General features: G+C 36.3%; 2 long non-coding RNA genes across 2 annotated transcripts in view; both read right to left on the bottom strand.

Annotated features, from left to right (window-relative positions):
* LOC122295735 overlaps nt 1-195 on the bottom strand; it is a 1,052-nt gene extending 857 nt beyond the window's left edge. Inside the window, exon 1 of the long non-coding RNA XR_006238237.1 lies at nt 29-195. This is a non-coding gene — a long non-coding RNA (uncharacterized LOC122295735). The remainder of the gene's footprint in view (nt 1-28) is intronic.
* A 22,445-nt stretch (nt 196-22,640) lies between these two features.
* On the bottom strand, nt 22,641-23,830 carry LOC122297601. The gene is made up of 2 exons (XR_006238839.1): nt 23,676-23,830; nt 22,641-23,047 (listed from the first exon to the last, which is right to left on the bottom strand). It is a non-coding gene; the product is annotated as an uncharacterized LOC122297601 (long non-coding RNA).
* Between the last annotated feature and the right edge of the window lie 48,259 nt (nt 23,831-72,089).

A 72,089-nucleotide genomic window follows, 5' to 3' on the forward strand; every position in this document is an offset into this window, starting at 1 on the left:
TAATGCAACTTAGAGGTAGGATTCAAACCTGCACTGATTTGATAAGGCTGCGTGGCCAAGATTGCTGCAGAGAGTAATAATACCAGAATGATATAACGGGAGAAGGAATACAGCCCCATGTGATCTGCTCTTGCTCTCTTCGGCCTTACCTCAACAATATATATAGTACCAGCCAGTGTGTTATGCATTAATGGTTTTGACTCTCTCTCTCTCTCTCTCTCTCTCTCTCTCTCTCTCTCTCTCTCTCTCTCCATATATATATATATATATATATGTATATATTCACATCTAGCTATCAAGCTAGCTAGGTGGGTAAGGAGCCTATAATGCTTTGATAATATTTGCCAGAACTAATTGTCAAATTCTATAGCAACTTAGCTTTAAAATAAAATTGGATGTAAAAATTTATAGTGCTTCAAGTAATCATGTGGCCAAAGACTTGGTAAAATATTAACATGTTGGCAACAATAAGAACTAGAAGAAGGACGGTTCAATTCATGATCCCGAAAAGGGGCTTATTTTTGTCTCATGGTGGATCTAATTAGACACCGCCACTTGCAAAGTCAATTACTTGCAAGAGTTGTATTATTCGAAAAGAGAAATGTTTGTAGCAATGTATATGTACGTTAAAAAAATACAAGTGGATGAGGTAAATTAGGGTCCAAATAAAAACTATATTCTATATAGAGACGCAATGCATTAAATGAAAATTAAAAGAAAATGGCCATGCCAATGCATGGATTTGGGTCCATATTTCTTAGTCTTGCTAATTAACGAGCTGTTAGTGGAATAGAGTCAAGAACTAGCCAACGAGCTGTTAGTGGAATACAGTCAAGAAGTACTGCCATGCACGCAAGGTTCGACTGCGAAGGTTCTTGACGTTCAAATTAGTTTGGTGAATTCAGTGATTTGTCTAGTTTGGGTAACCAAGTATTCCGATGTATTTTCATATATATTCTTTTCAAATATTATTTAAAATATTTTTTAATTTCAAATCTTCAAATTTTTCTTTTAATCATTACAACCTTTTTAAGTTACAACTTTTTTATTTTTTTTAAATATGTATTAAAAATTATATTCAAATAATTTTAAATTTATAATATTTTAATCAATTTTTTCTTTCTCATTTCTCAAAATCCAATTAAACATCTTAATTTAAACTATTTACTATTATTCACAAATATTTTAGTGTCCAAATCTCTAGTGTGAGCTTTCGGCAGCCTGAAAGCAATCAATTGGGAAAATAAAAATAAAAATCAGTCCTTTGCTAATCGTAATATATCAAGGAACAAAAATCGTCTATCTTCCAAATGGTTAAATTTGAAAATGTTGGATCATGTCAATGGTGCTAGTTTTGCAAAAGTTTAACAATAATAAAATTAGACAATTTCAATAATAACATTTTTTGTCTTTTTCTAATACTCATAATTCTAAAATGGGAGGACATTATAAAGAAGTGATTTGCTCATAAGCAGTCAAATCTACAAACTGATATGATTTCATATAAAATGTTAAATCTATAAAAGTAATTTTATAATCTAATGTACCAAATCAAGTCACAAATTAAGTATTTCTCAATCGGTTTAATTTGTTAGCTCGAGGGATGTGGCCAGCGGGAGAAAACCTTGAGCAAGCAAGGAGGAGAGCTGGAGTGCCGGGTAGAGCTGTGCATCAGGACCGGTTTTTTTTCTGATCCAGTCTATTATTAGAAAAAATCCAATTCACACTGACAAGTATCTGGATTGTGTATATCTATATGCTCCTACTCGAATGTGGATGCAGTTATATAATACGATTATATAATACGATTACTGAATTAATACCGATACCCTTAACAAGGTTTGACTTTCTAAACAAATGTTGATTGGTGGTGGGCACCAAGTTTGGCAACCCATCACACACTGCAAAAGATATTTGCACGCTCACTACAACAAAAATGATTTTTTGGGACGAAATTACTTTGGGACGAATTGAAAATCGTCCCAAAAAGTGGGATTTAGGAACGAAATTTGAATTTCGTTCCAAAATGACGATGGTTATGCCATACCGTTCGAACGCGTTCGAACGGTATTCTTAGGGACGAATATTTTTGTCCCAAATAAGTTAACCGTTCGACCGTTAATGATTAACCGTTCGAACGTTTAATTTTCACCGTTTGAACGTAATATTGGCGCGATAGGCAAAATTATTTTGGAGGGAAATTGATAAACCGTTCGAACGGTTAATATTAACCGTTCGAATGATGCATATTCACCGTTCAAACGTTATTTGAATCGTTCGAACGGTGACAGAGTTTTAATTTTTTAAGTTTTTTGCCAAATTATATTTAGATTAACTAGTAATTATAAAAAATTGGTTAATTAAATAATATGAATAATCTAAATTAAGAATTAGTTTAGAAAATATAAAACAATACCATTGCATATAACTTAAATACTGAATTTACAAAACACAAAATATTGTCCATACAAAAAACAGGAAATAAATAAATAAAATTTATCATAAAGTAATTAAGACCCCAAGTCTTTGCACACTTCCTCGACTGCAGCTATACGTTCCTCTATTTGTGTCAGTCGAGTACTGATGGTGACCTGAGTCGCAGACATGGCAGCAAACTCTGTACGAAGCTCAGACACAGCAGAATGGATCTCCATACGCACTGCATCGATCACTGCTGATGTCTGCTCGCTGATCGCTGCACGCACTATGTCAGCCATCTCCTCACGAGTAACACTGTGGACTGATGCCTCGGCCCGTGTAGATGTCTCTGCAGCTGCAGCTGAGACTCCATGATCTCCCGGCTGTGCATCTCTGTGAGGATCAACTGGTTCTGGAACATGTGCACGAAAACGCAGTCTCGAGTGTCCCGTGCTGCGTGAGAGGGTGGTGCTGTTTATCGGTCCCATCGGCTCCCGTTTACGCTCAGCAACATCTGGCACAACACCAGCACATAGTAGATATCGGGTGATCAGGACTCCGAATGGTAGTATATCCATCGAAATGTACCGAGATTCTGATCGAATCCTATCGAATATATATCCCACCAAGTCGATAGGAATGCCACGAGCGACCCGTATCATAAATTTCGTCCGATCAATGCCAACTTCTGTCTTGTGCTGCCGAGGGTCAATATTATTGGCAATTATCAAATTTAATATCTTAAAGAAAGAAGATAAATCTGCCTGTTTGATGCTCTTCGTCCCGTCATACGGTGGAGCATCTGGACCGACAACCAAATCCCTCACCTCGTGATCAGCAAGGGTATCGACCTCATCAGTATAAACTGATGCCTCCTCCTCAGCTGTCTCCGCCTCAACTGAAGGATCAGACTCTCTAGGCACCACATTCGGATATGCATCTGGCAGCCTAGGAATACCGAGATGCTCAGCAAGTCCATCTCGTGAAAATACAACGGGTACTTCTCGGACAGTGATACTGTAGGCCCCAGAATCATCTGCGCTGGCACTGCCGAGTTCTCTATAGAACTCAGCAACAATGTCAATGTAGGAGACTGGCTCCCATGCTTCCTCCCGTTCATCCAAGATAGGTCCCCAACCACGATCACTGAATATTGAGGGCAATGAATGACCCTCCCAGATAAGACTCTGGAAATCAGAAATCTTCACTGGTCGCTCCAGTGAAACTGTCCTCTCCCGAACTGGACCACTACTACTCTCACCAAGATTGCGTCGCTTACGTGCCGGTCTAGAAGTAGACATTATAATCAACCTGAAATTTATAATTACAAACTAGATATATAACATTAACAAGAAAAATACAATAAAGAACTATTTACAGTAGTTTGAAACAAACAGCAATTTAATAATATTTGCCATTCTGAACAACATTATCAACAATAAATATGTCACTCAATATCAATATTAATAATATAAATATAATATTAAATACCGTTCGAACGTTTACCGTAACGGTCGAACGGTTACAGACAAACCGTTCGACCGTTTAGTTATATCGTTCGAACGATGTAACTTAACGGTCGAACGGTTACAGACAAACCGTTCGACCGTTGATTTATATCGTTCGAACGTTTACTGTAACGGTCGAACGGTTACAGACAGACCGTTCGACCGTTAAGTTATAACGTTCGAACGCTAAGCATAGCGTTCGAACGATATTCGTCGATCGGGATTCCAGGCCGAGTCGACTCGGCCATTGAAATCCATGGAATCCTTCGATTCCCTGGATTTTACACCAAAATAAATGCAATAGAAACCTAAATAAATGTTCCTAACATGGATTTATGCAAATCTACCGATTATTTTGATGTATAAATCGGTTTACCCTAACTTAAACAATTAATCTATCAAAAACCTAAATCTAAACGGTAAAATGCTTTAAAAATGAAAAATACCGGTTGTTAGAGGTAGGGGCTTCGAGTGGGCACTGTTGACGGCGGCGAAGACGGCGTTCAACGGCGGAGATCGACGGTTTGGAGGCTTTTTCACGGAGGAAATGCGTGAAAATGACGTCGGGATGGGCTTATATATGCAGTACCGTTCGAACGGTACGTTATACCGTTCGAACGAATTAACTAAATATTGATTGCCATCCCTAATTAATCGGTTTTCAAATATTTAAATGCAATATTCCGTATTAATTATATTAAATATAATAATTAATTCAATTATAATATATTTTAATTGTTAAAAATATTAAATGCAATATATTTAATGCACTTATATATTATTAAACACTATGTATTATATATATAATTTTTTGGCAATTTATAGTATATATTATATTATATTTAATTAAAATATATTATACTATTGAATATTATATAGTATATAGTATAAGTTATATTATATAGTATAATTAATATAATATAGACTACTATATACATGAAGCCATGTTCATGTATTTATATAACATATATATTATATGTGATATTAACTAGTACCACATATATATATACTAGTATAGATGACACTATATATATTAATAGTAGATATTCTATTATTAAATATCTACTATTAATATTATAGAAATAAACATTATATATATGCATGTGATACATATAACCCTATGCTATGATACCATATATATGTTATATATAATAGGTTAATATATGTAGTACTTGTTGATTATATTAGATGTAATATGATATTTTATACTATATATGTTACTAAACTATATAATATATGTTTGATTATATATTATATAGTTATATTACTATGGCTCTAAACTATAGTATATTTAGAAATTATTATATTTAAAGGTATAGTGCAAAAAAAATACAATAAGCAACAATATAATTAAACGTTCGAACGGTTTACTATTGGCGTTCAAACGTTTAATAGTACGTTCGAACGTTTATATTAACGTTCGAACGTTAAATTAGCGGGGGAAATTATTCCTGCTAATCGATTTGACGTTTGAACGGTATAATATAACCGTTCGAACGTTAATTATTAGCCTTCGAACGTATATTTTCACGTTCGAACGTCAAATCGGCGGGGGAAATTTTTCCCGCTAGTCGATTTGACGTTCGAACGTTCATTAAACAACCGTTCGAACGGCAATGTTCTGCATTTACACGACAGAACCTCACAATCTCGGACTCGTTTCAGTCGACGACCGAGCATCACTCCCACGCTCATTTTGTTCCAACCAACGCCATTATTCTTCAATCTAGCCCTCAAATATTACAAACTCCTATCAATCTCTTATATTTTCGGATTAAGAGGTTGTTTTTACCGTTTGGTGAAGAGTTTTTACCGTTTGGAATTTTTGAAGCTTTATCTCTCCAAATCAGGTATTCTCCTTAAATTTGACCTCATTTTAGTTTTTATATAAGTGTTTTCGTTTGCTTACATGAGTTAGTCATATATTTTGCTATCTTTTGATGTAATATGGACTGTATTACTTGGGGTTTTCGGAGGTTGAAGACGAGTGATTTCTGGATGTAAACCGTTCGAACGGTACGTGTACCGTTCGAACGACTGTATAGGAGATCGAACGGTCACGAACACCGTTTGAACGATTTCTTGGGCAGTGTTAAAATAATTAACATTTTAAATGCAGGAGTGTAATTAAAAATTAAATATATATAATCTACATTTAATAATACTTAAATACTTAAAAGATTCAAATAATCAAATGAGAATGAATTAAATTACAAATCATCTAAGATTTGTTACAAAACTTAATTATTTATGATGTTGAATTATTTGTTTGATACATGTTAAATATTGGCATATCTTATATTGCTTGTTCATCAATATTAGCCTTAGACCCGTTCGAGAGTTATCAATCCGCCTTAATTGAAAGATTGATAACTCTTGAATTGTCCAGAGTGGACAGTTTGGAATTGTAAGATCATTCTCGCAAACTATCGAGCTATATCTGTTATACGTCCAGCATTAAGATTTTGGCAGATTTATCCCTTGTTCTCCGGATATGCAGTTTCGGTGATGTTGTATCGACGATGGATAAGTCGGTGCACACAACCAGACGAGCATATTTGGAGAACTATGGGGATATGCTGCCGAAATTTTGTTGGGCGTGACAGATTATAGAGGATAGGTTTGCGACTATGATCTTACAGTTCCGAATGGGATAGGACCAACTACCCGGTGTAAGGTGGCATACTCCTTGATTGATACATGATACATGCTTGTTTGTTGATGCACACGTGCTTGTTTATAATGAAGATAGTCAGCATGGATAAGAGTTGGATGCGAGTTAGCGATCGTTTGGGTCAGAATTACAACGTATATGCTGAAGGTGTTAAGAAATTCTTAGAGTTTGCATTGGGTACATGTGATAGTGATGGACGTATTAGATGCCCATGTAATACATGTAGGAATTTGCGCTCTCATAAGATAGACTTGGTGAGAGAGCATCTGTTTGTAAAAGGTATTGACAAGGGTTATACTGATTGGGTCTTACACGGGGAACCATATCCAACTTCATTCGATACTCCACATGAAGAAGAAGCTATCGATGAAGATGTACAACCAGATGTTGTTGGAGATGAGTATGATGAGGATATGGAAGAAATGTTAGGTGACATCGGTGCGGGAATGTTTATGAATGAAGGTGGCACGGACACATCAAGTTCAAATGATGGGGGTCATAATACTTTTGCACGATTGTGGAATGAGTCACAACGTGAGCTATATCCAGGATGCAGAAGACACAGTAAGTTGTCATTTACCGTAAGACTGCTACACATAAAATCAATGTGCCGATTATCAATTAAGGCTGTCAATATGTTACTCGAGTTGTTTAAGGAGGCACTGCCATCAGATAATACACTTCCTCGTAACTTCTATGAAGCAAAAAAATTGAAACGAGGACTTGGATTTGATTACAACGTAATACATGCATGTAAGAATGACTGCATATTATTTTGGCAAGAGAATGAGCAGTTGAACGAATGTCCCATATGCCACGAGTCAAGATGGACATCTGACAAACAAAATGTGCCGCAAAAGGTAGTACGCCACTTTCCATTGACACCTAGATTACAACGATTATATATGTCACGTGCAACAGCTGCAGACATGATATGGCACTCATCAGCCAGAGTTAGAAACGATGATATTTTATCACATCCTGCTGACTCTCAGGTGTGGAAGGAATTTGATAAGGAGCATACATGGTTTGCAGAAGAACCACGTAATGTGAGACTTGGGTTGGCAACAGATGGATTTAATCCGTTTGGGAACATGAGTACTAGTCACAGTACTTGGCCAGTCGTACTTATGCCGTATAATCTACCACCGTGGAAGTGTATGAAAGATCCATATTTCATGATGAGTTTGCTCATTCCAGGTCCGAGATCGCCGGGAAATGATATAGACATACACTTACAGCCATTGATTGCAGAATTGAAAGATTTGTGGGAGAATGGGGTTGTCACATTTGATTCATCAACAGGCAAGTCGTTCAAGATGCATGCTGCGGTTTTATGGACAATAAATGATTTTCCAGCATATGGAAACTTGTCAGGTTGGAGTACTAAGGGGAAAATGGCATGTCCAACATGTAACAAACATACTAAATCTGAATGGCTCACTTACGGGAGAAAATTATGTTTCATGGGTCATCGTCGATTTCTACCTGGTGATCATAGATGGCGGGGAAATTCACAAATGTTTGATGGTACTGTTGAATGGGGCCAACCTCCACCATATTTGTCTGGTGAAGATTTACTTGCACAATTTGTAGATGTTGGTTGTAATGAATTTGGTAAAAAACAACGAAAGAGAAAACGAGCTACTTCTGAGTTGAATTGGACTAAGAAGAGTATATTTTTCGATCTTCCATACTGGTCAAAGTTAAAATTACGGCACAGTCTTGATGTTATGCATATTGAAAAAAATATATGCGAATCCGTATTGGGAACATTGATGTCAATTGAAGGAAAAACGAAGGATACATTAAACTCAAGGAAGGATTTGAAGCGGTTGGGAATAAGACCGGAAATGCAGTTGCAAGAAAATGGTTCGTCCGTTTACATGCCGATTGGGTGGTATACATTGTCAAGGAATGAAAGGGCTACTTTTTGTGAGTGGATAATGAAAATTAAATTACCAGATGGTTATGCCTCGAATTTGACAAGGTGTGTGCGAACAAATGATTGGAAAATAACTGGGTTAAAAAGTCATGATTGTCATGTCCTTTTGCAGCGTATCTTGCCTATTGGTATACGTGGGTACTTGACTAGAGACGTGCGCGTGGCTTTGACTGAGTTGGGTTTATTTTTCAAAGACTTATGTGCACGGACATTAAATGTAGAAGCTTTGGATCGAATGGAACGGGAAATTCCCATCATATTGTGTAAGCTAGAAAGTATTTACCCACCGTCATTTTTCGATGTCATGGTTCACCTGGCCGTCCATTTGCCACGTGAGGCTCGACTTGCAGGACCAGTTCAGTATAGATGGATGTATCCCATTGAACGATTTCTTGGGAAGTTGAAACGAACAGTTGGTAATAAAGCTCGCCCAGAAGGATCAATTGCAGAAGCATATATTGATGATGAGTGGCATACCTTCTGTTCCAAATATTTCCACGGAGTTGACACTAGGTTTGATCGGCCAGAAAGAAACTTTGACGTTGACAGAGCAAGACAACGAAATGTGTTTTCCGTGTTTTCCCAACAAGTACGTCCACTTGGTGCAGTGCGTGGTTATGACTTATGTGGAAGAGAGTTTGAGAAAGCTCAGTGGTACGTGCTGAACAATTGCCCTGACATAGAGATTTACTTGAAGTAAGTATTAATCTTTTCTTAATTTAGTATTCGCTCATTTACTTTCGCAAAATTCTAATAATATAAAATACATGTCGTAATCATCAATTTCAGTGATCATATTAACATGCTCAAGGAACTAGGAGTAAATGATATAGACCGGAAACATGAAGAGGAGTTTCCGAGATGGTTTGAACAACGGGTAATGACATTACATATGCGACACTTCATTCAATACAAATAGAAAATATTGATTGTTTTTTTTATTGATATAATAGACGTTTTACTTAATATGTAGGTTGTACAAATGCATGCCAATAATCCAAACGATATATCAGATGAATTGTATGCATTAGCGCGTGGCCCATCGAGACGGGCTACAAGATATTCTGCATGTATTTCTCGTGGTAGTAGGTATCACACAATAGATCGAGATCATTATAGGAAAACACAAAATAGTGGTGTCCTAGTTGAGGGAAGTCATGATGGAGAAAATATTGATTTCTATGGAGTGATTGTTGATATAATTGGAATGAAATATTTGGGGGAGCTTGCAGTGTATCTGTTTAAGTGTGATTGGTGGGATTTAAGCAATCCTCGAACTGGAGTCCGTGATGATGAATATTTCTTGAGTATTAATACATCAAGAAAATGGTACGAGGATGATCCATTTATTTTAGCTTCTCAAGCATCTCAAGTATTCTACTTAGATGACCCGAAGTTGGGAACTCAATGGCGAGTAGTACAAAAATATGCTCCAAGAAATATATATGATGTTATCCCTCAGGCAGAAGGGCGAGATGAAGAAGAAGATGATGCCTCTACTCAAGAAGCATACCAAGAGAGTCAGCCCGTCTTTAATTTGTTTGTGGATTTGAGCCAGTATGAGATGATTCCATTGAATAGAGAAGATATTGAGGCTGAAATTGTTGATGCGACACTTGAGCAAAGTGTTGATTCATCTGAACTATCTACAGAAGATGAGACTGAATTGTCAAATGATACTGATACAGATAGTGATTGACGAATTATATTTTCACATTACGTGATGATGAGCACTATTTTACTTAATGAATATTGTATCAGTTTTTTGAAATTATGCCTCCGAAGAGAAAGGAAGTGCGCAACCCATCTCCACCTGTTCCTAGCTCTCCTTCAGACTCACCATTAGAGATTGACTCTACAGAACAAGGTAAAATTCTAATAGTCATAAAAGTTATTAATTAAGATTATAATAGAAAATTGATTATAATGTTATATATCATGATGACTTCACAGTACAATCTCGTCAAGGTCGAGGCACTACGAGAGGCGTGACGTTGGAAAAATATCGTAAGGTGGGTAAGATCAAAGTTAACATTCTTGATGAACATACCGGAGGCGAAGGACAACCAGCAGCTTGGCTTGCATCGCATGTGGGTGCTCTTACACGAACTTATGCACCTTTGGCAACAAGTTCATGGAAGAAAGTCCCCCAAGATGTTAAGGACCTTATCAAGAAGCGTTGTTTGGTAATGTTTAATAAATGAAATTTAATTGGACTTATAATTTTATTTTACTTTAAAGTTAGAATATTATAAATGATAATATTTTTGTCCAAACTTTTGTCTGTAAGGATGATTTCGAAATAAATTTTGGTCGGAGAGAGGAGCGTAAAACTGTGGAAGAGCTTATGAGTAATGCATTCCGCAAGTATAAGGCGAGGTGTCATGAGCATTATAATAAGTTTGAGAATAGTGAAGAAGCACGCCAACATCCTTTTCAAGATGTGCAACCTTCTGATTGGGAAAAACTTTGTGACATGTTTGAGGATTCATCATATAAGGTATAATTAATTTAATTATTTTAGTCCTATTTTTAATTTCGCTTTCTAATATTTTCAATTCTTATGTAGGAGCGAAGTTCTATAAACAAAACAAATAGATCAAAATTGAAGATTACTCATCATGCAGGCTCAAGATCTTTCCACCGCCTCTCTAAAAAATTGGTATTGCTATTCTTTCATTTGTATATAGTTAACTGAATATATCAATCATAATGACTTTATATCTTAACAAATCTTTATTATAGCAAGATTCAGATGCCAATTATGATCTGACAAAATTATATGCTGCATCACATACTAATCGTAATGGAGAGTGGAGTCATCCTGATGCCCGTGAAAATTATGTAAGTATTATAATTTGTTTTAAATAAATATATTTGAATATTTATGATGATATTAACTCTTTATCTTATGTGTAGGATAAAATGGTTGCCCTGCGTGCTGAATCTGCGTCAGATCAAAATTCCTCAAATACAGATGTTGAGATTTTTACACAAGTTCTGGGTGAACGTTCAGGATATTTGAGGGGTTTGGGTCGCTGTGTAAAACCTTCTCCCTCTTCCTCTTCTTCCGGGTCTGCCTCTATAGCTCAAGAGAATGCGAATCGTAGAATTGAAGAATTGATTGCAAAACAACAAGAGTTAGAGGCTCAATTGGCGAGACAAGGAGACATGGAGATGCGCCTCAAACAACATGAAGAAGAACAAGCAGAGTTCAGGAGAGATATGCAACTCCAAATGCAACAGCTTATGCAACAGTACAGGCCTCCAACCAACTGATGGTTTTTTACGTCTAGCTTATGACATTATCTAATTATGTATGAACAATGCTAGTTTTATGGTTATTTATTTCTTCGCACTTATTATAAAACTTTTGTGAGTAATTAAACAGTTCTTAATTTATATTTTTCAAATAATATGGATGTCTATTTAGTTTTTTTATAATTATTGGTTTTAATAAAAATAATATCCGTTCGAACGACAAAGTCACGTTCGAACATTAATGGGCATGCCGTTCAAACGATAATGTAACGTTCAAACGTCAACTCGCAAACCGTTCGAACGATACCAGATGCTCAAAAAACCGTTCAAACGCATGACATTACCATATCGTTCGAACGTTGATCATCACCGTTCGATCTCTTATACCGTTCGATCGTCTCATTTAACGTTCGAACGTATTTCTACTGATCGTTTGAACGTATCTTGATAACCGTTCAAAACAAACATTGACGTTCGAACGGTATATGAGAAGCATTCGAACGCCATTCTGGGACGAATTTTAACCGTGACAAAAAAAAGCATCGTTCGAACGGTATCGAACGGTCACTTTCAAAATCGTTCCAAAAGATATATTTTGGGACGAAATTGTGTTTTTCGTCCCAATATATCTTCTGGGACAGTGATGTTGGGACGAGCTTGGGACGAAATTTTTTCGTCCCAAAAAATCTTTCGGAACGAAATCGATATATTTTGGGACGAAAATTTTCGTCCCAAAATATGTTTTTTGTTGTAGTGGCTTACGCATAGAATCAACAACTCCTTCAATACGTAATATATTTTACTTAAAACAAAGAAAAGAAATAAAGTTGTTAGTCAGTCAAACCGTATAGGAAAGTTGACTTCGACATTTGTGGTTCACGTTTCCAGCGTTGCACCCCAAAATCTAGAAAAATGATTTTATAGTCGGTGTGTGCAAATCTAGCTATCTCAAAAATATCATATGAAAAAAAAAATCAAATTTTAATAGTAAATCTTAATTTAAAAAGAAATAAAAATACCCACGAACATCCAAACGGGACCTTAGTATCTAATTTGCTTGAGGTACTACCCAATCCTCAACATTCAATATTCCTTTCTCTTCTACATACCCTTCCTAGAAATACCTTCAAAAGTGCCTCTTCGATCGAGCTTGCTTTTATAGATTTTGGGACAGATTTGTAATCTATTATTTTTTAATATTTATAATTTCCATATATATTTGTGATTATTAGAGCATATACACCTGCTGTAGAGGAACATACCTCACGGGCCACGTCTACTACATGCCCTCAACCGAATGTCTCCTCTGCTGGTTGCTCTCAACAAAATGCCACAACCTCCTCTGCACCACATACGGAATAACAGAAGAACCCTCTAGAATTATTCTCTTGTAAATGATTTCTGCTATAAATATGAGCACTATTGTATTGAGAATGTATGGAAAACAAGAAACACTTCATTCGGAATACACTCTTTCTCTGATGCATTTTTACAAGCATCTGCACTTCATCTTTCTCTACTCTGTTTTTAACATGGTATCGAGAGCCACATAGGGCCAACACCCTTTTTTTTTTCTTTTTCTCGATCATCATGGCACTACCTAAGTCTAACTCTCCAAATCCTTCCATCACAAACTCAGCCACCCAATCCATCACCATCAAACTTTCTTCCGAAAATTATCTCCTTTGGCATGCCCAGATCACTACCTTCCTCCATGGCAACCAACTGTTTGGTTTTGTCGACGGCTCTATCCCCGCACCTCCCTCTTCCATCGATGATGCTCCCAATCCGAACTACCTCTCCTGGCTCACTCAAGACCAACTCATCATGTCGGCAATCTATTCTTCTCTTACCGAAAATGTTCTCTCTCAAATTCTTGAATGCCCGACCTCTAAGCAAATCTGGGATACACTTCACAACCTTTATTCTGCTCAATCAACAGCCCATCTAATGACCATGAAATTCCAACTTGCCACCCTCAAAAAAGGATCCAATTAGGTCTCCACTTATTTTCACAAGGCAAAAGCACTCTCGGCATCTCTCAATGCAGCCAGTCACCCATTCCTAGAATCTAAATTTATCATCTATTTTTTAACTGGTCTTGGGTCTGATTTCGAGTCTGTAGTGTCCTCAATCACTACACGACCCGAGCCTCTTTCCATTTCTCAGGTTTACAGTTTTCTTATCAACCATGAGTCACGCCTTGCACACCAAACACAGTCTCTCCTCAATCATTTGTTTAATGCTAACTTCACTACTACGCGTGGTCCCTCTTCTTCTCCTCATAATTTCACTCCTAACCGAAGCCGTGGTCGTGGCTATCGGCATGGACGAGGTGGTCGAATTATTTCATCCTCTCCCCCAAATTTCTTTTCCTCTTCTCCGAATAATTGCCCCACCTGTCAACTCTGTAATCGCATTGGTCACACTGTAGTCTCCTGTTATCATCGGTTTGATCATGCATATCAATCTCCTCCTCCCTCCTCTCTCTCTCTGCTAACTTCACAAATTTTCCAAATAATTCCACTTCCTCCACCTCTTGGTTTCCAGCTATGGCTGCTTTCACTCACTTCACATCTGATTTTTCTAAACTTAATCTGGAATCATCTGCTTATCAAGGTCTAGATCAAGTGACTATTGGCGATGGATCATCTCTTGCTATACAAACACTGGCTCAGGCTTACTTCCCACACCCTCTGGCAATTTTCTTCTCCGTCAATTACTCTATGTTCCTTTAATTTCTCAAAATTTATTATCTGTCAGACAATTTTGCTTACATAATTCTGTTTTCTTTGAATTTAACTTTTCTGGTTTTTTTTGTGAAGGATTTGCATTCCCAGGAAGTACTGCTTCAGGGCCCCATTAAAAATGGCTTGTATGTTCTTCCAACTGATGTTAAGAATGTCCATCTTCCTTCACAACATGCTTTCATTGGCGAATGGACTTCATCTTCTACATGGCATGCTTGTCTTGGAAATCCCTCCCCTCGGATCACCTCCTTTACCATAAGACATCACAATCTTCCAGTCTCATCTGTGTCAACTTCATCACCTTGCTCGGCATGTCTTCAAGCCAAGTCTCATGCTCTTCCTCATCCATCATCACCCTCTCTATCTCAATTTCCCTTTCAATTGTTATTTTTAGATGTGTGGGGACCTGCACCTGTGCTATCCTCCAATGGTTTTAGATTTTATTTCTCTATTGTTGATGATTTTACGAAGTATGTTTGGATCTTTCCGTTATATGTCAAATCGGATGTTTCTAAAATCTTTCTCAACTTTGTTCAATTTGTCAAGAATACCTTTTCAAAAAATATCATAGCTGTTCAATCCGACTAGGGTGGTGAATTCCGCCCCTTTCATACTATTTTACAAACTCTAGGTATTTCTCATAGAATTTCTTGTCCTTACTCTTATGCACAAAATGGTAGCATCGAACGGCGTCATTGCCATATTGTCGAAACTTGGCTCTCTCTTTTAGCCCAGTCTTCCGTACCTATTAAATATTGGGTTGATGCATTTCAAACCGCCATTTTTCTCATTAATAGAATGCCTACACCTATCCTTTGCTATCTTTCTCCATTTCAATCCCTTTTTAATTCTCCTCCTAATTACAATTTTTTACGAGTTTTTGGTTCGGCCTGTTGGCCTAACCTCCGTCCCTTCAATCATCATAAATTAGACATGAGATCTAAACTCTGTGTCTTTTTAGGTTACACTCTTGATCACAAAGGGTATAATTGTTTGCATGTGTCATCCGATCGTATTTACATCTCACGTGATGTACGCTTTGATGAAACTTCCTTTCCTTTCGCCTCTACTCACACACTGCCTACACATCCCTTTATTTCTTCCTTACATCATCAGGCCGAACCCCCCTCTCCAGCCCAGCCCTCTATTTCTTCATTAAATCATCAGGTCGAACCCCCCACTCCAGCCCAGCCCAGCCCGCTGCTTCCTCTCATGATCACACTCCCTCTACTTTTATTCAGCCTTTTATTAGTTCCAGCACAACCCCCGAGCCCACCATTTTTCAGCCTCCCTCATCTCTTATCCTTTCTCCCACTCCGGCCCACGAGCCCACTCTCACAAACCCTAACTCTGAATCTTTCTCTTCTCCCGAACACTCACCTTCTGCGCCGTCATCTCCTTCCATCCTTCTAGTGCCTCTTACTTCATCCCAGACCACTCCCTTCCCAAATAATCCCTCAATCGGTCCCGATCACTCTTCTCCTTCCCTCATCAATTCTCATCTCATGACCACTCGGTCCAAACACCTCATCACTCGGCCTCTCCAACGTCACGACGAAACTATTCTATGGCCTCCACCAAAACCACCGAAACTTCATGCTTCCCTAACCACACACTCCTCCATTCCCGATGAGCCCTCCTCCTACTCCGAAGTCTCAAAATTTTCTGTCTGGCGTATGGCCATGGCTAGCGAATTTGAAGCACTTCTGAAAAATGAAACCTGGTCTCTCGTCCCCCCTCATCTCTCTCAAAATCTTCTTGGTTCAAAATGGGTTCTTAAAACCAAACGACTTGCTGATGGGACCATTGAACAGCGCAAGGCTCGCCTTGTTGCCAAGGGTTTTCATCAACAAGCTGGTCTTGATTATTCCGAGACTTTTAGTCCGGTTGTTAAGCCTGTAACTATACGTCTTTTGCTCTTTTTTTCAGTGTCTCGGAATTGGCCTCTTCATCAGTTGGATATACAGAACGCGTTTTTACACGGGGACTTGCAAGAATATGTCTTCATGCAGCAACCTACTGGGTTTGTTCATTCTGATTTTCCTCATTATGTTTGTAAATTAAAAAAATCCATCTATGGCTTGAAACAAGCCCCTAGGGCTTGGTTTGCTAAACTTAGTTTGAAATTAATATCTCTTGGTTTTCATGCTTCTGTTTTTTACTCATCTCTTTTTATTCTGACATCTGCCACTGCTTCTGTGTATGTTTTAATTTACGTTGATGATATAGTGGTTACAACTTTTGATTCCTCTCTCATTCCTGATTTTCTTTCATCTCTGTCCTCATCTTTTCCTGTCAAAGATCTCGGCTCACTACATTTTTTTTTAGGGATTCATGTTCACCGCACGGCTCAGGGTCTTTTCTTATCTCAATCTCATTACATCTCTGATTTATTAAGAAAGACTAATATGCATGACTCCAAAACAGTGTCCACACCATTGTCCACATTTGATAAACTTTCTGCACTTGATGGACCCTCATTCGAAGATCCCCAACTTTATTGTAGTATTGTTGGTAGTCTTCAATATCTATCTTTCACTCGTCCAGACCTCTTATATGCAGTCAATAAAGTCTGCCAATACATGCACTGTCATGCACTGTCCTCGTCAATCCCACTGGAAAGCTGTCAAACGCATATTGCGTTATCTCAAACTCATTGTCTCCCTTGGTCTTTTCCTTTCCTCTATCTCTTCCCTCAAACTTATAGCATTTTCAGATGCTAATTGGGCTGGTTGCCCGGATGATCGAAAATCGACTGGTGGTTTTTGTATTTATTTTGGGTCTCACCTTGTGTCTTGGGGCTCCAAGAAACAACCTACAATAGCTAGATCTTCAACTGAAGGAGAATATAAATTAGTTGCAAATACTGCTTGTGAAATTTTGTGGATACAAGCACTCTTAAAAGAATTAGAAATTTTTTTGACTGAAGCACCTCACTTGTTATGTGATAATATTGGTGCAACTTATCTTTCAGCTAATCTTGTTCTACACTCACGCACTAAACATGTAGATCTTGATTATCACTTTGTGCGTGATTGTGTTGCCAACAAAACCCTCACTGTTTCTTTTGTCTCAAGTAAAGAACAAATTGCAGATATTTTTACTAAGCCACTCTCCTTGGCACAATTTGCACTTTTACGATCCAGCCACACCATTTTATCGGTGCCGCTTGCATCGCGGGAGGATATTAGAGCATGTACACCTGCTGTAGAGGAACACACCTCACGGGCCACGTCTACTACATGCCCTTAACCGAATGTCTCCTTTGCTGGTTGCTCTCAACAAAATGCCACAACCTCCTCTGCACCTCATATGGAATGACAGAAGAACCCTCTAGAATTATTCTCTTGTAAATGATTTCTGCTATAAATATGAGCACTATTGTATTGAGGATGTATGAAAAACAAGAAACACTTCATTCGGAATACACTCTTTCTCTGATGCATTTTTACAAGCATCTGCACTTCATCTTTCTCTACTCTGTTTTTAATAGTGATCAATTTGATTGCTTCGAAAGTTATGTTCAACAATTGGTTCATTTAATGTCGATATATTCAGAGAAATTAATATTTTAATAGGATGGAGGAAATTATAGCTAAGCTAACGTTGTAGATGCATTGGCAGCTGTATATCCGGAAATTAATTAATTAATTAATTATACTACTAGGAAAACAAATTTTTGTAATCAATTTATTGCAACGAAAAGACTATTTGCAATCAAAATTGGTTATGAATAGTCTTTTTGTTACAATAAATTAGTTATAAAAATCTATTTTTCTTGTAGTTAAGTAGTTCTCAGATTTCTCACATCTTCATTCTTGACATACAAAACAAAAGAACATACCCCAAAGCTTTTTAATTTCTCATATCAACATATTTTCTATTTTCCAATTAAAATAACATTAGAAAAAAAAATTACTCAACATAAAATAAATAAATAACCAGAAAACTCATAGAGCCATGAAAATTTCGTAATTGCTTGTAGATCAATCGATCGATTACCGCTATATATATATATATATATATTCTCTCTTCCACTATTTCATTATTCTCAAGAGATATTTTCCTTGTCAAATGTTTGTTTGCTTTCTTATTTATTAGAAACTTCAAGTAAATTACAATCACTAACATGCAATATTAATACACAGAGTACTGCATGGCCTAAATTTCAATATGCATACTACTGTTGAGAAACACTCTAATCTGACACCATATATATATATATTGATCCCATAAAAAGGATGTAGAAATATTCCACTCTTAATGCCAATCAAACTCTTAATTTGTGACTTTCTTCTAACATATATATAACCATATATATGTACGCACGCTTCATGCATGTAAATGCAGAGGCTGTCCGGTTTTTGGTTTTGGTGCAGGTACGTTTAGGATGATCGATGTTTAATTGGCAAATGATGTACGCTTCAATCATGTACATGTATCTACGTGTTTGCTGTTGGTGTAGGTAGGGCTGTTCAACCGGGCCGGATTTTATCCTGCCCGGCCCGGAATCTGGTTATACCGGATTCCGGTTCCGGTTTTCGGCCTGGGTCAAATCCGGGCCGGCATCCGGATTCAAAAAATCGGATTAATCCGGTCCGGGTACCGGATTTTAATTCCGGATACGGGTTTAAAACCCAGTACCCGGGTATTATAAACTAACAATGAAACCCTAATTAGCCGCGCCCCCCTCCCCGAATTTAGATTTCCCCCCCCTCTCTGTCTCTGTCTCTGCTCTGCCATGCGAGTCTGCGACCTCCTTCGTCTCCCTCCCCCAGTTTCCTCTCTCTCTCTCTCTCTCTCTCTCTCTCTCTCTCTCTCTCTCTCTCTCTCTCTCTCTCAAGCGCTAGCACTTTTGTCTTGTCCGGAACCCAAATTTAATCGCGCGGCTTGCCGAACGGTACAAGTGCTTTTGGATCCAAGGTTTCCGTTTGGGTATGTTTCCTTTCTTCCCTCTATTGTGTTCTCTATTTATTGATTTTGGGGGTTTTTTTTTTTATGAGAATGTTTGTGTATTCTGTTAGTTGCAAAATGCTAGAGCGCCCGTGGGTGATGGGTTTAGATCTAAAGACTGGGTTTGTTTTTGCCCGAAAGAAGCATAGATGGTCAAAGATGGGTTTGTTTTTGCCCCTTCTTTATTGTCTCTGCCTTTATTTTACTCTCAGCCAGGTCAAGTGTTTTCATTTACATCATACCTCCATTTAGAGCGCAAATCGTGCAGACTCGTTCCATTTTTCTGTTTGTTTCAAAATTTCAAGACAAGTTTTTTTCTTTATCAAAAGTCGTATATTTTATATTCAGTCCTTTGAATAATTATGAGTTCTATAGTCTATACTGCAAAACCCATTGCTATTCAGATGTTTATCATCTTGTTTGTCTTTAACTCAAAGATTGAAAGTCAGTTATTTTGTCTTTTCCAAGAACAATAAGAAAGAAAAATAAAAATCCTTGGTATCTTGGCATTTTAATATTTGACCTGTTGAAGAAAGGAGGCAGGGGACATGTGGCATTATGGGTGTTTACGGGACTGGTGGGGGTGGTGGATATGTTGGTAAAGTTTATGGGGATTCTTGGGGATCTGGCTATAATGTGAATGGAGTGAAGGGAAGAAAGTTTCTTGTGCAATGGGTATGGAACCCTGTAACAAAGAGATGCTTTGGGCCGAATGCTGCTGACTGAGAATGTTTCTTGTATATAATTTCCTATGATTTCCTCCACCACCTCTTGCTCCTGATGTATCTTAAAATGGGCATGACGGTATGGTATGCAGTTAACAATTGGCAATCGAAAGGAGATAGTGTTGTCCAACTCTAGCATGAATAAACAAATTTTTGTGCAGTTAATTTAAAATATATATTTTTATTTTCTGCTTATACTGTATGGCATGCAGCACATAGTTGGTGAGACATTTATATTATTAACAAGAGTTGAGTATTGATCAACAGAACGAGTTAAAGCCATTACAATTGAGTATTTTCTGGTTGCATATGCTTTATAAAGAATAAATGGTATTTTTGATGCACAGATCTTCAGTGTGGGTTCTAATTTGCTTATTGGTCTTGGACCCAATACCTTTTTGGATGCATCATGGGAGGTTTTTGTGCATATGAACATATGAAATGCAAAATGGTGGTTTTACCCCAATATGGCCTTTACAAATCGTACAGAAAATAACAAATTTTTTATTCACTGTTTGCTCAATAGTCTTCACTTATAGCCGTTGGTCTTTGGAATATCAACCATGTACTTCATGTTTGAGCTACCCAGTGATCTCCATTTATGTTCTTAAGATAAGTTTGAAGATTTATTTGATTAAAAGAACTTATCTACTTGTATTAAGACAGCCCAAAGCTGTGTAACTCATGAGGTTAGAAAATGCAAGTCTCAACCATAAATCCTAAGATGCCTGCAGCCCACATAGGTATTCTATTCAAATGTGTCTAGACACAAAAAATAGAGAATAAATCTATACGCTTAACCATGTTTCTATGAAATTATGGGTTAGATCTATAATGTTTTGATGAGAATGTTGATTGCTTTTTCATTCTATTTTGTTTCTTGCAGGATCACTTTCAGGTGTGGAAATTAAATCAACACCAAATATAGCAACTTATACAGCACAAGTTTGAGGGTTCTTGGAGTTTGGATTTTTTATAGCGGAACATTTGTTTATGCTCCTTACATCTGTATCAGATTTGAGGATGTTTTGTGCTAGGATGGTCTAGGCAAATCAGTTCAAACACTGTATTATGTAGTGGATTATTTTTATTTTTTTTAGGTTAATTAGTTGTTTTACAGCTGATATGTATGTGGTAATTATAATTGGTTGATATTTTTATCATCATAGACAATGATATAAAAAATATAAGCTTTTATATAACAATAACTTTTTGCATTTCAACAATAGTTCTTGAAAAAATTGCAATAAATATTGGATTTTCTATAAACATTTTTTCAACATAAAACAATTAATAACAGTGTTTCAGTTATTAAAAAAAAAAACAAAAAACCCGGTTTAGATCCGGAACCCGGATTTCCGGTTTGTAAAAACCCAGATTAATCCGGGTTTCGGACCGGGTCATAACCCGGATCTAACTGGGCCGGAACCCGGTCCGGATATTGAACCCGGGTTTCGGGCCAGGTATACCCGGATACCTGGTCTGAAACCCGGTTGAACACCCCTAGGTGTAGGGGGACTTGGCAAGGTGCGTCGCGCGAATTCTGAAACTAGTTTTCTTGTTTCAATATCTGCAAAATTTAGCAAATATTTAATCAAACAAGTGTTGGTTCACAAATTGTATCATAATATATGTATGCAAAATAATATTGTGAGAATGCCGTTTTGATTAAGAAATTAATATAAATTTAGCTCCGTCAATTTGAGAAGTGATACATCAACAACCCATATATATGTAACTAATTCACAACTTTTTTTATAAAATAATAATTAAAAAAATATTGAAAACAACAAATTAAATAAACTAAAAAGAAAAGAAATTGTTATTTTATTAAATAGTTGTAGATCATAAGTTGTAACTGGGTGCTGGTTTATCCTATGTCTTTTCTTTTCTTTTTTCCTGGACAAAAAAAGACAGGCCATATATAATATTCTCAGATTGAATTATTTATATATATATATATATTATAAATGAAAACAAAGCTTTCAGAAGATTAAAGGATTCTAGTATTGGGGGGGGGGGGGGGGGGGGGGGGGGGGGGGGGGGGGGGGGGGGGGGGGGAGAGAGAGAGAGAGAGAGAGATGAAAATCACGCAGTCGCTTGAGGAGACGGGGGGTGGGGGAGAAAGAAAGAAAGTGACGGGGGAAGGTGAATGGGAGAGCCCTTGCCTACAGTCAGTTCTATTTGCCTTTTGTGATCATAATATTATTCATGAAGGATGTAAATTTCTTCTTAACACCAAGTACAGTTTGAAGTTTTTCCCTTTTTAGATTGTTAATCCCAGAGATACTTAGAACGGACTATTTAATATAGTCCTCCTAAACAATTTTACCCTGTAGACAGAAAAGACACAATGCACCATATCTAAAAAGAAAACTCAAAGAACCATGAAAACTTTGGTTGAAATTGTAGATCGAATACAACATTTCTCTCTTCCATTATTTCATTTTCAGTGGGTATATTTTCCCCGTTGGGTGTTAGCTAGCTAGTTTGCCAGCTTATTTATAATCTTGAAGTCAAATTACAACCAATAACATGCATTAAACCGAGTGGTCTAAATTTCATTGAACCATTTGAGAAACACCCAAATCTTACATTGATCCCATAAAAAGGAGGCATACATGCAGAAATATTAAACTCTTATTACTTTCCACTCTTATTACTTCAATTACATATGCTGATTGAAGGATCCTAATTTTCAACTTGTACAGAGCTAGGCGGAGGCTCTGGTGGTTTCTGGGCTCTCCTAAAGTTTGGTTTTTGTGGAGGGGGAGGACTTGGCATGCGTGCTAGTTTTCTAATTACTTTAATATCTGCAAAAGTTCAATAATATATAATCAAACAAGTGTTGCTGCAAAAACCTTCCCATCTAGCTATTGAAAATAATTTAGAATGCATCAATTACGTATATATACAGCCGCTTTGATTACAAATTGAAATGACTAAGACAAATGCACACATATTTATGTGAAGACACTGTTTATGCACCTGATCATCATCAGTTTTAGATGACATATTTTCTCGTAATTATAGGTCTTTGGTCGACAGAGACAGTTCCTTAATTCATTTTTCTTCACTAAATTCTACAGAGGAGTGAGCTGTTTATAGATTTGGGGGAATGAACGTTGTAACTGCTTCAAAGAGGAACTTGTTCATTTGTCCTGATCTTATGAAGAGATCATGCATTTATCTCCTTCTCGATCTCTTTCCTTGCAAGACTCCAATCTCAACTCATTTCCTAACTTTCGGAAGATTTTATGAAAATAGTTACATGCTCAAGTAATATATAATTGATCAGGAAATAATAATTGTCATTCAACTGTGCATACGTACGTAGCTGATCATGCTGTATATATCTAACATGATCAGTTCAAAAAAAGAATGCATGCAGGAATACAAATTGCAGCTTTATCTAATGCAACTTAGAGGTAGGATTCAAACCTGCACTGATTTGATAAGGATGCATGGCCAAGATTGCTGCGGAGAGTAATAATACCAGAATGATATAACGGGAGTAGGAATACAGCCCCATGTGATCTGCTCTTGCTCTCTTCGGCCTTACCTCAACAGTATATATAGTACCAGCCAGTGTGTTATACAATGGTTTTGACTCTCTCTCTCTCTCTCTCTCTCTCTCTCTCTCTCTGTGTCTCTCTCTCTATATATATATTCACCTCTAGTTAGCTAGCTAGGTGGGGTGGGTAAGGAGCCTATAATGCTTTGATAATATTTGTCAGAACTAATTGTCAAACTCGATCTATAGCAACTTGGCTTTAAAATAAAATTGGATGTAAAAATTTATAGTACTTTTAAGTAATCTCGTGGCCAAAGAGTTGGTAAAATATTAACATGTTGGCAATAATAAGGACGGTTCAATTCATGATCGCAAAAAGGGGCTTATTTTTGTCTGATGCATGTTGGATCCAAGACCACTTGCAAAGTCAATTACTTGCAAGAGTTGTATTATTCGAAAGAGAAATGTTTGTATCAATGTATGTACGTACATTAAAAAAATACAAGTGGATGAGGTAAATTACGGTCCAAATAAAAACTATATTATATATATAGAGACACAATGCATAAAATGAAAATTAAAAGAAAATGGCCATGCCAATGCATGGATTTGGGTCCATATTTCTTAGTTTTGCGAACTAGCTGTAAGTGGAATACAGTCAAGAAGTACTGCCTGCATGCACGAGCGCAAGTGGAATTCGAATGCTAAGGTTTTTGATGTTCAAATTCTATACACCATACTACCATCTCACTTACATTCCATTATGTAAGATGTGACATATTTATTACCATTAAATGATCATTTATTGCATACTTCTTTATTATCAAATAGTGATAAATATGTCACATCATATATAGTGGGATGCAGGTAAGATAGTGGTATAGTGTATAACATTATTCTTTAAAAAATTATATTCAAAAAAATTTAATTTTATAGTATTTTAATCAATTTTTTCTCTCTCGTTTCTCAAAATTCAATTAAACATATTAATTTAAACTGTTTTACTATTATTCACAAATATTCTAGTGTCCAAATAAGCCTTCCTAATCGTAATATTTCAAGAAAAATAAATCGTCTATCTACCAAATGGTCAAATTTGAAAAGAATGGATCATCTCAATGGTGCTAATTTTGCAAAATTCAGAAAATAATAAAATTTGACAATTTCATCAATGATAACATTTTTTTGTCCTTTTCTACTAGCCATAGTTTTAAAATGGGAGGAAATTATAGCAAGAGATTTTATAAAAATAAATCTAAAAATTGATGTAATTTTATATAAAATATTAAATTAATAAAAATAATTTTATAATCTAACGCACCAAATCAAGTCACAAATTAAGCGTTTGTCAATCGGTTTAATTTGTTAGCTCGAGGGATGTGGCTGGCGGGAGAAATTGAGCAAGTAAGGAAGAGGGCTGGAATGCCGTGCAGAGCTGTACATCAGGACCGGTTTTTTTTTTCAGATCCAGTCTATTATTAGAAAAAATCGAAAAAATCCAATCCACACTGACAAGTATCTAGATTGTGTATATCTACTCCTATTCGAATGTGGATACAGTTATATAATGCGGTTATATAATACGATTAATGAATTAATACCGATACCATTAATAACAAGGTTTGACTTTCTAAACAAATGTAGATTGGTGCTGGAAGCAAAGTCAACTTTATTGTGAACGTTGGGCAGGAAGTTTGGCAACCAGCACACACTGCAAAGGATATTTGGTACTACTGCATAGCATCAACAACTGCTTCTGCTACGTAATATATTTTACTTAAAACAAAGAAAAGAAATAAAGTTGTTAGTCAGTCAAACCATATAAGAAAGTTGACTTTTGACATTTGTGATTCACATTTTCCAGCGTTGTTATTACGCACCAAAGAATCACTATAAAGAAAATTACTTATTTACTATCAATTAATTCTAGCGAAATGATTATTTTCAGTTAAAATTGATTATAAATAATTTTTTAATTACAATAAATTAATCACAAAAATCTATTTTTCTTATAGTGAATTAAGCTTCAGACCTCTATTTTGGAGGCTGATGTCTAAGAGTAATTTCTATCAAGTCACAAGTCTTTGGCTTCATTTTTTCAATTAAAATATATTAGAAAAAAAAATTACGCAACATAAAATAAATAAATAACCAGAAAACTCATAGAGCCATGATAATTTTTGGTATCTAGATCAATCGATTACTGCTATATTATTTATATAACTATATATATAATCTCTCTTCCACTATTTCATTCTCAAGAGATATTTTCCTTGTCAAATGTTTGTAGATTGTTGAGGGAAAAATGAGCGTATTGGCATATTCTTGTGAAAATCTGTGTAAAATAGTGTTATAATAAGTGTTGTTGAGGAAAGGCTTGAAGCGTGGTTGAAGTGTGCCCGTTATTGGTCAGAACACATGACTTCGCTTGACCGTCGCTCAACAGGGCGCTCGAGTGAACTTAGACAGATTGCACTGCTCGACCCTCGCTAGACATGTAGCTCGAGCGGACTTAGGCAAATTGTGCCGCTCGACCATCGCTCGACACTGAGCTCGAGCGAACTCAGGCAGAGTCAACCGCTCGACCCTCACTCGACACTGAGCTCGAGCGAACCCAGGCAGAGTGTGTCGCTCAACACTCGCTCGACTCTGAGCTCGAGCGAACTCAGACAGATTGTGGCGCTCGACTTTCGCTCGATACTTCACTCGAGCCAATGTTCCAGATTTCTTACAATGTAGGGTTTTGAAGCGCCTCATTTGATGAGAGCTATAAATAGAATAGCTTAACTTCTGTTCTAAGTGTGGAGAATCAGAGCAAAAACCTTAAGGGCCTCAAAGAACTTTTTAGAGCAAACTCTCCCCCATTTCTCCACCACAAAACACTCGAAATCAACTCTTACTTAAGTCCATTGAAGTGGACATATTTGTTGGCCAGAAGAATCCGGAGCTGCTGGTGATGCAAAGATCGAGAGGTTCTCATTAGAAGCTATAGGAAGGTCAGGTATTGGCCTGGTTATGGTGATAGTTTCGACCTTTGTGTAGGTTAATTTCATGGAGTTGCGTTCAAGTGTCAAATATTAGTTTAGAAATATATTCAAAATGTTGATTGGTATTGGTGATGCTTGGTCTCTAAAATAGTTTAAATGCTTCGGTTTTGAAAGTAGATTGAGATATGTGTTGGGAGAAATCAATTGCCAATTTAGAGTAACCAAATTAATCACTAATAGCAAAAATAATTTTCTCCAACTTTATGTGAACGTGTTATAAGGAAGTAATTAATTAATAAATCACAATATAAACCAAAATCACATGCACAAAGACAAACAAATTTTTTTGTGAAACATATCTATGATGTTGGAGGAAAAATTACGAGATGTAATCCACCCAAATCTCCATTATTAACAAATAATAGGTATATAATTGTTTCTCTAGATCGAACTAGAGGCATAAAATGAACAATAATATCAAGAAACACTTTCTTAATACGGTTATATAATACGATTGCTGAATTAATACCGATACCCTTAATAAAAAGGTTTGACTTTCCAAACAAATGTTGATTGGTAGTGGAAGCAAAGTCAACTTTATTGTGAACGCTGGGCAGGAAGTTTGGCAACCATCACACACTGCATACGATATTTGGTACTAGCGCGCGCATAGCATCAACACTGCATAGGTTATTTTCAGTTAAAATTAATTATAAATAATATTTTGATGGTAATAAATTGATTATAAAAATTCATTTTTTTTTTGTAGTGAATTAAGCTTGGGCCACCCGCCCAAAATCTAGAAAAATAATATTTATAATTGGTGTGCAAATCTAATTATTTAAAAAAAAGGACTGAGTAAATTTAAAAATAAAAATTTTATTTGCAGTTAATTTTGTATATATATTCTTTATGTACCCTATTAATGTGATTAATTAAATTATTTTTTTAATATAAAATAATTATTTTAACCAATTATATTCATGAAGTGCGTAAAGAATATGAAAATATAATTGTAAAGAACAAAATTCAAAATCTTAAAACTGTATATAATATCACTTCAAAGTCTATGCTTTAAACCCAACTAACATTCCTTTCTCTTCTACATACCCGTCCCAGAAATCCATTCGAAAGTGCCTCTTCGAGCTTATTTTATAGATTTTGGGACAGATAATTTGCAATCTATTATTTTGTAATATTTATCAATTTCTTCCAATCATGTCAATTTGAATATTGCTCCTAAAGTTATGTTCAACAATCTGTTCATTAATATAATGTCTATTTATTTAGAAAAATTAATATTTTAATATATATGATGGAGGAAATAATAGCTAAGCTAACGTAGATGCATTGGCAGGTGGTATATCTAGAGATTAAGTTCTCAGATTTCTCACATCTTAATTCGTTGTTGACATACAAAACAAAAGAACATCCCCCAAAACCTTTTCACTTCTCATATCAACATATTTTCATTTTTATAATTTTTTTTTATACATGTGAAGGAGGGTGGTTTCGAACTTCAGACCTCTATTTTGGAGGCTAATGTCTAGGAGTAATGTCTATCAATTGTCACATGTCTTTGGCTTCATTTTTTCAATTAAAATATATTAGAAATAAAAAAAAACAATTACGCAACATAAAATAAATAAATAACCAGAAAACTCATAGAGGCATGAAAATTTTTGATTTCATGTAGATCAATCGATTACTGCTATATATATATATATATATTCTCTCTTCCACTGTTTCATTCTCAAGAGATATTTTGCTTGTCAAATGTTTGTTTGCTTTCTTATTTATCATAAACTTCAATTACTAAATTACAATCAATAACATGCATTAATACACAGAGTACTGCATGGCCTGGTAAATTTCAAGTATACTATTGAGAAACACCCAAATCTTACATCATATATATATATATATTGATCCCCTATAAAGGCCGGGATGTAGAAATATTCCACTCTTAATGCTTTAATAACATATCCTAATCAAACTCTTTGTCACTCTCTTCTAATAAAGGTATGTTAGAGACTTCAGCACACCTTAATTACATGAGGACTAACATGATACATATAACCATATATGTACGTACGCTTCATGCATGTACATGCGTGCAGAGGTTGTCCGGTTTTTGGTCATGGTACACGTACGTTTAGGATATTGATCGACGTTATCGCGGCGGCAAATGATTTTGTCGTGTTTGCTCTTGGTGTTGGGGGGCGATCAAGTGGCAAGGAGCGACGTCCCACGTAATTAACTAGTTCTCTTGTTTCAAAATCTGCAAAATTTAGCTAATATTTAATCAAGCAACTGCTAGAAATCACAAATTGTGTGTGTATATATATGTGCGTGTTTTTGTGTGTATATATATATATAATTTATGGAAATTGTTCTAACATACAACAGGATTACTAACATGCTATTACAAGAAAAAAGAATACTTGTGACGAGTTATTTGTAATAAAAATGATTATTTACAATGAGAATATATTCATTTTAATAGGAAATAATTATTTTAACTATAAATAAATAATTTTCTTGTAACGATTTTAGTATCTATTTTCAACTAATGATTAATCTGGAATATTTAAGTTAGAGCTTAGCGAGCTAGAATTCAAGCCTGCACTGATTTGATAAGGCTGCATGGCCAAGATTGCTGCAGATAATAATATGACCAGAATAATATAACGAGGGAAGGAATATAGCACCATGTCTGCTCAGAAAATAATTTTGTGCTAGCTCTTGCTCTCTTAGGCCTTACCAAACCTCGTATTTATATCTATGTACGTTAATGTGTCCTTTTGTTTCAGGTGTTCGGTTATAGTGCCAATAATACTATATGCATTATGCTCACCGTCCGACACGGCAACAATTAATAGTCAATACACCAATCCAGCACCCCGTCCCACATGGCAACAATTAATTAATACACAGAATGCCACGGATCGGAGATTTATTAATTTTTTTAATTTAAATTAATTGAGTAATACTATATAAAATCGTAAAGTATGTAAGCGTCGTACAGTCACTTTAAAAAATAGTACGGTCTACTTTTAAAAAAATAAATTTTTCATGTAGTTCATGTCTTTATTTTTTATTTTTTCAAAATGATTGCATAGAATTTATATACTTACAACTGTAATTATTATTTGTCAAATTTTAATATTCTAAAATTTGGAGAGATGGACAATATAATATATATATATATACACGGTACATCATTATGTTATGTTATGTTTGTTTGATGAGACTTACTATTTTTTCAACTTTTCATAAAAAAGTTAAATACATCTTAACATAATTTATACATTTAAACACATATATCAATATATTTACAATGAAACACATTTCAATCGGACTTATAAAATATTATTATTTACAGATGAAACCAGATCATTTGAAATATTATTTGTGGGTGATCATGCGGACCTCAATATTAAATACAGTATTGGAGCATGATCATCATCTGCACATTACCCCCTGCTCATATGACTGATGGTACTGATGAAATGTATGCAGCAAGCTCACGTGTTTGTGAAGGAGCTGAGAGAAGATGTGGAGAAGAATGATATGCGAATCTACTACGGGCATTTTTGTATTTTAGTTGCATCAGAATTGTATAGAAATGATTGTTTTATTATTTGACAATTGTATATTCTTTTTGCTATCTGTTAGTTTCTCATGTAGGCACACTACATAAACTTAGAGCAAATACCCACTAGGTTTCGCAACCAATTTATGAATTACAATGTGCTGGAAATAAATACCTAAAACTACAAGACTACCTACTTTTTACAGTGTTTCACAAAAGAATTAATGGAGAAAAGGATCATTATTCAAACCTGCAGAGATCTGATACGGATGCATGGCCAATATTGCTGCTGCGATTAATATGAAAAAAGTTATGAAATGGAAGAAGGAAATCAGACCCGGCCCATCGATCTGTGCTCAGAACGGATCAAACTCTGACAACTTGCCGTATGTGCGTCTTGATTCTTGCCTATCCTCGTTCATTTAAGTTAATTTATAGTGCTATATGGATTCAAAAGTCATCGCTTCCGTCTACTTTGAAAAAACTTTACCTGCCATGACATGTATAGTCAATCTCTCTCTCCATAGAATGTTTGACTAAAACCTTTTCATAATCTGATACAGATCAAGGACTAGATTGATAATATCTATTGACAGGATCACATCCCACTAAATTAGTCATTTCCTGATATTAACATTTTATTGTAATTGTAAATTATTTCATTCCTTTTATAATTGTTACCATGGAAGGACAAGGCATGTATCTATATATTTTATACGTTCCTACACTGTAAATTTATTATTTAGAAATATTGAATTCAATTCTTGACATGGTATCAGCCAAACAACGTTCCTAAACCTTCCAACCCAACGCCTTTCATTGCGGAACCCTCCAACCCCCCTCTTTCTTCTCCTTCTCTCTATCTACTTCACCCCTCTGATTCCCCTAGTCTTATTCTCATCTTTGGCCAACTTACTGGAGATAATTACGCCAAATAGCAAAAAGCCATGACTCATGTTCTCAATGCCAAAAACAAACTCAGTTTCGTTGATGGTACCCTTCCACCACCTGCCACAGATTCCCCCAACTATTATTAATGGAATCAAACCAAGGACATGGTTCTTACCTGGCTCCTTAACTCCATCAGTCCCTCCTTCACCACCTCTCTTGAATTCCATACTGATCCCAGTGAAGTGTGGCTTGACCTTCAATCTCGGTTCTGTCATGGGAACAACGCACGGGTCTATCACCTTAAACGAGAATTAGCATCCCTGCATCAAAACACCACCTCCATTCATGACTACTACAACTAGATTAAACAACTCTGGGATGAACTTACTCATCTCCAAAAATGCAGTGATCTCAAAGAATTTCAACAACAAGCAGAGGATGAACGAGTTTACTAGTTTCTTCTTGGCCTCAATAATTTATTCTCCCAACTGAGAACCCAGATTTTGGCCATGGAACCCCTTCCGCTCATCACCAAAATTTTCTCTATTTTGTTTCAGGAAGAACAGTAGCAGCTCCTTCATCTTCGGGATACTCCAACTGAAATCACCAGCTTTGCTGCCCACTCCAGTGGCTCCTCAAAACGATCCCTCCAATGCTCTGAATGTGGACAGAACGGCAACACGAGTGACCGGTGCTAGCGCATCATTGGCTATCCTCCAGGTTGAGCACCTCGCCTAAAGACCCAGCCCTTTCTTCTTGGTAAACCACCGTCGGGCCCCTCACCGATGGCTCACCACATCTCCTCCTCCACCATGAACTCACCGGTACCTAGTCTCACCCCTAAACTCTATCAAAAACTCCTGGATTTGCTCAGCCCACCAAATCCCTCTAGCAATTTTGTGGGTAACGTTTCTTCCCCTTTTTCTTCTACTCCCAGCCGAACATAGATTATTGATAATGGAGCTAGCCACCACATGTGCCATAATCGAAATTCATTCTCTGATTTTTCCTCACTCTCCCATGCCCCGAATGTATGCTTACCCATTGGAACTTTACTTCCCATTGAAGGGATCGACACAATCCATTTGGCCGACTCCCTCACTTTAGCTAATGTCTATTTTGTCCCTTCATTCCATTTTAATTTACCTTCTATACCCCAACTCACCTCTACTAATACTTGTCTTGTTCTTTTTTCCTCCACTCAATATTTTTTTCAGGACCCACAATTGATGAAGCTGATTGGAGCGGGTGAGTTTTGCAATGGACTTTACGTATATCGACCTCCACCTGTCATAACTTTTTCTACCCAGACTCTTGCTAATAAGATCCTATGGCACCAACGACTAGGTCACCCTTCTCGTTTAAATATTTCCACTTTTTTTAATAATAATCCTTGTATTATTTTTTACTGCAATATTTGTGCTTGTTCAAAACATACTAAATTTCTTGTTCCATTAAATGCTAATATAAGTACTTTTGCTTTCAATCGTATATGTATGGGGTGGTTACCATACTTCTTCACTTTGTGGTGCTTATTATTTTCTTACTATTGTCGATGATTTTTCTCGCTCCACTTGGATTTACCCCATGTGCCATAAATCTGAAGCTTACACTCATCTTCTACATTTTTTTGCACTTATCCAGAATCAGTTCAATACCATGATTAAAATTATATGAACTGATAATGGACAAGAATTTCTCTCCCATAAATTTCAAAATTATCTCCATGACCACAAGATCATTCATGAACGTACCTGTATTGAAACTCCACAACAAAATGGTGTTGTGAAGCGAAAACACCGGCACCTCCTGAATGTCGCTCGTAGTCTCCGATTTCAAGCGCATTTACCCTTAAAATTTTGGGGCGAACGTGTCCTCATTGCTGCTTATCTTATCAATCGCACCCCGAGTTGCATTCTTCAAAATAAATCCCCTTTTGAATTGCTTGTCAATACCTCACCCAATTATGCTCACTTACGCGTAGTTGGCTGCCATTGTTACGCTCAAACCCTTCATGCTTCCCGCGACAAATTCTCACCTCGTGCCTCAAAATGCGTCTTTCTTGGATATCCCGATCATCATAAAGCTTACAAGCTTTATAACCTGGATACCCACGCTATTTTTTATTCTCGTGACGTTACTTTCCATGAACATATTTTCCATTCCAAACCATCTCCACCCCTCTAAATCCATCACTACCTCTTATTCCTTTTCCCATTCCCGAGCCCATCTTACCACCAACATCTCCTCCTTCTTCCCCCTCTATCCCTGAACCCCCACCACCTCCCCCATCTTCTCTCTCCCTTCGTCCTATACGTACCATTACTCAACCTGCAATCTATAGGATTACGTCTGTCTGACCATACATACAGAGTTCACTGCATCCTCATTCGCTGCATCAGTTACAGGTACTACTTATCTTGTATCTGCTTTTCTTTCCTATTCTCATTTTTGTCCTTCTCACCTTACCTTTTTAATTACTCTCACCACGTCTGTTGATCCTTCCTGTTACTCCACTGCCATTCACCCTCATTGGCATGAGGCTATGTCTGTTGAGCTCTGAGCCTTAGAGGGCAATGCCACCTGGACCCTCGAACCTCTTCCTCCTGGTAAGAAACCCATTGGATGCAAATGGGTTTTCAAAACAAAACTCAAGGCCGATGGTTCTGTCGAGAGGTACAAAGCTCGGTTAGTTGCCAAAGGTTACACTCAAGTTGAAGGTTTTGATTATCATGAAACTTTTGCTCCGATTGCTGAAATGACTATTGTCCACTGCTTACTAGCCGTCGTTGCCACCATAAATTGGTTCATTCACCAACTTGATGTCAACAATGCCTATTTACACGGAGATCTTGATGAAGAGGTCTATATGACAGCCCCACTTGGTTATTGCCCTAAGGGGGAGACTCGTTTGTGTCAGCTACGGAAATCTCTATATGGTCTAAAGCAAGCCTCCCGCAACTGATTTTTTAAATTAACCACTGTGCTTCTTGTTTTCATCAGTCTCAGGCAGACTAGTCTTTATTTACTCTTATCTCTCCCAATAGCATCACCATGGTTCTCGTTTATATTGATGACATCTTAGTTGTTGGCAATAATATTTCTCAGATTGATATTTTCAAATGCATTCTCTCTACACATTTCAAAACAAAGGATCTTGGTTCCCTCAAATACTTCCTTGGTTTTGAATTTGCTTGTTCTCATACCGACATTTTTCTCAACAAAAGCAAGTGTACCCTTGATATCCTGACTGATAGCGGCCAACTTGGTGCTCGAACTGCACTCTTTCCCATGGAACAAAACTTGAAGCTCACCGACCATGATGGCTCTCGTCTCACTGACCCGGGCACCTATCGCTGACTGGTTGGTTGCCTCATCTATCTGACTATAACCCACCTTGATATTGTTTTTGTAGTAAATATTCTCAATCAGATCATGCATGCTCCTCGCGATCCACACATGCAAGCTGCCATTCGTGTTCTATGCTACCTCAAGGGCAGTCCTGGTCAAGGCATTTTCTTCTCCTCCTTTAGTCCTTTACATGTTACTACCTACACCGATTCCGATTGGGCCAGTTGTTCTACTACCCGCCGATCCACCACAGGGTTCTTCATTCAACTTGGCACGAGCCCCATTTCTTAGGGAACAAAGAAACAGACGACAGTGGCCAGTTCCTCTGCTGAAGTCGAATATCGCGCCATGGCCGTCACTACTTGCAAACTCATATGGCTGAAACAACTCCTCACAGATCTCGGTGTCTCTCATCCCGAACCTATCAGCCTTTATTGTGACAACCAATTCACTCTCCACATCACTCACAACCCTGTCTTTCATGAGCACACCAAACAGATTGAGATTGATTGTCACATCGTTCGTGATAAAATTCGGGCTGGCCTTCTTACCGCTATTCACACATCTTCTCATGAGCAAATTGCCGACATCTTCACCAAAGCCTTGGGACATGAACTTTTCCATCACTTTCTCCGCAGGTTGGGCATTACGGATCTCCATGTACCAACTTGAGAGGGATTATTGACATGATCACATCCCACCAAATTAGCCATTCCCTGATACTAGCCTTTTTTTGTAATTGTAAATTATTTCATTCCTTTTATAATTGCTACCATAAAAGGACAAGGCACGTATCTATATATTTTATATGTTCCTACACTGTAAATGTATTATTCATAAATATTGAATTCAATTCTTGACAATATCAAAATTAAAAGGCACCATTCTAAAACCCTACAAAGTTTCAGAATTATATTGAGATTAATAATTTTTATAAGTTTTCTATCTAGATACTACATTATACGTTTGGGCATGTTTGGGTAATACCAAACATTATCAAAATTCTCAAAATTGCTTTTAACTTCATTCCTAAATATTACTCAAACAAAAAATACTTATCTATTTCAAATTTTAAACTTTTCATATAATCATTACTCAAACCCAAAAATCAATACAACTTTAATATAAAAATAATATTCAAACAATTTTTTAAAATTATCTATTCAACTCTACTACAATACTTATTTTGAGAAATATTTTTATGAAAGTTTTTTATCTTATTTCTCAAAATCTAATAAAATATCTCCACTCAAACCATTTTACTAATATTCACAAATGTTTGAGATATTTTAACCAACCAAATATGCATTTAATATTTACAGTTTATATTGTCTATGCAACATTGAATATTAATGCAAGATTTACAAATTTTGTCTTTCTTTTTTTGAGTTATAAAAATATTGTCTAGATCGATAAAGAAATTGTATATGATTCCAATGCAATTTTAGTGGTGCCCCGTTTCTCAGTAAAGAGACTCGCAAGGATCCCTAGTGTTAGCTTGTCAGAGATGCCAGCCGGTCAGCAACACCCCGATGTTACTATCTGATCTAGGCGAGTAATCATGGATCAAATACACAATAAGTTGAATAAGTTGCAATAAGTAAAGGTTTGGTCAAAGAGAAAATGCTAATTGTACTAGAGGTCTAAACCGATAATTTGTTCATCATTTAATAATAATAATAATATCCACACGTCTCTATTGTTTCCCAAATAATATTATACAACACCATCTATTTTCAACTAATGATTAATCTGGAATTAAGTTAGAGCTTAGCTAGCTATGATTCAAACCTGCACTGATTTGATATGACTGCATGGCCAAGATTGTTGCAGAGAATAATATGACCAAAATACCATAACGAGTGAAGGAATATAGCGCTATTAAGACAGAAAATTTGTTAGAAACTGTTGAAAACAGAAAGTGAAAATGAGAGGAAACAAATGAAAAACAGAGTTTGACAGAGATTTGAGGAAGTTTGATTCTCATTGATTCTTTTGTTAATACAAAGGTCACATATATATATACATTACAAAAAGTAGAAAAGTAAAAGCTATTGAAAATCTAACTTTTGATTATCTACACAAGTACAAGCATCAATTCAGAACTTTTATGCACAGCATGGTAAAGATCAGCTTTATGCATCCTGTCCCTCATACTTCTTTGTGTGCAGCCATGCATTTCCTCAACTGTGCCATCTTCTTTTCTGTGCCATCTCCTGTCTCCTTTTTGCTGCTGCTGCCATCTTTTTCTTTCCATGTATTGCAGCTTGCTTTATCAACTTTATGCATCTCTTGAGTGTTGCAGTGTATTTCAGGCATGCTTTGGCTGCTGTCCTTGTGCATTTCTTGCTTGCATTTTATCTTGTTACATTGCATTCTGTAAGACTCCCCCTCAAGATGGGCATAGATATTAACAATCCCCATCTTGGACAATAAGAACTGAAATGTAGAAGTTGGTAAGGCTTTAGTGAAAATGTCTGCCAACTGAAATTTTGAGGACACATGCATTGGTGTGATGATACCAGCCAAGACTTTCTCTCTAACAAAATGACAATCTAGTTCTATATGCTTGGTTCTCTCATGAAAAATTGGATTCTTTGTAATGTGTATGGCTGCTTGGTTATCACATAAGAGGGAAGCAGATTGTGCATGGTCAATATTAAATTCCTTTAGCAAACCGAGAAGCCACATGATCTCACAACTTGTAGATGCTAGTGCCCTATATTCTGCCTCAGCTGAAGATCTAGAAACTGTTGCTTGCTTCTTAGATTTCCAGCTTATTAATGAGTCTCCAATGAATATACAGAAACCTGTGACAGATCTTCTTGTCTCGGGGCAGGCAGCCCAATCAGAATCACTATAGGCCTTTAGATGTAAAGCTGATCTGGATGATAAGAAAATGACTTGACCTATGGATCCTTTGAGGTACTTGAGAATCCTATAGGCTGAGTGCAAATGAGATTGTGAAGGTCTGTCCATGAACTGGCTTAGAACACTTACAGCATAGGTGATGTCAGGTCTAGTGATGGTTAAGTAAATTAACCTTCCAATGAGTCTTCTATAAGCTGTAGGATCTTGGAGGATTTCTTTTGTGGTGTGGCTCAATTTATGGTTCAGTTCAATAGGTGTAGAAACTGTCTTTGTGCCAAGTAGACCTGAATCTTCTAATATCTCGAGGGTGTACTTCCTTTGGCAAAGGTTAATTCCAAAAGAGGATCTAGCAACTTCCAAACCCAGAAAATATTTGAGGGGTCCAAGGTCCTTAATTTTGAACTTGCTATGAAGGTAAGATTTGAGTGAGTCAACTTCTTCTTGAGAGTTACTTCCAACTATGATGTCATCTACATAGACTAAGAGTGCTATAAATCCATTGGGACTGACCTTAGTGAACAAAGAGTATTCAGATTTTGATTGATGAAATCCAATGGCAGTGAGTGAATTTGAAAACTTTGAAAACCATTGCCTAGATGCTTGCTTAAGTCCATAGAGGGACTTATTTAATTTGCATACCAGTTTCTCCCCCTCAATCTGCTCACTCTTGATGTGATAGCCTGGAGGTAATTGCATATAGATGTCCTCATCAAGGTCTCCATGTAGAAAGGCATTGTGAACATCCATTTGAGTGAGGGACAAATTTTTAATGGCTGCTATGGCAAGGAAAACTCGAACTGTGGTGAGCTTTGCAACTGGACTGAAGGTTTCTTAGAAGTCAAAGCCTTCTTTTTGAGTGTAGCCTTTTGCCACAAGTCTGGCTTTGTGCCTTTCAAATGATCCATCTGATTTCAGCTTGGTCTTATAAACATATCTGCAACCAATTGCAGTTTTGTTGAGGGGTAAGGTGGTGACAGTCCATGTGTTATTCTCTTCTAGAGCATGGAGTTCAGCTTTCATGGCATCCTGCCAATAATTAAACTTAACAGCTTCATTATAGGACTGGGGTTCATGAAGTAATGAAAGCGAAACGAAAAAAGATTGGTGAGAGGGAGAGAGATTTTTGTAAGTTATGTAATCATGAAGGGGATGAATTGTTGAGGAGGGAAGGAAGGGTTGAGAGGCTGCAAGCTGGCAATGATATTGATGAAGATAAGCAGGTTGGTTTCTATTTCTGGTGGACCTTCGAAGAGGAAAAGGGTCAAGATCAGGTAAGGGGGCAGGTGAGGGAACTGTGGGAGCAGTAGGTGAGGGAATGATGGAGGGGTCAGCTGCTGAGGAAGGTTCTTCAGATTGTAAGGGAGTGAGATTTTGAGTGGGATTTTGAGAAGTTTGGGGAAAGGAAAATATGTCATCCGGTAATGCAGGAGGTAAGACCAAATTATTTGGAAAGGATGATAGGTCATGGTCTGAGAGGGAACCAGATTTGAAGGGAAAAATGAATTTATGAAAAATGACATTTCGAGAGATGAAGGTAGAGTGGGATTCAATGTCATACAGCTTATAGCCTTTGACATTAGCAGGGTAGCCCAAGAAAATGCAAGGTTTAGCTCTATGTTCAAATTTGGTCCTATTGGGTTTGAGAGTGCTAGCATAGGATAGACAGCCAAAGACCCTAAGGTTTGAGTATGAAGGTGGGGATGAGAAAAGCATCTCATATGGGGATTTATTGGAGAGTAGAGGTGTAGGGATTCTGTTAATGATATATGTTGTAGTCAAGACAGCATCTCCCCAAAATTGGATTGGTAATGATGCTTGAAAAAGAAGGGCTCGGGCAACATTCAAAAGATGTTGGTGTTTCCTCTCAACAACACCATTTTGTTGAGGGGTATACACACATGATGTTTGATGAATGATGCCATGTGTTTTGTAAAAATCAAGCATAGCAAACTCAAGTCCATTGTCAGTTCTGATCTTTTTAATGTTTTTGTTGAATTGGGTTTGTATGAGATGGAAGAACGATTGCAAGAGGGATATTGTGTCTGACTTTAATCTCATTAAGAAAATCCAAGTCACTCTAGAATAATCATCAACAATGGTTAAAAAGTAATGAAATCCTTGAAGGGAAGCTTGGGAGTATGGACCCCATATATCACAATGGATCAAATCAAAAGGAGATGAACTACTTGAAACACTTGAAGGGAATGAAGGTTGTTTTTGTTTAGCCAAATGACAAACTGTACAATGAGATTTATCCTTGGACTTTACATTAGGTACACTGGAATGAATTAAATTCATTCTTTGAGAAGATAAATGCTCTAATCTAAAGTGCCATAGGTCGAAAACTTGATGTACAGCAGCTTGGTTGACTCGAGTTATACTAGATGGGCTTGAGGATGGGATGGTGATGCTGTCAGGTGGTGAAGGCAGTAGGTGATATAGACCAGCTTGGACTTTAGCAAGTCCAATCGTCATCCATGAAGAGAGGACCTGAATAAAACAAAGATCATTTGAGAAAAACAGACAAGTGTCTGGTCTTTGAGTGAGTTTACTGACTGAAATGAGATTGAAAGCAAATGAGGGAACACATAGGACATCAGTAAGAAGGAGAGAATCTGAGATTTTAACAGTGCCAATGTGTGTGACTTGAGCCTTTGTGCCATTTGGAAGTTGTACAAAGGCTTGAATGCAGCAGGAAGAATTAGTAAAAAATGAGGTAGAGCACACCATGTGATTAGTGGCTCCTGTGTCCATGATCCATGGTGTGTTCTTAATGATATTATGCTGATCTTGTGAAAGAGCAGTGAGTTTGTCATGACTTGTGACATTGAAGAGAGAGGGTTTATGAGAAACTTTAGAACTGAAAAAAGAATGGTGATTACCTGCTAGGTTGGAGTGGGATGTTGTTGAAAGAGCAGGTTCTGAGATAATTGGTGAGGGATGCACAGGTGATGGTAGGAGAGGTTTATTGTGTCCCGAGGTTAGCTGAGGGAATTAAGCATTTACAAGTGCCACAAGATGTTGTGCTTGTGCTTGAGAGAGGGTCAACTGAGAAGTACTTGGAGTAGGTGATGCTTGGCCTGAAACAATAGTATGATCCACAATGGAACCACCAAGAGCAACCTGATTTGCAGAGTAAGCAACAGCAGCAGGTTTTCCAGAACCACCTCCAAACTTAGATTTGGTGAATTTGAAAGTGGGTGGAAAGCCTATTAGTTTATAGCACTTCTCCTTTATGTGTCCTATCTTTCCACAATGATCACAAACCAAATCTGTTTTGTCCTTTTTCTTTGAGAAGTTTTGATAAGTTAGTAAGGCAGATGGTTTCTGAGGCAGGTACAACCATGTTTCTTGCTTGCCTTTGCCTCTCTTCTTGTAAAATAAGTGAGAAGGTTTTATCTAGAGAAGGCAAGGGGCTCAACAAGATAATTTGCCCTCTAACAGCATCTTAGCTATCATTTAGACCCATTAGAAATTTAAAAACATAATCCCTTTGCTGAACTTCACCAATATTCTTTAAAGCATCACATGTACATAAACCACAAGAGCAGCAAGGGAGGGGTCTATAACTATGCAGTTCTTCCCAAATGGCATTAAGTTGGGTGAAGTAATCACTTACAGAAAGATGACCTTGAACTATGCCACTAAGTTTGTGTTGAAGGTGATATATCCTTGCTTCATCAGGCTGTGCAAAGCGCTCTTTGAGTTTATCCCATACCTGTTTAGCTGAGGTCATGAAGAACACATTAGAGGCTATGTCCTTGGAAACAGAATTCAAAATCCAAGCAAGTAGGATATTGTTGCATCGTAACCAAGACACATAAGTGGGATCTGCAAGGTCAGGGGTGGTAATGGTGCCATCCAAGAAACCTGACTTGTTTTTTATTGAAATGGAAAGAAGAAAAGATCTACTCCAAGAAATGTAGTTGAAGCCAGTCAAGGGTGTTGAAACAATGACAGTGTTTGCATTGTCACTGTGATGCAAGAAAAATGGGCTGTTAGGATCTTCTGTAGGAGAAGAAGATGAAGAAGAAGAGGAGGTCATAGCTTAATGAAAAGTGATCAGAAATTGAGAAGGTATTGCAGGAATTTACTCCTTCTCTGATACCATGTTAGAAACTGTTGAAAACAGAAAGTGAAAATGAGAGGAAACAAATGAAAAATAGAGTTTGACAGAGATTTGAGGAAGTTTGATTCTCATTGATTCTTTTGTTAATACAAAGGTCACATATATATATACATTACAAAAAGTAGAAAAGTAAAAGCTATTGAAAATCTAACTTTTGATTATCTACACAAGTACAAGCATCAATTCAGAACTTTTATGCACAGCATGGTAAAGATCAGCTTTATGCATCCTGTCCCTCATACTTCTTTGTGTGCAGCCATGCATTTCCTCAATTGTGCCATCTTCTTTTCTGTGCCATCTCCTGTCTCATTTTTGCTGCTGCTGCCATCTTTTTCTTTCCATGTATTGCAGCTTGCTTTATCAGCTTTATGCATCTCTTGAGTGTTGCAGTGTATTTCAGGCATGCTTTGGCTGCTGTCCTTGTGCATTTCTTGCTTGCATTTTAGCTTGTTACATTGCATTCTGTAAGAAAATTCACCAGGACCAGCTACGGCAACAAGCTCAGCACAATCACAATGCAAGGATATGGCCACAGACAATTCCTGCAAGCAAGAGCAGCACACCACAGCACTACCATAACCAAATGTACATGGCAGAGCACCAATGGCAGAGCACACATGGCAGAGCACATGGCAGAGCACCACATATGGAATATTCCTCATAACCGAATGTACCGTTGGATCAAGCCTTTGTCCTTATCTCTTGTGTGAAACTTGTATAAATGTAATCAGTGATGGAATATACAAAACAGTAGTAAGAAATGAAAAATATTCAGGGACGTTCCCTAGAGCATCTTGTCTACCAAAAGAATTTTCTCCTCTTCTTTAAGCTTTGTTTTTAAGGTATTAGAGCTATACATGGACTCACGTCCATCTTTCTTTCAATCTCTCAGTAAATCAACCCACAAATATCCATGGTTGAAACAGACCCGTCCAATATTTCATCTCCCTCTGTACCACCCATTGTCAGTCTGACCATTATCACATCCTCTACGCACTTCATAATCGACAATTCACCAAGACCAACTATGGCAACAAGCTCACACTCGAAAATTATCTTCTATGGAAGGGCCAGATAGTTCCCTTTCTCAAGGGCCACCATCCCTATGGTTTTGTAGATGGCTCTCATCCCCCAACCTCCGTCCCTAGTCAATAACCAGCCAAATCCCAAGTTTTCCTCTTGGGTCTTATAGGACCAACTGATTATTTCCATTATTAATGCCTCACTTTCGGATTCTGTGCTTGCCCAAGTCCTCAAATGTTCCACGTCTCGTGATGTATGGAACACTCTAGAGACCATGTTTTCTGCCCATTCCTCAGCCCACATAATGCAAACTAAATTTCAGTTAGCTACCCTAAAGAAGGGCTCTGACTCCATCACCACCTATTTCAACAAAGCTACCTCTATGTCTTCAACTTTGGACACTGCTAGACAGCCTATTTCCTCCACCAAACTTATCATCTACTTGCTCGCGGTTCTTGGGAGTGACTATGAGTCCTTTGTTACATCTTTAACTACTAGACCAAAGCCTCTCACTACTCCTCAAGTGTTCAATTACTTGTTAAATCATGAGTCACGCATTGCACATTAGACTAATTCTCTCCTTTCAGGGACATCTTTTGCAGCACACAGCACCACTCAGCAACCCACAACGAGTTCGGCTCCAAACCGAGGCAGGGGGCAACACTTTCATGGCAGACGAGGTCGTGGAGGTCCTCGTGGTGGCTTCTCTCCCTTCACCAATCGGCCTCCTGGTGGCTGACCCACATGTCAGCTTTGCAACAAACCTGGGCACTCAGTAGTCACCTGTTATCACAGGTTTGATCAGGCATATCAAACTCCTGCGCCCTCTTCCTTTGCTGCTCATTTCATTGCTGCTCCTTCAACCACTTCAAATTACAGTGCTTGGTTCCCAGATACCGCAGCTACGAACCATTTTACGGCTGACTTCGCCAACTTAAACTTGGATGTTGTGCCCTATCAAGGCCCCGACCAAGTCAGCATCAGAGATGGCTCCATACTTCCCATTCAACACACTGGTTCAGCTCATTTACACTCTACCTTCGGCACTTTTGTACTCCATCAACTCCTTCACGTTCCTTTCATTACTCGCAATTTACTTTCAGTTTGTCAGTTTTGTTTAGATAACTCAGCATTTTTTGAATTTCATTCCAACCATTTTTTGTGTGAAGGATTTGCATACTCGGACAGCTCTTCTTTAGGGCCACGTCAGGAACGACCTATATGAACTACCCATTGATGTTTCCGCTCACCTAGACACTGCTTCTCCCAGCTCATTTTAGCTCAAGCAATCCTTGGTGAACAGGTCTCATTCAATACTTGGCACTCTCAGCTTGGACATTCTAGCCCTCGCACAACTCAGTTTACCATTAATAGTTTCAAACTCCCTATAACTAGCTCTACTCGCTTACCCCCTTGCACAACTTGTCCACAAGCTAAATCACACACACTTCCCCACCCCTCCACCACTTCTAGATCACACAAACCCTTTACTATTTTATTTCTTGATGTTTGGGGACTGGCGCCTGTGCCATCCACTAATGGTTGTCGTTTTTATTTATCCATCGTTGATGACTTTTCTAATTAAATATGTTTGGCTTTGTCCTATTCAATCCAACTCCGATGTTACCTCCATTTTTTTAGCATTCCTTACTCATGTCACTAATTTCTTTTCCTTAAAAATTGCTTCCATTCAAATAGATTGGGAAGGTGAATTTCGCCCGTTGCATAAAATATTTCAAACTACTGGTATTAACCATCGTGTGACATATCCTTATTCACATGCCCAAAATGGTATTGTTGAGTGACGACACTGTCACATTGTGGAAACCGGGCTTGCACTCCTTGCCCATGCCTTTGTTCCACAAAAATTTTGGGCCGAAACCTTTTTAACGGCTGTTTTTCTTATCAACTGCATGCCTACTCCAATCTTCAACGACAAATCCCCTTTTCAAATTCTTTTTAATCGCACTCCTGATTATAAATTTTTGCAAATATTTGGATATTAATGTTGGCCTCACTTACATCCTTTCAACCGTCACAAACTAGATCTTCATTCTAAACCTTGCGTTTTCATGGGATATAGCCCCACCACAAAGGATAATGTTACCTTCAATTCAGCAGGGGGACTGCTGGGCTTAATATGGAAAACATCTTAAGGGTTGTGTCTAAAATGAAAAAGCAGATGAGGGAGATGCAGTTTAATCTCAATTATATTAAACGATGCATTGAAGAGAAGATGAGTCTGAAGATGGGCTTGGGCTTGGAAGTTGGGCTATCTAAAGGGGCAGGTTCTTCTAGTCTTGCGGCAAAGCAACCTTCTAGGCTAATCTTTGGAGCTGGCGATGGGCCCAACAAAAGCTCAAAAGGCAAGGAGCCCATTCTGGATTCAGGTACTGGCCCATTCAAGGGGGGTTGGCTTGTCACGAGTAAGGGCCCTTTCCTTGGGTCCAGGCCTCTTGGGTTGGGGGGTGCGAACTAACCTGGTGAGTCAATTTGGAGGTGCTGCGAGAGGACTCAGCAACTCGCCACAACTGGCACAGTTGTGGGTGGTGGGTAGCAGTCCTCGGCACCAGTGAAGTGCCTAGAGAACCTGACGATGGTGGCTGAACTCATTCTGGAGGCTTCTCAACAGATCACATAGGTCCCTCTTGCTTGCGAAAGGGCCTGTCTCACCCTGAGTGCATCTAGTTCGAGGGAACCAACACAAAACAAATCGATGGAGGTAGATGGACCCTTGATGGCAGCTGCAACTTTGATATGTTCGTTGGCGGCTGTCTTTGTTCTTGAGGGGGCTCCGATGGAGGTGGGTAGACAAGTTTTGGCTCTGAAGTTGGGTGCGGAGCTTGTCCAGAATAGGCCTATGGAGGAGGCAGGTCCTTCGATGGCAGCAGTAGTCAGCTTGGGCAACCAAGTGAGGTGGGGGGCCAGTTCGCAAAATATTCACAAATATTCTAATGTCCAAATAAGCTCTAGTGTGAGCTTTCGGCAACCCAAAAGCGATCAATTGGGAAAAGAAAAATCTGTCCTTTCCTAATCGTAGTATTTCAAGAAAAAAAAAAATCATCTTATTTCCAAATGGTCAAATTTCATAAAAAATTGGATCATCTCAAGGGTGGTATTTTTGCCAAGTTCCAACAATAATAATATTTGACAATTTTAATGGTAACATTTTTTGTCTTTTTCTAGTAGTCATTCTAAAATGTGAGAAAGTTAAAGAAGTATTTTAGCCACAAATAGATTTTATAAAATTAAATTTATAAATTGATATTATTTCTTATGAAATGCTAAATCTATAAAAGTAATTTTATAATGTAACGTATCAGATTAAGCTACAAATTAAGCATTTCTCGAAATTATATAGGTTTAATTTGTTAGCTTGAGAGATGTGGGCGGGAGAAAACCTTGAGAACACAAGGATGATTGCTGGAGTGATGGGTAGAACTGTGCTTCAGGACCCGTTTTTTTTTTTTTTCGATCCGGTCCATTATTTGGAAAAATTCAATCCACAGTGACAAGTTTGGCACCAAAATCAACTTTATCGTGAACTTTGGGCACCAACTTTGGCAACCCATCCCACACTGCAAAAGATATTTTACAGCTCATTCAATAACATCAACAACTCATTCAATACGTAATATATTTTACTTAAAACAAAGAAAAGAAATAAAGTTGTTAGCCAGTCAAACCATAAGAAAGTTGACTTTGACATTTATTGTACTTCGCATTTCAGCGTTGTTATTAAGCACAGAAGAACGAAGCTCCAGCACCCCAAAATCTAGAAAAAATGAAATTTATATAATGTTTTTTTTTTTAAATGAGTAAATTTGAAAAATATATGAAAAAAAATCATATTTTAATAGTAAATCTTAATTTAAAAAAAAAAAAGAAACACGTAGGACTTATAAATCTTAAAACTGTATCTTATATTATTTCAAAATCTATGCTTTCCATTACAGAGCTGCTCCACCCATAATCACTCGCAAACCCACCAACCTATACTAGAATGCTTTATGCCGTTTTTTAAAGTTAGACTGAACTGATATCAACTCAGTTCAGTCTAATTTTATGCTAGGTATAACATCTAAATATCCAATTCTCAAATTACTAACTTATTTTAACTTAAAATTTCTTTAAACATGGAACTTGTAACATTTTTTTAACTAAACACCACATTATACGCATAACTTACAACCTTCTATATAACTTTCCATAAATACATTTAAATTTATCTTAACATTTAAACACACACTACAACAAAAATCATTTTTTGGAACGAAATTGCTTTGGGATGAATTAGAAATCGTCCCAAAAAGTGAGATTTTGGAACGAAATTTGAATTTCGTTCAAAAATAATGACGGAATGCCAGACCGTTCGAACGCTATTCTTAGGGATGAAATTTTTTGTCCCAAATAAGTTAACCGTTCGGCTGTTAATGATTAACCATTCGAACGTTTAATTGTTACCGTTTGAACGTAATATTGGCGCGATAGGCAAAATTATTTTGGAGAGAAATTGACAAACTGTTCGAACGGTAAATTATAAACGTTCAAAAGATGCATATTCACCGTTCAAATGTTATTTGAAGAGTTCGAACGTAGTACCGTTCGAATGGTAAGTTAATACCGTTCAAACGTATTAACTGAAAATTAATACCCTTCTTTAATTAATCTAAATTTCATGATAATTAATGTTATTTAAATGCAATATTCAGTATTAATTATATTAAATATAATAATTAATTCAATTATAATATATTTTAACTGTTAAATATATTAAATGTAATATATTTAATGCACTTATATATTATTAAACACTATATATTATATTTATAATTTTTTATATATATAGTATATATTATATTATATTTAATTAAAATATATTATACTATTGAATATTATATAGTATATAGTATAAGTTATATTATATAGTATAATTAATATAATATAGACTACTATATACATGAACCTATGTTAATGTATTTATATAACATATATATTATATGTGATATTAACTAATATATATATATATATATTTAATAGTATATGTATTACATGACTTGTTTAGTATATTTTTCATATTATATTGCAGTTATAGGCTAATTAGATGACACTCTCTATTCTAGCACTATAAATGACACTATATATACTCAATTTTAGCTTTTGTATCATTATAATACATTCTAATTGCTAGTAGTATAGATGACACTATATATAATAGTAGATATCCTATTATTAAATAATATTATAATAATAATATAATATAATAAACACTATATATATGCATGTGATACATATAACCCTATGCTATGATACCATATATATGTTATATATAATAGGTTAATATATGTACTTGACTATAATACTAGATGTAATATGATATTTTATACTATATATGTTACTAAACTATATAATATATGTTTGATTATATATTATATAGTTATATTACTATGTCTCTAAATTATAGTATATTTACAAGTTATTATATTTAAATGTATAGTGCAAAAAAAATACAATAAGCAATATTTTAATTTGACGTTTGAACGGTTTAAAATAACCGTTCAAACGTATAAGAAAACGTTCGAATGGCCATTTTCACGTTCGAACATTTAATTGGACGGAGAAACTTTTCCCGCTAATCTATTTGACGTTCGAACGTTCATTAAATAACCGTTCGAACGTCAATATTCTACATTTACACGATAGAACCTCACAATCTCGCACACGTTCCAGTCGACTTCCAGTCGCTCCCACGCTCATTTTCTTCCAACCAATGCCATTATTCTTCAATCAAGCCCTCAAATATTACTAACTTCTATCAATCTCTTATATTTTCGGATTAAGAGGTTGTTTTTACCGTTTGGTGAAGAGTATTTAAGTTTTGGGCATTGGGTACAGGTGGATTTTCCGGTTTATCTCTCCAAATTAGGTATTCTCCTTAAATATATTCTCATTTTAGATTTTATATAAGTGTTTTCGTTTGCTATAATGACTTCGTCATATAGTTTGCTGTCTTTTGATGTAATTTAGACTGTAAATATTGAGATTTTCGGAGGTTGAAGACGACTGTAATCTGGAATTAATCCGTTCGAACGGTATTCGCGTGCCGTTCGAACGTATGTCCTTAGATCGAACAGTGACTAGCACCGTTTGAACGTTATGTTGGTCAGTGTTAAAATAATTAATACTTTAAATGCAGGAGTTGAATTAAAAATTAATTATTTATAATCTACATTTAATAATACTTAAATACTTAAAAGATTAAAGTAATCAAATGAGAATGAATTAAATTACAAATCATCTAAGATTTAATAACACTTAAATATTTAATAGTTGAATTATTCACCTATAGGTTAATACAAATAGTTTTGTTTTAATAACACAAAGTACTTAATCTTTGAATTAATAAAATGAATTTTAAATAAAATACAAATAATCTAGATTTAATAATACTTAAATACTTAAAAGTTAAAAGTAATTAAATGAATTTGAATTAAAATATAAATTCAGAATTATAATTAATAAAATGAATGTTAATTACAATACAAATAGTTATAATTATTAACTAGAATGTTAATTAAAATACAAATAGTTATAATTAATAAAATATTTTGAAAGATATAAAACAACTATCTAATTATTTAATAATATAAGTACTTAATTAACATATCTTGTATTGTTTATTTGATACATGTTAAATATTAGCATATCTTATATTGCTTGTTCATCAAAATTAGCCTTTGACCCGTTCGAGAGTTATCAATCCACCTTAATTGAAAAATTGATAAGTCTTGAATGGTCCAGAGTGGACAGTTTGGAATTGTAAAATCATTCTCGCAAACTATCGATCTATATCTATTATACGTCCAACATTAAGATTTTGGCAGATTTATCCCTTGTTCTCTGGATATGCAGTTTCGGTGATGTTATTTGGTAATGTTTAATAAACGAAATTTAATTGGTAAATGATTTTATTTTACTTTAAAGTTAGAATATTATAAATGATAATATCTTTGTCTAAATTTTTTTTCTGTAAAGATGATTTCGAATTAAATTTTGATCGGAGAGAGGAGCATAAAATTGTAGAAGAGCTTATGAGTAATGCATTTCGCAAGTATAAGGCGAGGTGTTATGAGCATTATAATAAGTTTGAGAATAGTGAAGAAGCACGCCAACATCCTTTTCAAGATGTGCAACTTTCTGATTGGGAAAAACTTTGTGACATGTTTGAGGAAATGCACTTATATTATTTCAGTCGTCCTATTTTTAATTTCGCTTTCTAATATTTTCAATTCTTATGTAGGAGCGAAGTTCTATAAACAAAACAAATAGATCAAATTGAAGATTACTCATCATGCAGGCTCAAGATCTTTCTACTGCCTCTCTAAAAAATTGATATTGCTATTCTTTTATTTGTATATAGTTAACTGAATATATGAATCATAATGACTTTATATCTTAACAAATCTTTATTATAGCAAGATTCATATGCCAATTATGATCTGATAAAATTATATGCTGCATCACATACTAATTGTAATGGAAAGTGGAGTCATCCTGATGCCCGTGAAAATTATGTAAGTATTATAATTTGTTTTAAATAAATATATTTGAATATTTATGATGATATTAACTCTTTATCTTATGTGTATGATAAAATGGTTGCCCTACGTGCTGAATCTGCGTTAGATCAAAATTTCTCAAATAATGATGTTGAGATTTTTACACAAGTTATGGGTGAATGTTCAGGATATTTGAGGGGTTTGGGTCGCTGTGTAAAACCTTCTCCCTCTTCCTCTTCTTCCGGGTCTGCCTCTACAGTGTAAGAGAATGTGAATTGCAGAATTGAAGAATTGGTTGCAAAACAACAAGAGTTAGAGGCTCAATTAGCGAGACAAGGAGACATGGAGATGCGCCTCAAACAACATGAAGAAGAACAAGCAGAGTTCAGGAGAGATATGCAACTCCAAATGCAACAGTTTATGCAACTCCAAATGCAACAGCTTATTTATTTCTTCTCACTTATTATAAAACTTTTGTGAGTAATTAAACAGTTCCTAATTTATGTTTTTCAAATATTATGGATGTCTATTTAGTTTTTTTATAATTATTGGCTTTAATAAAAATAATATCCGTTCGAACGACCGTGTCACGTTCGAACATTAATGGGTAGGCCGTCCAAACGATAATGTACCGTTCAAACATTAATGACCAAACCGTTCGAAAAATACCAGATGCTCAAACAAACGTTCAAACGCAGGTCATTACCATAGCGTTCGAACATTGATAAGCACCGTTCGATCTCTTCTACCATTCGATCTATTCCTATAACATTCAAACGTAATTCTATTGATCGTTTGAACGTATCTTGATAACCGTTCAAAAGATATATTAACGTTCGAACAGTAACTGAGAAGCATTCGAACGCCATTCTGGAACGAATTTTAACCGTGACAAAAAAGGTCATCGTTCAAACGGTATTGAACGGTCAATTTCAAAATCGTTCCAAAAGATATATTTTGGGATGAAATTGTGATTTTCGTCTAATATATCTTCTGGGACAGTGATATTGGGACGACCTTGGGATGAAATTTTTTCGTCCCAAAAAATCTTTCAGAACGAAATCTATATATTTTGGGACGAAAAGTTTCGTCTCAAAAAATGTTTTTTGTTGTAGGTACATCTCAACTCATCTTTGGTGGGTCCCACAAAACTCACTCTATCATCTCAACTTACTACTATTCATAGAACTCAAATCATCTCAGCTCAACTATACTCATGAAGATCCAAACGGGACCTTAATACATTTGCTTGAGGTGCGCAATCCTCAACAACCAATATTCCTTTCTCTTCTACATACCCTTCCCAGAAATTCCTTCGAAAGTGCCTCTTCGAGCTTGTTTTATAGATTTTGGGACAGATTTGCAATCTATTATTTTGTAATATTTATAATTTTTATATTTATCAATTTGTTCCTATCATGCCAATTTGATTGCTCCTAAAGTTATGTTCAACAATTTGTTCATTTAATGTATATTTATTTAGAGAAATTAATATTTTTATAGGATGGAAGAAATAATAGCTAAGCTAACGTAGATGCATCGGCAGCTGGATATCCAGAAAATTCTCATATTTCTCATACATCTTCGTTGTTGAATTACAAAACAAATTAAGAACATTCCCCAAAACTTTTTCACTTCTCATATCAACATATTTTCATTTTTCCAATTAAAATAACATTTGAAAAAAAAAAAAACGCTACCCAACATAAAATAAATAAAAAACCAGAAAACTCTTAGAGCCATGAAAATTAATTTCTTACGTAAGTACTTGTACTAGATCACCCGCGCGATTACCGCTATATATATATATATATTCTCTGTTCCACTATTTCATTATTCTCAAGAGATATTTTCCTTGTCAAATGCTTGTTTGCTTTCTTATTTATTATAAACTTCAAGTAAATATTACAATCAATAACATGCATTAATACACAGATCTAGAGTACTGCATGGCCTGTTAAATTTCAAGCATACTATTGAGAAACACCCAAATCTTACATCATATATATATATATACATTGATCCCATGAAAAGGATGTAGAAATATTCCACTCTTAATGCTGATTTAATAACATAAGCGAATCACACTCTTTGTCATTTCTCTTCTAATAAAGATACATTAAATATTAAAGACTTCAGTACACCTTTACATGAGGGCTAACATATATATAACCATATAGATGCACGCACGCTTCATGCATGTACAAGTAGAGGTTGTCGGGTTTTTGGTTTTGGTGCAGGTACCTTTAGGATGATCGATGTTTAATTGGCAAATGATGTACGTTTCAATGATGTACATGTTTGATCTCCGGGTTTGGTGTTGGTGTATGGGGGCGATCATCAAGTGGCAAGGAGCGACATCCCACGTAATGAACTAGTTTTCTTGCTTCGATATCTGCAAAATTTAGCAAATATTTAATCAAACAAGTGTTGGTTCACAAATTGTATCATATTATATGTATGCAAAATATATATTGTGAGGATGCCGTTTTGATTAACGCAATATATATTTAAAAGCTCCATCAATTTGAGAAGTGATAGATCAACAACCGATATATATGTAACTAATTCACAACTTTTTTTTATAAAATAATAATTTAAAAAAAACATAAACACCTCAAATTAAATAAAGTAAAAATAAAAAGAAAATGTTATTTTATTAAATAGTTGTACATCATAAGTTGTAACTGGGTGCTGGCTTATCATATTTCTTTTCTTTTCTTAATTTCCTGCACAAACAAAGACAGACCATAATATTCTCAGATTGAATTATTTATGTCAAGAGTACTCAAGACATCTGATTTTGTTTCTGTAGGCAACAGAATCTGATCATCACTTTTGAAACACCAATTTTCTCTTAAATATGAAGTATTGTGTTTGTATGATAGAAAGTTCTTCAATTTATTTTTCTTCTAGATCATCTCAAAGGGATGAGCTGTTTAAGATAAATCTCCATTATTAACAAATAATGGGTATACGTACAATTATTCTATCTAGATAAAACTAGAGGCATACAATCAACAATAATCTCAACAAAACACTTTCTTGGCAACCAAATCGAATGATTAGGAGAGATTTCACCAAAACGGTTACTATTTAGTTTGTTAACGACGGTTACTATTTAGTTTGTTAACGACACCAAAAATACTACTCCTTGAGTTATGAATGTGCCTACAAAATTTCAGCTCATTCGGACCACATAAGCCTTTGGTTAAAATGTATGCCTGAAGCTAGAGGAGCTTCTCTATTTTGGGTGGCATCTTTTCCTCTTCCAATATCACTCACTTATTTTTTCAATGTTCTCTCTACTTTAACAACAACAACACTTAAGTTTAAAACTTAATTAATCTGTGCCTAAACATTCTATCCATGTGGATTAATGGTTCCACATGGGCCACCCTTCATATAGGAGGGAAAACCCAACACATGAGTATTGACTGGTCTTGAGCCCCTTTCAACCCCAAAAGTTAACTTAAGATGTGAGGCTTTCTCACACATTTATAAACTGACCTAGCCCATTACACAAATGATGTGGGACAATTCCAACAATGTCCCCCTCACACATCGAGCCCTATGTCAGAGCAGCGAAAACTTGTTTCTCCCACGGACTGTTGGTAAACATGGGGTCTGATACTAATGTTAGGTGGTCTTGAGCATTTCTCAACTCCATAAGCTAGCAAAAGAGTTGAGGTTTTTCCCCATACTTATAAATTGCCCACCAACCCTTTCCACAACCGATGTGGGATAACCCAACACTTACTAGGTTAGTAACCTAGTCAATTTTGACGTCTACTTTCACTAAGCACCAAATTTGGCAACCCATTACATACTCTACAAAAGATATATAACTAGATTTTAGATGTTTTACATCAACGAACTATTGTATAAGTTGATGCTTCTGCAAGCATCAACAACTCTTCAATAAGTAACATGAGAAATGATATTTGTAGTCATAGATTGTGCAAGCACTGCGCACTCATTTTAAAAAAGTGAGGAAATCTGGTGCCCATGTGAAAAAATCAATTTTTTAATGGGAGACCAACTTTTTTTCAAAAAATGTGCGCCATGCTTGCACAATTCATGGATGTATCTAACATTACTCAAGTAACATATTTTACTTTTTAAAAAATGTGGTTCATTTTCCAACTTTGCTATTATGCACAGAAGGAGAACGAAGTTTGGCACTCCAAAATCTATGCTTTCCAATTCCATTAAAGATTAACTCCAGTACCCACAATGATCCACCTATATATGTATATATATATATATATGCTAGAATGCTTCAGTATCTTTGCTTGAGGTGCCTAATTCTCGACAACCATTCCTTTCTTTTTGGAGATTTTGTTTTGGAAAAATTTGTACAGAAAGTTTGAATGAATCTTATAGTTCTTATTGCTGTTTTGTGGGTATGCGCTCTTTAGGAGTACCAATTTCTTTTCTTGGTACTTTTCTCTTTCAGAATGTTTTATCATTTATATCAATAGATCTCATACGCTTTCAGGCATGTCTTATATTCATTTTACTACTAAATTTCTTAATTGTCCTACAGGAACTTCAATCCTCGCTGGGATATTAGCCGCTAGAAAATGAGACATTTTTATGTTCTTGCATTTGTCAATTAATTTATAATGAATGATCATCTGAACTTTCAATTCACATAAATTTATTTGATAATCAGGATAATATTGAATTATTTTATCTTATTTGTTTTTGTACTTCAGGCAAGTTTTCTCCCCCTTCATGGTTGGAAGACTTTATACTAAAAGAATCTTCTAATTCTTTAATGGACGTCCATTTGAAAATTATTTGATTCATCATAATTGATTTCGGATGATTAAGTTAATCATAAAAAAGCATAAAAATATTTTTTAATCATAACATTTCTGATGTATCATAATATTTGATTCAATAGTTGTATAATATAATTTTGAAGAGAAAGCTGGCAATTTTTCCAATATGAGTTTGACTCGAAATCATAGAAGTAATATAAGACAACATTTGGCCCTTTCAATTTGAGAAGTGATACATCATGAACACATCTGTAAGACTGTAATTAATTTACAACTTCTTTATAAAATAATACTTTTAAAAAAAATTAAAAACATCAAATTAAAGTCGAAATAAAAAGGAAATTTTTAAAATTTTTATTTTATTAAATAGTTGATTGGGTGTTGGCTTATCATCTCTCTCTCTCTCTCTCTCTCTCTCTCTCTCTCTCTCTCTCTCTCTCTCTCTCTCTCTCTCTCTCTCTCTCTCTCTCTCTCTCTCTCTCTCTCTCTTTTTCTCCATGCATAAACAAAGACAGATCATGATATTCTCAAATTGAATCATTTATGTCATAGTAATACTATATATAGTCATAGAGTGTGCAAACGCTGCACAATTGTTTTGAAAAAAAGTAGGGTCCATGATTAAAAAGTTAGTTTTTTTTTTTTTTTGAGTTCCGTATTAATTCACTTTTTTCAAAGAGACTATGTGACACTTGCACAATCCACAACGCTCACTTTCTGCACGGCACACTAGCATGACCCAAATATAATTTATAAAAGAGTAATTCTATGCTACAGTGGCTGCTTTTTTTTATTAAACAAAATGCACCGTTTTCTTTCATTTGAAATTTTGCTTTCCCATTTGCATGGAGTTGATCCTTTGGTAACCTCAAATGTTAAACTTTATAGAGTACTTTGCTGTTAAGTTAAATGATCTGTCCCAACTCTGTTTTTTCCCTTTTGACAAGTCTGGGACTAGTGTTGGTGAAATTCTTAGTGTAGTTTATGGTTTCAATACATGTATACTTGTGGTTGCTTTTGCAGTCACAAACTATGTGCTTTTGTGTAGAAATTAAGGGCTTAGTGTTTTTTTGTTGCTGATTCTAGGGATCCTGTATCTTCAAAGTTTTGTGAAAGGACCAAGGTGACTTCCTTTTGTAGTTAGATAGATCTTATATACATTTTTTTTTCTTTTGTAATTCATTCAGTTTAAATTCAAATTTTTTCCAGTTATATGGTCTCTTTAACCTGGAAATTTGTTTGGTGAGTTGCATTTGGAGGTATGGTTATTCCCCCTTCTTTCACTGGCTTTAAAGTGGATTGATTAAATTAGAATTTTAGTTTATTCTCTTGAATTTGCTTATAAAAAGACCAAGATGAAATAGATGCCTCCGTTGTTCAACGTAGAGCCCATAACTACTTTATTAATGTACAGCCTATTTGTGAGAAAGTTGGTCGTAAGGTAGTGTTCAGAGACTTGCACCATTTCACAACAATAATGGAATCTGCTTATGATCATTTTGAAACAGAATTAGACATATTCTCGACTAGCTAATATATTACATGCATATCGTTGAAACTTGCCATTGTAATTTAGTGACCCTTCGAAGTTGAGGGAATTGACATCTTTAAGTCATTTTTTCTGTACAATTCTCAATTATAATTAGAATATATTTTCGACAGAGAATGCTTCTCATCTATAAGGACATTGATAGTTTTAGATGTCATAAAATATTCTGAATATTGCCACTGTTGCTGGTTTGTATTCTACTTCAGGGACTCAAGGAAACTAAATTTTCATGTGAGTGTTGGGGGCACGTATATCCTCCTGAATATATAAATTTCTTTCATTTATATAGAAGTTATATTTACATAGGATGCTCACTTACAGTAGTCGGCTATCCAATTTATGACTAATTCTACCTAATTTACGACTACAAAACTAATCTCATTATTCTCTCCGTAATTCTCTCGTAACACCCCCCTCAAATTGATGCTTGTTGATCTACCAACATCAATTTATCAACCAAGAACTAATGTCGGTGCCGAGAAAGGGCTTTCATAAATATGTCTGCAGTTTGACGTTTGGTGGAGATGTGAGGAAGAGTAATCACATGTTTGTCAAATGATTCATGAATTGAATGACAATCAACTTCAATATGTTTCGTATGTTCATGGAATATAGGATTAGCAGCAATTTGAATAGCACTGGTATTATCTACCATTTGTAGGAATAATAAGAAAAATAGAGAAATAATAACAACACAAGAAATTTACATGGAAACAACAAAATAGGAGAAAAACCACCAGACCCAGAGAAGAAAATTCACTATATAAAAAATTATTACAATCACACAATTTTTCTCCTCACCCAAACACACCCACAAAGTTTCCCCACTAGCAAAACTTTAACTTTACACCTCTTCCCCTTTTACTAAAAGGCCAACAGCAAAATTTAACTAAAGTTAAAAGTTACTAAATAAACTTTCAACTGGTACACTTAAACTAAGAGGCTAAGCCTCTTATTTATAACCTTAAAGATTTGCTCATTCATTATTTCCCACCGGTGTGGGACTAAACAAAAGACCGAGCATGCTGAAGACATATCACGATATTCTGACTCAGTAGAGGACTTGGAACTTTGTCTTGCTTCTTACTCTTCCAAGAAATAAGTGCATTCCCTAAAAACATGCACCAGCCAGTAACAAAGTGACAAGTATCAGCACAATCGGCCCAATCAGCATCACTATACCCTACTAACTGTAAGGGAGAGTTTTTAGGAAAGAACAACCCGCGTGTAGAGGTTCCATTCAGATAGCGGATAATATGGCAGACAGCAGCTAAATGAAGATGTCGTGGAGCCTGCATAAATTGACTAACTTGCTGCACAACAAAAGAAATGTTAGGACGAGTAATTTTCAAGTAGTTCAAACTCCTAACAAGTTGTCGATACAAGGATGGATCCGATAAGAGCTCACCTTCCTCCTGACAAAACTTAAGATTGACTTCCAGGGGAGTAAGAACAGAGTTACCCGATTGGAGACCAGCTAGTGAAGTCACTTCTTGTGTGTATTTGTGCTGGTGTAACAACGTACTAGTCAGAGTAAGCTGCACCTCAAGACCAAGAAAGTACTATAGAGGACCAAGATCTTTCATGTGAAGAGGCATGAAGATGCTGTTGTAATTGCTCAATTAATTCATTATCAGAGCTAGTAATCACAATGTCATCAACATATACCAGAAGTAATACAATTTCTATAGATGTCTTGAGCAAAAAGAGAGAGGAATCAAACTGACTCTGAGTAAAATGAAAAGCAAGCATGGTAGAACGAAATTTATCAAACCATGCACGTGGAGCCTGTTTCAGTCCATACAAGGATCGACGTAGCCGAAAAACCTTTGAGGAAGGTGTAGCAAACATGCTAGGGGGTGGAGACATATAGATTTCTTCCTTCAAGTCCCCATGCAGAAAAGCATTATTCACATCCATCTGCCAAAGAGACCATCCCTGCGATGCAGCAAGTGCCAAAATAGTTCTTACAGTAGTCATTTTGGCAACAGGTACAGAGGTCTTTTCATAATCAATACCATACTCTTGTTGATTCCCAAGGACCACGAGACGGGCCTTATATCTGTCTAGTGACCTATCAGACCTAAACTTGACTGAGTACACCCATTTACAACCAATAGGTTTGACACCAGATGGACAGGTCACAAGATCCCCAAGTGTGATTTTCTTGAAGAGCTTGGATTTCTTCTTGCATGGCCTGTTGCCAACATGCTTGGGTGGCTGCCTGGGTATATGAGTAAGGAACATAAATAGTGTCAAGAGTGGCAGTAAGCGAAGTATGAGGACAACCATACCTATCCAGTGAATGTGTATCCTGGGTCGAGCTTCGAGGTATAGGAACCACAGAATCAAATGACGGACCAGTATCTAGAAGGGGCATTGAAACAGGGGAAGGACGTCGATGGTATACCAAACCCGGTTTAAATTGCTCAATAGAAAGAGACACATCATCAAAAGCAGGAAGAATAGTAATAGGAAGATCATAAATAACCTGAGACTGAAAGAAATATTGATTATCAAAGAAAATCACATTTCGTGAGATTCAGAATTTGTTTGCATGAGCATCATAACAGAAAAATCCTTTCTGAGTAGGACTATATCCTATAAAGGCACACGTGACAGATTGTGTAGCAAGTTTGTGATGCTCAACTGGTGGTAGATGAACAAAACAAACACACCCAAAAGTATGAATGGATTGATACTCAAGAGATATGCCAAATAAGTGAAAATAGAATGAATCAAAATCTAGAGTGGTAGTAGGCAAACGATTGATTAAATATACAACAGTAGATAAAGCTTCTACCCAGAACTTAGAAGGTACAGAAGAATCAATCCATAAAGTATGGACAACATCTAAAAGATGACGATTCTTACGCTCAACAACTCCATTTTGTTGAGGAGTATAAGGACGAAAACGTTGGGAAATGATCCCCTTTTGCTGAAGAAAAGTTTGGAAAGAATAAGACATGTACTCCCCTCCTGAGTCGGAACGTAAAGTTTTGATACATGTACTGAACTGTGTTTCGATACGCACAACAAATTTTTGAAAGACAGAAAATACATCAGCTTTAGAATGGAGAAAATATATCCAGGTGAATCAACTATAATCATCGATAAATGTCACAAAATAACGATACTGACCATGAGAAATAACAGGACTCACACCCCAAACGTCAGTATGCACAATCTCAAAACAGTGAGAAGCACGACTACCATGTGTAGAAAAACGTAAAGTTTTACTTTTACCAAGACAACAAGTGACAAAATCAAAAGATACAGGAGAAGAAGAAAATGAGTCTTTATTGCCCAAAATCCATGTCTCATAAGATGAGTCAATACAACAGAATTAGGATGACCGAATTTCTTATGCCAGATTTCATGAGTATTGGCAGTAGCCGTACAGGCAAGAGAAACCATAGTAGGAATAAAAAACTGTAAGGGAAATAAATGTCCTACTTTAGGCCCCTTCGCGATCACCGTCCTCGACACCTGATCCTGCACAAGACAACCACCACAAGAGAAGTGAACATCACAATTATTATCGACCAATTGGCCAACAGAAATTAGATTGGTAGATAATCCAGGAGAGACAAAAACATCTCAAAATGAAGAGCCCAAAGTACCAACAACAGTAATGGAAGAGTATTGCCATCAGCGATTTGAATATTTTGCGAGTCTCTATACTTATGAACCCCATGGAGACCCATCGTATTTCCAGTCATATGATAAGAAGTGCCCGAATCAACAATCCAAGAGGTTGAGTTAGTATCCATACCTTGCAGGCCTAAGGTTGTAAAAGCAGACACAATCATCTGTTGGACCATTGCTGGTGTGAGAACAGATGAATCAGAGTTTACAATAGGTGGTGCAGAAGAAGAAGAAGAAGAGGACTGAACAGCAGCCTGAAAAGCTTGGGATTGGCGATTATGAGGCCGCACTTGACAATTTTTGATGATATGATCTTCTTTCTTGCAATAGTTACAAACTTTCTTAGGACAATTTCAGGCAATATGACCAAATTCCTTGCAATTGAAACACTGTACCTTGTTCCTCCCTCTCCCTTGTGCTGCAGAGGCTACATTCACAGCCTCAGAAAAGACTTTCTCAGAAGTCATACCCATCTGAGTGGATAACCGTTATTCTTCACGTAATAAATCTCTCAAATAAATATCCAAAGAAGGAACCAAACTACGGTTTAATATACCAGCTCAAATAGGCTCAAATTCAGGGCGAAGCTTCATCAAAAATTGATCGCGTTAACTCTCAGTATAAACCGCTTGAAGAGCTGCGAGGGCCGCAGGGGGAACCTTAGCATGAACAATAGCAGAATACTCACTCCAAAGATTAATAAAACCAGAATAAAATTGTTCAATGATCAAATTACCTTGAGTATAATTGCTAATTTCCACTTCCAATTAGAATTTCCGAGCACTGTGATTCTGGTGATAAATGCAATGGAGATAGTCCGACATAGCTTGAGCCGTGGTAAAACAGCGAAGATTGGTCACAAGGTGCGACTCAATCATCCCCAATAGCCATGAGATCACCTTAGCATCATTGACCTCCCATTGGGCAATTTCTTTTTCATCAGTGGGAATCGTAGCAGAACTATCAATATGATTTGATAATTCTTTCCCTTTAAAAAATATCTTAAACTAAAATTCCCACGTAGGAAAATTCTTTCCAGTAAAGTGAACAATAGTATTCACAATAGATATAATGAAAATCACAAAAATCAAATAAGCAGTAAATACAACCCAAAAATAGATCCAAGTCAAAATCCAGCCCAAAAGTGTTTCTCACGTATGACCCACTTGAAAACAAATGGCCCACTTCAAACAAGACAAAATAATAGGTCCAAGTCAAAATCCAACCCAAATACCCCACAAGGTTCCTCCCAAAAGTATTTCTCACGTATGACCCACTTGAAAATAAATGGCCCACGTCAAACAAGTCAAGACAATAGATCCAAGTCAAAATCCAACCCAAAAGTATTCCTCACCACTTGAAAGCATATGGCCCATGGCAAACCAGAATCAAATGCCCACATATATATAAAAACAATGAGGTCCCATGGCAAAAACAATTCTTTGAGAAACCAGAAAGTGCCGACACAACCCATGAAGCACAAAGCAATCACTAGAAAAAAATAAAATACTGCCCAGAAATAGAATCATGCAACGAGAGATGAACCTGCCGACAGCCACATAGAAGTGGTCTACTACCACACAACTTCACATAGAACTTGCTGACAGCCTCCAAGGTGACAAGCCCACAAGTCGGAACCCCAAAAGCACCTGGAAAACACTCACCACAAACTCAGAAACTCACCAACATGTGAGTAAAGAGAAGACCACAGAAACACAACTCAAAAATTCTCAAGATTAAGATGACAGAAACACAACTCAAAAATTCTCAAGATTAATACCATAGAGAAACGATAATCAGAATAGTAGCTCTGATACCATGTCAAAAGTTCTGAATACCCTTGTCTAGAATTTCTTTCATTTATATAGAAGTTATATTTACATAGGATGCTCACGTATGTCAACTATTTACAGCAGTCGGCTACCTAATTTACGACTAATTCTACCTAATTTGCAACTATAAAACTAATCGCATAATTCTCTCCGTAATTCTCTCGTAACAGGAATTAGTATAAATGCTCAACATATTAACTGAGTACATATCTTTATGAATTTCTAATGTTAAGGGTGCAGGTTTCCTTATCTTATAGAATGGAAGCTTCAAACCCATTTGAACGGAGCTCGAGTTCTTAGGCCAGTCTTTTGCTCTAGTGTTGCTTTGACTTGGAGATCCTTCCAGTTAGTAGCAATCTCGAGTGTTAAGGCAGCACTGTAGGAAGTGTAATGTAATTGTTAAGGCAGCACTCCAAAATTTGGTTGTGGAGTAGTTTGTAGAAAGTGTAATTTGTAATTTGAAGTTGGAAGAATATTGAAATTTGTAGTTTTTATCAAATTGTGGTTGTAAATTTGCACTTTGTAGTTTGAAGAATGTTGTGTCTAAAAGTAAGATCTCAAAATTCTACTCGGAACATTTCATCTTCAAAGTATGAATACAGCTAGCTGAATTGTAATTTTAGCATGAAAATTTTGCCCAACGATAGCAAGATATTGTTTTACTTTTACAAGTTCTTTTCTTCTTTCTTTTGTTGGATTTTGTTTTCTAAATTGTTGATTGTGGCATCCATTTCCATTTTGGCTTGATGACTTGGATGAAGTTAGTGAATATTATTCCTCCTTTTCACAAATCATTTGACAAATATTTAGTTCTCTTTATGTGAGGATAGCCTAGTGAACAAGCGGAATGCATATAGTCATGCTAGCTGATTTTTTTAGATAAATAGGAACCATTTTAGATGGAAAAGTATTAATATCTTGTGCAAGCTAAATTCAGGTAGAAACTCATATCAAGACCAAAGGCTTTTTCAATACAAATGTTAAAGTGATTTTGACACGATGCTTTCGTCTATTGATCTGAACCAACCAGAAAAATTACATATTTGATTTTGACACTATGTTTCCAGCTATTTACATATTTGATTCAAACCAACTAGAAAAATTACAATAGATACAACTCAATACAAAAAAAAAAAACCATATTCATGTACACAACCCTCTGCTTTTCAAGTTCGACCTCAACCTTGTGAACATTTGTTTCTCTTACTTCATCTTCTTTTTCTGAGCTTCATACTCATGAAATAATACATTATCCTTCCTCTTCCAATCTTGGTTCTCTCTTGTCAAAATATTCTCCTCTGTTACTTTTTACAAAACAAAATTTCATTAAAACATACTTAACTTACTATCTACAACACATTGAATCATGAAAGTCCAAGGCTTGCCTTATCATACACATACAAATTTCCATTAATATAAGCTATAGGAAAAGCACCATCGCCTCCAAGTACCCAAGCAACACTAGTGCAACAACTGTCAAAAAGAGAGAAGTTTAATCAAACCAGACAATTAGACTACTTGAATAAAAATAGTAACAATAGAAAGCAATACAAACAAGAGCAAAGATGGAAATAGTATACCCCAATACCTCAAAGCTTGCATACCAAAAATAATTTAACAAAAGAAAAGACATAAATGGGTTTTTTTTATTTTTTTTTAGGCTGAGAGAAAAGATGGAAATAGTTACTCTAGGCTTGAGAAGAAACTCTCTAGGAAACCGTAGGTGGCGAGATTGGCAATGGAGAATGTTAATAAGGAAATTATTCTAGTTGTCAACCAAGATCACATGAACCAATATTGAAATAAGGTATGCATCGCCCAAAGCTAAATTTCATTAATTTACAGAACCAAATGCAAAACCAAATTCTATCAACCTGAACCAAAACCCTAGTTAATTTATAGCTAATATACCTAAACCCTAGAGATAAAAACAGAGGAGTAAACACACAGAAAAAAAAAAGAAATATATTCCTAAACACTAGCATCACAGAAAAACACGGAGTAAGAAGGGATCAGTTTGAACAAGATTACCTCTCTCGTTGACTTCTGGATGCGGTTATGTAGTGTCTGGACTCACACCATTGCGGGACTAAGATGAAGGGTCACGGGATTGAGATGGGGCAAATCACATTGTTGCGTGATTAGTTGCCGTGCATGAGTTGTGCAGTGGATGGGTTGTAAGGGGTCCTCTCGTGTTGCAACAGCTTGCTGTTGGTCCGAGGAATAGGGGTTGAAGGGTAGAAGTTGCAGGTGGTTAGCAAGACGGTGACACTAGGAGAAACACAGTAAAGAAGACTTTGGCTAGTGATTTAGCAAGGTGCATTTCGGTAGTGGGAACGCGAAAAAGGAGGCCGTGGAGAGGATGAGCCATTCGAATTTCAAATGGGTGAAATTAGAGAGAGGTAACGTGTAGGGTGCAGTTGTTGCAGGGAGAAATTCATCAATTTACTTAGGCCACCTCATGTGTGCAATGGCTGCTGCCAAATAGTGGCTACTCTCCAGACTTTTCCTTTATAAAAACTCATCTGATTGAACCCAACCCGTTCCAAGTACTGTGCGGTGTGCATAAAGCAAACCGAGTCGACTAACAAAAGCAAAATGGCCGGAAAAGCAAGCCTCATTCTTCAGATGGCAAATCGATTTGTTGCTAGCAGACAAGAGTGTCCATTGAAATTTATATATATTTACCGAGTATATTTCGAATTTCTCAGCTGCCTTTGAATCTTGGTATTTTATCAATTTTATTGATTATACGAATTAAATAATTTTGAAATAAGTTAACGATGAGAATTTTAACATCCAAAATCCCAAATCATAACGGTAATGCTGTATATGTAATTTTTCCGCTAGAAATAGGTGATAAATTTTCGTGCTGTAATGTGAAGATCAAGCTATCAATTTTTTTCAGGAAAAATATAGTTGCAAGCACAATTGTGTACTAATCTGTGCATCAATGTGATGTAATTGGTCAAAAAGTAGAGTTTATTGAAAACAGTATTAATTTAAATTTTAAGTATGAATAAATCAGTATTGGTACACAGATTAGTACGTAACTATACTTGTATGTAGCAAAACTCTTTTTTTCCAGACCCACCCATAATTGTTAATATTGACCCCTCTAAAATAATAGATTGGTGCTGCAATAACGCACGGCATTTAATAATTTCTAATTCATAATTGGAATGATATAAATATAAATATATATATTATAATAAAAATTTTGATTTTTGAGAATTATTGATTAATCTAAATTCTGAAAGTGATTTGCTATTATTTATGTGATTTTAATATTTTTTAGTATGTAATGTATTAATTACTATTAGTTAATATAAATATATTTATAAATAATACTCAATCATAACAATTACTAGGCATTAATGATTGGACCCACAACTATCAAATCCTTTCAAAATTTAAAACCATCTCATCTCACTTCTAAATCGAAACATATAAACTTTTAAAAATCAATTCATCTCATTTCAACTCAAAAATTTCACTATTATTCATAAACCATCTTAATTCATATCATCTTAACTCTTTATCCAAACAATCCTCTCGAATACTTGGGATGAGATAAGATAAGAATTTTATGAATAATAGTAAGATGGTTTATGAATAGTAGTGAGATAGTTTGAGCTATGTATTTATTGGATTTTGGAAATGAGACATAAAGTTGAATAAAAAATAATATAAATTAAAATATTGTTAGAATGTAATTTTCTTAATATTATTTTTATTTTGAGATTTGAAAATGTTCATTTTTTTTTTCTTTTTTTGGTTAAAAATTTGGGAAAGTTATAACAATTAATTTAAAAAAATTGTAATGATTATTTTAAAAGTGTTTGTATTTAAATTATGTTTGAGAAAAAAATAATATTAAATAAAGTGAGATAAAATGACAGACTGATTTGTTTCCAAACATCCCCACATCCCCTTACAGTGGAGAGGAGAAGTGAAGTTTTGTCGCAGACTTGCATGTTGGGTCAGCAGTTAGAGTTTTTGGGCTAGTAGGGCCCAAACTTACTAGGTGTGGGTTGGGTTAATAAAAGGCTTCCCTTCATGGGTAGACTGTAGGCGGGCTATTCAGTTATTTTAATTCAGGTTTGCTTTAAGTCAAGTCTAGTGGGCTTAACAAGAGTTTTTGGGCTAGTAGGGCCCAAACTTACCAGGTGTGGGTTGGGTTAATAAAAGGCTTCCCTTCATGGGTAGACTGTAGGCGGGCTAGTCAGTTATTTTAATTCAGGTTTGCTTTAAGTCAAGTCTAGTGAGCCTGTTAAGCCCAGTTACAATTTGTTTCTATTATTTTTACGTCTACATCGTAATGGTTCAAGAAAGGGAATCTAGAGGTTGTTACATTTCTAAAGGTCATCCCTATTTTACTGTAGCGTCTAGTACGAATTTGATATGCAAGAAGTTAGCACAATTATGGTACTTTCACACACACACACTCTCTCTCTCTCTCTCTCTCTCTCTCTTATTTATTTATTTATTTTGGAGAAACTTACCCTTGAAGTGAGCTTCACCCATTTTTTGAACTTTTTTAAAACAATCTGACCAAGCTTGAGCAGAAGGTACCCGCCTATATCAACTACAGGATGATCTCACATCCCTCAAGGAGTTTGCGGACTCCCAGCTTAAGAACCTAGAAACCAAAATGTTGGCCCTCAATCAACAGTCAGATTCAATTATGTAGCAGCTGGTCTCATTGACTTTGGAGTTGCGGAAGCGAAATCATAGCACCTCTCACGGGGAGTTTTCCTTGGATATTCATAGCCATCAAAATGAACATGTTGAGCAAGGAGGGGGCCTTATACCAGATCGGTAAGATTCAATTTCCCTACTTTTCATGGTGAGGATTCTAATGTCTGGTTATATAAGACCAATCATTTTTTTTTTTTTTTTTTTGCATTCTACAATGCCCTAGCATACACTTAGGCTAGCCTCTGTCCATTTGGTAGGATAAGCCTTAGTTTGGTTTCAAGATTTAAAAGAGTCTGGCTCGATAAAGGATTGAGAAGCATTCACAAAGGCTCTCTTGGTAAGGTTTGGACCTTCCACCTATGATGATCCCATAGAATCCTTAACTAGACTTAAGCAAACTGGCTTGTTGGACAAGTACAAGTGTAGTTTTGAAGCACTAACCAATAGACTAAGAAGGCTTTCAAAGGCATACCAACTAAGTCGCTTCCTTAGTGGATTGAAAGATGAGATTAGATTACCAGTACAAATGTTGAAATTCCAACAATTTGTTGACAACTTTAGCCTTGCAAAGATTTAGAAGGAACATGTAGGTGTCAACAAAAAAAAAAAACCACCGAACCCTAAACCCTTACCATCAGATAGGAATTCTTAGACATGTCCCAATGGCCACCTCATCAACTCCAAAAATAGCCCAAAAGCCATTATTCTAGTTCAGAAAATCAACCAATGCCAAATGAAGAAATTGAGAGACAAAGACGTCTATTACTTTTGCAATTCCAAGTGGAACCCTAGTTGTAAGTGTCAACAACCCAAGTTATTTTCAATAGAAGAAGTGGAGGAGGAACTAGATGAGGTTCCAAAAAGAAAGGAGGAAACAACTAGTGAAGAGCTCCTGGATTTTGTCCCTAATCCAACCAATCCCAAGATTTCCCTCCATGCATTCATTGGGTCCTTAAGCCCTAAAATTACGAGGATCAAAGGTAGAGTGGGAAACCAAGAAGTGATAGTATTGGTAGACACTGGAAGTACTCATAATTTTATGGATCCCTTTGTTGTAGTAAAAGAAGTTTTTCTAGTAAACCCTAATGAGTGTGTGAGAGTGAGGGTAGCAAATAAGAAACAAGGAGTGAGTGAAGGAAGATGTGTGTCACTTAGAATCAAATTGCAATGCACTGTTTTCATCACAAATGTCTATGTCTTAGTGCTTACAAGCTGTGATATGGTATTGGGGATCGAATGGCTATGCAATTTGGGACCCATTTTATGGAATTTTAGAGACCTATCAATGCAATTTCAGTACAAGGATCAAGCAGTAAGTTTGCATGGATTGTATACTTCCAATCTCATTAAGGAGGGAACCATTAACAAGCACAATAAGTTGGAAAAGAATGGATTGTTATTACGCTTGATTGAAGGAAAAGAAGAATTCCCACCTAGAGAAATACCCCAACCCAGCCAAAAATTACTCAACCAATAGAAGGGTGTCTTTATAAGTGGTCCCAAAGGACTTACCCCACAGAGATCCCATGATCATGTCTTTGGTTTCATTGCTCGCCAAAATTAAAGGGATATTTTTCCTCAAAGTTAAATAGGTATTCAAAAGGATCAGGGAAAGGTCAATGAGAAATGAGAAATAGGGAAAAATCTAAATCCTTTGTGTGCTCCTTCATATCTATCTATAATAAAAGAGCAAGTTTAGATCCTACCTAGTAGGAATTCATGTGATGATTTGGACCAGAATGGCCCTCTATAAATGCCATGTTGGACTTAAAATGCATTACTATAGATGCTGGTCCAACCAAAGTGCCCCTACAAGAGATTCAGGTTAGGCTAAAATGTCCCTGTCACATATCTGAACAGGCTAAAATACTCTTGCAACAAATTTAATTAGATAAAGAAAAAGGTCTGACTCAAATCAAACCAACTCATGACAACCAGAAATCTCCAGAACTAGCTTCATCTTCATCTTCTCTTGTACTTACCACTCTCTACCTACCCTATTCTTGAAATTCATTATTCTGGTCTTTTATTCTACTTCAAACTTATTATTCTCTAGAGAAATTGGTGAACCGTGTTTGTTCCTTGACCATGATTTGACCCATGGTAGAAATAATTAGCTATATCTTCACTTTCACAACAAAAGACCCATGGTTTTGGTGTTACCATGGGTCTAAGATGGAGACTTTTAGTTGGTATTTCTACTGTCGACTTGATGGATCTCAGATGGAGATTTTTGTTGAATATTTTCCATCAACTAGATGCTTTTGAGATGGAGATTTCTAGTGGGGATTTCTGCCATTGACTTGATTAGATACTTTTAGTGATCTAGCATGCCTTACATGCTTAGGAGCTGAGCTTCCAAGTAATACAACTAATTTGCTCCCATATACTTATGGAGCTTAGGCATGATTCCTAGGCATGTAATGTGAGCAAAGTGCTCGCCTAATGGGTTTGAGATGTTATTGCTCATAGCAAGCACTTTGGGATTTTGTGCACCCTAAGACAAGTGATTTTGAAAACAACACCTCATTTATTTTTTTGAATGCTTGCTCCTAGGAGGAACACTTCTTGGGGTGAGCTCTTTTGGCCGCCATAGAGGAGCACTTGTTGCTAGCCTTGTTGAGCACATTTGACTTATGTTTGCCTCGAGATAAGAATTATTGCAAACATCACTTTAGTTATTTTTAAATGATCACCCCTAGGAAGATGGGGTGAGCTCTTTTGGTTGCCATTTGAGAACAGCACAATTTACATGTTTGGGAAGCAAGCTGTCATTTAAACAAATCAATTTGATTGGGGTCAAATACATGGAGAGATAGGGCATGATTCCCAAGAATGAAATCTGGCAAAGTGCTTGCTCAATGGGTTCTAGATGTTGTTGCTAGCCTTGGGTGCAAACATTGAACTTTACGTGCCCTAGGATGGGCACTTTTGCTTGGTTAGATTCAAGCACCCTTTACTTGTCCCCGAGTGCGAGCTCTATGTGCTTGCACCCAAGTTGGCAGTGCATCGGTACCATTATAGGCAATTTTGTTGACCCTTCTAATTGCAAGTAGTTTTGGTTCCCCCTTGGTGCAAGAACTTGCCTTACTCACCCCCGAGGTATGAGCAGTTCTTCAATGTTGACCCTCATCCGGAGTTCAAGTTCTATTTGCTTGCCTTACGTTCATAGCATTCTTTACTTGTTTTCCCTAGAATGAAGCACTTTTGCTCCCATTCCAACCAGGTGATCCGGCCAATTTGATCGAGGTTCAAATACTTATGTTGAATGGGTACACTTTATGTGCTCGAGAGTCAAACTCCCATGTGATCCAACCAAGTTGATTGTGGCTCAGATGCTTTTGGAGATCAAGTACACTTCAATTTACATGCTTGGGAGCTAAGTTCCCATGTGATCTGATCAATTTGAGGTGGGGTTGAATTACATGCCCGGGAGCTGAGCTCCCAAGTGTTTCAACCTAATGTGCTATATTTTTCATGCTCGGGAGCTCTCATGTTATCAAACCTATTTAATCGAGAGTAGGATCATGTGCTTGCGATTCGAGCTCCTATGTGATCCGACTATTTTGATTAGGGTTGGATACTTATGGAGATTGGGTACGCTTTAAATGCATAAGCTCCCACATGATATGAGCAACTTGATCGGGGGCCGGATACATTTCAAGATTGGGGTACTCTTTATATGCTTGTGAGCTCCCACCTGATCCCACTAATGTGACCAGAGGTTGGATCACGTGCCCAGGAGCCAAGTTCCCACTTGATCCGACCAATTTGTTCTATGCTTTACATGCTCAGGAGCTCCCACGTGATCCAACCTTTTTCATGGTTGTCGTATCACATGCTAGGAATCAAAGCTACCACACATAATCAGACAAATTTTCATTATGCTTTATATGCTCAAGAGCTCCCATGAAATTCGACTTATTTGATTAGTGTCTGATTGCATACTTGAGATCGGAGCTCCCACGTTTTGAAATTGTCAGATTGTGTTTGTTGGCTAGAGATAAAAAATTTCAGTATCTAGAAAATATTTGGATTAAAGTTAAAAAAAAAAAATTCTAAAGATCTTGAACTTTTTTATAAGGATAAAGATTTTAGAAGTGTTTGGACAAAGCATGAGCAAGAGCTGGTGTGTCGTGTGTGAAGACTGAAGTGCTGGCTGCCTTTATTCCAAAGACATTGTATTTTCTATATATTATGGCTAGGTTTTTGGTAGGCTTGGTTATCTATATTTCCTTTTTAATAAAAGAAAAAAGAAAAGAGGAAGGATCTGTGACGCCCCCAAATCCTATGTACAGACACGTGGAAATCGAAGCGTCAGAATAATGACAACACGGGTCACACACCCCAACGACAAGTGCTAAGTGTGTGCACATATAACACGTGTAAAACAAAAGACGTAACAGATAAGTTAAAGTCAATTAATTAAGAACCGGAATTGTTAAATACAAGTTCATTTAAATACAAACGTTTCAAAAAGTATTACAATTGTCTGATGAAAACATAAATAAACCAAAGTATAGTATCCAAAAGCGGGAAACAAATCTCATCCCACGAGAAAGTGATCCCAGATCACTCCTCGAGCAGAGTCACATACTTAGGCTCTGCATCCTCATTTGCATAAAAATCTACGGTATCAAGAAATAGTACCGCATGTAAGTAATAGACCAAACAACCTAAGAGATAAAAATACATTCATGCAACAACAAATATGCGTGCATATGATGAAATATGCATGAGACTTGAAAATCATTTCCCAAAAAATGAATATTTTTCAACTCACGCCAAAATCCCATTTTGGCCCAAAAACATATCCATTAAAATGTATCCGCCATTTTTCCAGAAAACGGCCCACATAGAAATCCACCATTTTTCCAGAAAATTGTTCACATAAATCCTTTTATAAAAAACTACAACTTTCCTAGAAATTGGCCCATTATCCATTTTTATCGTATGCATCATGATCTCCCCTAGGGACCATCCGCACACCTTGGCTCCCTTTGTCACACCAAGGGTAATGACCGTGCATGTGACTTCGTCACAAGCAATGCCCAGTTCTACGCCTAGCGCGTTCGTGGCCAAGCATCCTCTAACCCTAGCCAGCAAAGGGGTCACAGAGTCAGCACAAGAGTGTTACCATCCTATCTGATCCCGTTGTTACTCAGCGATAACCTAGGAGATGTCACTCAGTATATTCCACTCCCAAGTGATTAGAGGAGCTCCACCGAGATAATGCCCCATCTCGACTTGAGGTCTTGATACACATGCACCTGAAAACCAATTTACACATGAAAACCCAATTTTCATTTCCAACACATGAACATGTCTTCAATTTTGTGAAACCCCAATTTTCATTTACAAACATGAACATGCGTGCACTTATGCAATGTATATGACATGACACAATTATCCAAC

The sequence above is a fragment of the Carya illinoinensis genome, chromosome 15 (assembly GCF_018687715.1).
Source record: "Carya illinoinensis cultivar Pawnee chromosome 15, C.illinoinensisPawnee_v1, whole genome shotgun sequence".
NCBI lineage: Eukaryota > Viridiplantae > Streptophyta > Magnoliopsida > Fagales > Juglandaceae > Carya > Carya illinoinensis.